The sequence below is a fragment of the Schistocerca piceifrons genome, chromosome X (genome assembly GCF_021461385.2).
Source record: "Schistocerca piceifrons isolate TAMUIC-IGC-003096 chromosome X, iqSchPice1.1, whole genome shotgun sequence".
NCBI lineage: Eukaryota > Metazoa > Arthropoda > Insecta > Orthoptera > Acrididae > Schistocerca > Schistocerca piceifrons.
In genome coordinates this window covers 925,042,085-925,114,173 of record NC_060149.1, presented here as the reverse complement: position 1 = coordinate 925,114,173, position 72,089 = coordinate 925,042,085, and the positions used below count along the sequence as shown (strand labels likewise).

Below are 72,089 nucleotides of genomic sequence, written 5' to 3'. Positions count from 1 at the left end.
TCCGTACCAGATAGGGTTGATAGAAGAGATAGAGAAGATCCAACTGAGAGCAGCGCGCTTCGTTACAGGATCATTTAGTAATCGCGAATGGGTTACGGAGTTGATAGATAAACTCCAGTGGAAGACTCTGCAGGAGAGACGCTCAGTAGCTCAGTACGGGCTTTTGTTGAAGTTACGAGAACATACCTTCACCGAAGAGTCAAGCATTATATTGCTCGCTACTACGTATATCTCGCGAAAAGACCATGAGGATAAAATCAGAGAGATTAGAGCCCACACAGAGCCATACCGACAATCCTTCTTTCCACGAACAATACGAGACTGGAATAGAAGGGAGAACCGATAGAGGTACTCAAGGTACCCTCCGCCACATACCGTCAGGTGGCTTGCGACGTATGGATGTAGATGTAGATGTAGACATTGTGATGAGGGTCTTTCAATCTCTAATTTTACCCTAAGACAGCGAGAATGCTCTGTGATCCCCCATACGCAGAGAGATAGATCGTAAATTAAAGACTATGCTCGAGGTGGTAGAAATATGTGGAGAGCTGTCTTCTATACTTTGATGATTTATGTGTTCGAGAATTAAGACTGAATGGACGTACTGCTCAGTCATCTATCCATGTTCGCAACGATACAGCGTGGAGAGGGCGTGGTATAGCTACGATACTGAAATTCGGGAAACATACTGTCACATCAATGGCCAGTGTTGAACTTCCTGTAAAATTGTTCGCGCAATCAAGTTTCATATTTATTATTGGAGTACATGGACGGTGTCTTCTCCATCCCACCCCTGCATTGGTTAACAGATAATGATTGACCGATACGGCTTGTTTGAGTTGGGGAAAAAGTTTTCGTGGATGGACAGCAACTTCTGGGGGTTGCTAGCAGCGAAACAGTGCTCGCGTACATGAGTGCAATATGAGGAATGAGTCGAAAGGGAACGCATAGTCGTCAGCTATTCCGGCAGTGTGAGAGACGAGCCTAAATGTATAGGTCGTCATTCGCTTTCCGACATCAGTTTGGAGAGCTACGGCAACGCCATAAAAGTCTTCTAGTTTCGTTATGTTATAAGTGGGCGTGTGGCGTGTTGTGGTAGTTGCAGTAACAAAATGATTTACACCGTGCGATGTCTACTTTTCTCTGAGAGGCCGTGTATCAGGGCGTCTTACTGTTAGTTTAGAAGATGAGACAAGCATCGAAGTTATGGCAGAAAAAACGACATGTTTGGCGTTGTACAAAAGCGTGTTAGAAAACAGTGTTTGAGACAACTAAACAGGACCTGAGGGATTGTGTCATGCGATAGCCGGCCGGTGTGGCCGAGCGGTTCTAGGCGCTTCAGTCTGGAACCGCGCGACCGCTACGGTCGCAGGTTCGAATCCTGCCTCCGGCATGGATGTGTGTGATGTCCTTAGGTTAGTTAGGTTTAAGTAGTTCTAAGTTGTAGGGGACTGATGGCCTCAGATGTTAAGTCCCATAGTGGTCAGAGCCATTTGAACCATTTTTTGTCATACGATAATTCTCGTAGAGTATAGGTGGTCAAACCTTAAAGTGGCCTCAGCGGTGGCTGTATATTTCATAGAATCGTGTCATACATACAGCATCAGTAGCAGGAGCAGTTTGAGGTGAGAGCCAGTGAGGAAGGGGTTATACGGCTAGGAATGCATGGATGGCTGCCCGCTACGCTATTGTGGCAAGTATTGTGAAATCTGTTTCCCTGCGCTGGAAGCCGAGCGTAGCTATGTGTCATTGCGCCCGCATCGGTGCCTTGGTGACTTCTAATTCGTATGAGCTTTTATAGTTCGTAATCTTTATCTGTTGGGCTGATTGATTTGAATGGACGTGGATCTGTAGTACTTGTCTCTAGTTTGGGGACGTACCATATTGTGTGCATTTCCTCCAAATGGTCAAAACACGGTCCTGTTATAGTAATTCAGGTCATTCTGTTTCTACAGAGGTTGGTGAAGGTGGTGGATACGTCTTTCTCCGACTTCTGCTCAGTTCTGACTTAAATTAGACCGATCACATGCGCGAAGCTGTAGAAATGGGATCAGTTGCACGATGTGTAGCGGGTGAGTAAAACCACGTTGGAATTTCACTGTAGAAGCTAGGTTCGGGAAAGGTGACTCGTTTCGAGGTATGAGAGTGCCACAAATATGATTGAGTAGTGGTTGTAATCCTATGCTGGTATGTTTTTGAATGGAGAGAGGTGATTCCAAATGATTCACATAATTTCGAACATCTACATCTACATCTACATCCATACTCCGCAAGCGACCTGACGGTGTGTGGCGGAGGGTACCTTGAGTACCTCTATCGGTTCTTCCTTCTATTCCAATCTCGTATTCGTGGAAAGAAGGATTGTCGGTATGCCTCTGTGTGGCCTCTAATCTCTCTGATTTTATCCTCATGGTCTCTTCGCGAGATATACGTAGGAGGGAGCAATATACTGCTTGACTCTTCAGTGAAGGTATGTTCTCGAAACTTAAACAAAAGCCCGTACCGAGCTACTGAGCTTCTCTCCTGCAGAGTCTTCCACTGGAGTTTATCTATCATCTCAGTAACGCTTTCGCGATTACTAAATGATCCTGTAACGAAGCGCGCTGCTCTCCGTTGGATCTTCTCTATATCTTCTATCAACCCTATCTGGTACGGATCCCACACTGCTCAGTAATATTCAAGCAGTGGGCGAACAAGCGTACTGTAACCTACTTCCTTTGTTTTCGGATTGCATTTCCTTAGGATTCTTCCAATGAATGTCAATCTGGCATCTGCTTTACCGACGATCAACATTATATGATCATTCCATTTTAAATCACTCCTAATGCGTACTCCCAGTTAATTTATGGTATTAACTGCTTCCAGTTGCTGACCTGCTATTTTGTAGCTAAATGATAAAGGATCTATCTTTCTTTGTATTCGCAGTACATTACACTTGTCTACATTGAGATTCAATTGCCATTCCCTGCACCATGCGTCAATTCGCTGCAGATCCTCCTGCATTTCAGTACAATTTTCCATTGTTACAACCTCTCGATACACCACAGAATCATCTGCAAAAAGCCTCAGTGAACTTCCGATGTCATCCACCAGGTCATTTATGTATATTGTGAATAGCAACGGTCCTATGACACTCCCCTGCGGCACACCCGAAATCACTCTTACTTCGGAAGACTTCTCTCCATTGAGAATGACATGCTGCGTCCTGTTATCTAGGAACTCCTCAATCCAATCACACAATTGGTCTGATAGTCCATATGCTCTTATTTTGTTCATTAAACGACTGTGGGGAACTGTATCGAACGCCTTGCGGAAGTCAAGAAACACGGCATCTACCTGTGAACCCGTGTCTATGGACCTCTGAGTCTCGTGGACGAATAGCGCGAGCTGGGTTTCACATGACCGTCTTTTTCGAAACCCATGCTGATTCCTACAGAGTAGATTTCTAGTCTCCAGAAACTCGAACACAATACGTGTTCCAAAATTCTACAACTGATCGACGTTAGAGATATAGGTGTATAGTTCTGCACATCTGTTCGACGTCCCTTCTTGAAAACGGGGATGACCTGTGCCCTTTTCCAATCCTTTGGAACGCTACGCTCTTCTAGAGACCTACGGTACACCGCTGCAAGAAGGGGGGCAAGTTCCTTCGCGTACTCTGTGTAAAATCGAACTGGTATCCCATCAGGTCCAGAGGTCTTTCCTCTTTTGAGCGATTTTAATTGTTTCTCTATCCCTCTGCTACCATTTTGTCATCTGTGCGACAATCTAGAGAAGGAACTACAGTGCAGTCTTCCTCTGTGAAACAGCTTTGGAAAAAGACATTTAGTATTTCGGCCTTTAGTCTGTCATCCTCTGTTTCAGTACCATTTTGGTCACAGAGTGTCTGGACATTTTGTTTTGATCCTCCTACCGCTTTGACATAAGACCAAAATTTCTTAGGATTTTCTGCCAAGTCAGTACATAGAACTTTACTTTCGAATTCATTGAACGCCTCTCGCATAGCCCTCCCCACACTACATTTCGCTTCGCGTAATTTTTGTTTGTCTGCAAGGCTTTGGCTATGTTTATGTTTGCTGTGAAGTTCCCTTTGCTTCCGCAGCAGTTTTCTAACTCGGTTGTTGTACCACGGTGGCTCTTTTCCATCTCTTACGATCTTGCTTGGCACATACTCATCTAGCGCATAATGTACGATGGTTTAGAACTTTGTCCACTGATCCTCAACACTATCTGTACTTGAGACAAAACTTTTGTGTTGAGCCATCAGGTATTCTGAAATCTGCTTTTTGTCACTTTTTCTAAACAGAAAAATCTTCCTACCCTTTTTAATATTTCTATTTACGGCTGAAATCATCGATGCCGTAACCGCTTTATGATCGCTGATTCCCTGTTCTGCGTTAACTGTTTCAAATAGTTCGGGTCTGTTTGTCACCAGAAGGTCTATGTTATCGCCACGAGTCGGTTCTGTGTTTAACTGCTCAAGGTAGTTTTCAGATAAAGCACTTAAAAAAATTTCACTGGATTCTTTGTCCCTGCCACCCGTTACGAACGTTTGAGTCTCCCAGTCTATGTCCAGCAAATTAAAATCTCCACCCAGAACTATAACATGGTGGGGAAATCTACTCGAAATATTTTCCAAATTATCCTTCAGGTGCTCAGTCACAACAGCTGCTGAGCCAGGTGGCCTATAGTGACATCCAATTACCATGTCTGAGCCTGCTTTAACCGTGACCTTCACCCAAATCATTTCACATTTCGGATCTCCGTCAATTTCCTTTGATACTATTGCACTTCTTATCGCTATAAACACGCCTCCCCCTTCACTGTCCAGCCTGTCTCTGCGGTATACATTCCAATCTGAGTTTAGGATTTCATTACTGTTTACGTCTGGTTTCAGCCAACTTTCTGTCCCTAGTACTATATGGGCGTTGTGACCGTTTATTAATGAGAGCAGTTCTGGGACCTTTCTATAGACGCTCCTGCAGTTTAGTATTAGCACATTAATATTGTTATTCCCTGTTGCATTTTGCCTACTCCAACCTTGCCGCGTCTCAGGAGGCGTCTTGTCGGGCCTAGGGAGGGAATTCTCTAACCTAAAAAACCCCCATGTGCACTCCACACGTACTCCGCTACCCTTGTAGCCGCTTCCGGCGTGTAGTGCACGCCTGACCTATTCAGGAGGACCCTCCATTTCTCCACCCGATAGCGGTGGTCGAGAAATTTGCACCCCAGATCTCCGCAGAATCGTCTGAGCCTCTGGTTTCATCCTTCCACTCGGCTTCAAACCAGAGGACCGCGATCGGTTCTGGGAACGATACTACAAATAGTTAGCTCTGATTCCACCCCGCGAGCGAGGCTTTCCGCCTTCACCAATTCCGCCAACCGCCTGTACGAACTGAGGATGACCTCTGAACCCATACGGCATTGGTGCCGACATGAGTAACAATTTGCAGTCGGGTGCACCCAGTGCTCTCTATCGCCCCCGGTAGGGCCTGCTCCACATCTCGGATAAAACCCCCCGGCAAGCAGGCAGAGTGAACACCGGCCTTCTTCCCCGACGTTTCCGCTATTTCCCTAAGGGGCTCCATCACCCGCCCAACGTTGGAGCTCCCAATAACTAATAAACCCCTCCCCCCGTGTGCCTGCTCGGACATTGCTGAAGGAGCAGCCACATGTCCACTCACAGGCAGAGCGGGCGATGCCACACGGCCAGCCTCCACATTGACCCTCCGCCTCGTGCGCCGCGAACGTCGCTGAACCCGCCACTCCCCTTGGGGAGAGGGTGGCCCAATCGCGCCCGGTACCCGCGAAGATGTCTCGACAGCAGGGACAGTGGGTGAAGCATGTAACACCTGGGGTGTACCTTGCGACGCACCAGACTCCCCACTGCCGCTACACTCCGAGGCAGCAGCCTGAAGACGGCTGACCGCGGCCATCAACACGCTCAGCTGTTCGCGAACAGTGGCCAGCTCCTCCTGCGTCCGTACACAGCAGTCACACATCCTGTCCATCCTAAGGAATCAATTTACTGAAGAGAGTTAATCAATCTTTAACTAGACTGCTAATTCACTAAAGGCGGCTGTTTATTGACTAAACTGTGGTTGCTAGCCACTTCTTGTAGAAAACAATGAAAATAGCACTACTCGTCTCTGGACTGTATTGAAAACAAACACTAGCACTACTGGCACTATGGTTGACTAAAGGGACTCTCTCTGACTGTATTCAAAACAAACACGAAATCTATGGAACTATTAATAGCACTCGACAATTAAAGCTTCCTAAAAGCAAAAACACACGGAAGAAGAAGTGACAAGTAAGAAAAATACAGTTAATACTTAAATTAAGGTAGCTCGCTGCACAGCAGACGTGAAGCAGACGGAGGTTAGGACGACACTGACACTACTGGCACTATGGCTGACTAAAGGGACTCTCTCTGACTGTATTCAAAACAAACACGAAATCTGTGGAATACTATTAATAGCACCCCCTCGATGTTGAGCGCCCATAAACCCCAACACACACACACAATAGCACCCGACAATTAAAGCTTCCTAAAAGCAAATACACACGGAAGAAGAAGTGACAAGTAAGAAAAATATAGTTAATACTTAAATTAAGGTAGCTCGCTGCACAGCAGCACATATAGCGTAACACTAGATGTCTGAGAAGCTAGTGTACATTTTTCTTCTTACGACCTCAGTCAGCACATCATCTACTACTACTGTTTGTGTTCCTTCTCAATCAGTCATCCCCTATAACTCGGTGAATATATCGAGGTATGATGTCGAGTCAGAGTGTGTTACAAATACTAAAGAATTATGTAGTTGGGGGGGGGGGGGTGTCGGAGTCTCAAATGCCGCGTACATACCACGTTCCTTAGCCGAATCACTTTCAAAGTTCAGTGATTTTGATCCCTAGGCTGCATCATTGGCTGATAATACGCATTCCTACTATCACGATCTCGGTATTTGTCCAGAAAGAACCACCTCATTGAGAGCTAATGTCGTACCTCCATTCGTAAAGCGGGTATAGCTTTTAACATTGATACTTGTGTGCACCTGTAGAACCAAGACTGATTGTGACAGTAACATGCGCTAGTTGCTGGGTCCGATTTTTTCTTTAACGTCTCGCGAATTACGTGTCTCTTTCTAGGACACAGTGGTATGACTCGAAAGAAGAACTTAAGAGAGATGCATGCTCACCACTGATTTTCGATCAGTATTATTTGGTATGGTAGGCAATCAGTTATTGACGAAGTAATATGCTTAGTGGGTACGTGATATGTTCGCATTTGAGCATCAGTCTCATAAAGTGTGTGTTTGGGCAAGGAGATGACTATGCCCTGTCGTAGGGAAGGTAAGGATTTGACTTGGAGTACTGTGATAGCAATGGGGGCAGTATGTCCAGGTGTAAGGAAGGTACAGCTCTATCCAGAGCCACTGCCGACAAGAGGGTGTGTTTCCGACACTTCGATCATTCTCGAATGCTGTTCAATTGAGAGCGCGATCGTAATATTTAATTGTGAGTATAATGATAAATATATATGCGAGCAGTTTTCCAGAATGATTCCGTGTATGCAAAGTCCGTGGTGGCAATGATACACGTTTCCTGTTAACAGCAGCATCCGTGTGAATGCACAGGCCTGTTGGACTGTAGCAATGTATATGAGTTAACTTTGCCCTCGTCTAGTCGGCCAGATAGCGAACTAATACTTAGTATGTGTTGGGCGGCTCTCGTGATCAAGTGGAACTTTAGAAGATGGTATGATTGAGATGGAGTGTTATTGACTCCCATGTTAATTGTTCGGTTGACTGTGTGTGCACATTTGGGGTCTTTATTTAGATGAGAGAAGATCGTATGTGGTGCGTGGACGATATGTTTGCCTGTTCTCTAGACGTGGGAAAGACCTTAGTTGGCTTGTAAATTACATGGATGATTTGGGGAATGTTAGATCAGCGAGATCGGTATTCGCGGGCTGAAATATAATTTTTCATGTGTTTGTTTCTAGTCTAGAGAACGCTCCACGTGTTTGTTCGTGTTTCGTGTTTGTAGAGAAATGATTACGAGTCTGTGTGTCGGGAATTATGTTGCGTTAGCGACTGGGAGGCTACTGCTGTGTACTTGATATAGAGAAGTATAGCGAAAATGGTATAATATTATGGCGAAAATACGTATGTTCTTGTAATCCCCGAGTCTTGAGATGAGCATAGAAAAGGGAGCAGGCAAGGAAGCAGAGACAGTAAAGCATTTGTGTCGAGGGGGAAACGATCGCGAATTTGTAGAACAGTGCTGAGAGTGACTTTGGTTCGTTGATGAAAAAGGGGTGATTTTGTATGGTGAGGGATTTGAACTATATGTTTACTAGATCAACATCGTTTGCGAGGTTTAGTTGTTGGTGCGAAATGGTGGTCAGTGTAAAGTAGTTTACTACCGCTGAATGTCGCGTCTGTAGAAAGAAAGGAAAGGCTGACAGTGCTTCCGTAGGACTAGCGGGGAGGGGGAGTGAATCGTGACATATAGACGGAGTAGTGTAGTCTTACGATAATTTTTTCGCGTGCTGTACGGATGTAAAAGATAACTGCGGTGTTTGTCAGAAATGTGTACATGTTGTATTGTAAAGATACTGTGGCTTACACTGTGTAAACTGCGTATATATTGCATTGTAAAGATAGTCTGGTTTATGTAATGGCACGACTAGAGAGGATGACTGTGTGTCCTATCGTGAGGGACGTATAGATTGAGCAGATTGATAACGACGAGGGTATGAGATAGAGTTTTAAGTGGAAAATTATATGCGCTATAGATACTGAAGCACAGTCGTCAAGAGGAGAGATTACCTGTACATTGATTGGTGTCAGAGTGTAGCAGCAATCGTAATATTTAATTGTAGTTACAAGGTAAATATGTTCCTGGCTTCCAATATTCTTGTGTGTGAGGCATGTATTTGATAATGTGGAGAGAATTTTGCGGGTTTAACTGTCAATGCAATTTAGCGATCTGTGTAAAATAACAGCTGGAAGTCCGAGAGGAATAGGTGGATGGTTGGTTCAAATGGCTCTGAGCACTATGGGACTCAACTGCTGAGGTCATTAGTCCCCTAGAACTTAGAACTAGTTAAACCTAACTAACCTAAGGACATGACAAACATCCATGCCCGAGGCAGGATTCGAACTTGCGACCGTAGCGGTCTTGCGGTTCCAGACTGCAGCGCCTTTAACCGCACGGCCACTTCGGCCGGCTTAGGTGGATGGTGCTTTGATACCGGCGGCATCAGTAATTTGGCGAGTAAATTGGATTAGAGGAAATGATAATGTTGGATTCATTAACGTGGTTTGTGCTGGGATATGGGAGCCTCTACACAGCTGTGCGAACATTTACGTATGTTGAGAGCGGGATGGGTATCACATGATGGGGTGGATATCACGCTAGATCCGCGAGGATGACTGCATTGGACTTTATTATATGTTATTTTCGTAACGAGGTTCTGTTAGGGCATTAATTTCCGTGCATAAAAGCTGAGAGAAGACGAAAACTGGTACAAAAGTGCACGTTAAGTATTTCTGGAGGCCTATGGAATTTACTAGAATTAGAGTTGGTTATTATTTTAGATAGCAATGTAACTTGAGTATGATTGATAACATTGCTAGATGCATTTGCGATGGTATGTTGCTATGCGTGGTGAAGCATCAGTCAAACGCGATGTATGGTCCATCAGAATCGCTAAGGAGAAAGCAGGTTCTGCTATTGTGGAACGGAATTCTGCAGCGTGAGGTGTGGCCACTTGCGGGACCCTGGCGGGGGCCTATGCGTGGTTTGACAGCTGACAGCCGCGCCACGTCGTTGGGGCTGTGGACAGGATGTGGTGGAGGGTGCTTGCGAGCGTTGATTGAATTATTTTGAAAGCAGGTCTGTAGGCTGTGCTACGAGTTATTTGGACAGTTTTCGAGTACTGAGCGTGTCTAGATATAACTGTGCTGAATTATTTAGGAGGAGTCTGAATGTCTGTACTTAAATTATTTGCATAAATTTGGAGTTGTTTGCGGGTCTGCAGTCTGTCTATTGTGAAGTCAAGCCTAAGACAGAGAGTGTTTTGCCTCTGTGTGATAAATATATTCGATCTCTAAATAAAATGTTCGAAAGTAAATAGAGTGGACTCCTTCCTTACTCTCCCCAGCAGCCTAGCGCAGCCTGAGTAATTTTAGCATAATTCTCGCCCCTACAGACCACCCTCTGGGATTAGGTCATAGGAGGGGTGACAGTACGATCTGATGGCAGTAATGTGAACTGTGTCAATTGGACAGTAAACCTTGCGGTGGAACCGCATGCAAAATAAAGATTTGTGTTCAGATCTGTTTTCGCGCCATTTCGCCCCCACCACCTTGGATGACGCCATGCGCTGTGCACGTTAGTACAGGTTAGTGCACATTAGCACGCGAACATTGGTCGGCAAGGGAGCGTAGTGCTGGGTTGAGGATCGTGGTGGAGAATTTAACTACTTGTTTCCAAGTCCAGGTGGGTGTGGCATTGGTGAAAATTGATTCCAAGTCCTAGTTTCAATGCAGTCGAATCACGTGACTAATGCAGCAGCAATTAGGAGTGCAGCATTTGAGGGGTGGGGTGGTGTTATGTCACGAATGAACACCGTGCTGATAGTGGGAAAATGTCGAACTTCTCATTTGATAATTGTATATTGAAATTTTAAATTAACTTAATGAATATAATTAAAATTGAAATGGAATTAAGTACTTAGATAATTGATAGGTTAGGTACGCGATGTGGGTGTTAGTTTAGTTAGCATACTTACAGAAGACAATGTACTGCTGGTGTATGGAGGTGGCGGCCGAGGATGTTTGACGTAAGCGGTGGGACGCCCGGTGGCCAGTGGCGGGAGAGAGTGGACGATCTTGTGTCATCAACCGACGTCACGGTAGTGTCCTCTGGTGGCACCGATATGAACTAAACCACTTGAGCTCTGGAGCTCGTGGTGGATACGTCGGGTGCAGCCATCTCGAATGGCGGTGCTTGCGTCATCACCTGATGTCAGGAGAGCGCCCTCTTGTAGCACCAATATGAACTAAACGTGAGTGAAACATGGCGGCGAGTGAGTGACATGCGTTAGCTAGGCTCGCAAGTTTACGTGAAATCTGGAGGTGTTTTAAGCAGTTAGGCTAGTGTACATATATTAAAGCCGTATATCTACTGCCAAGTGTCGTATTTTACATCACACACTGAGCACCAATTACACGGAATCGCACTTAAAATGGAAAATCGCCAAACAACGCGCAGTGCAGCCAACGGCCAGGCCGGCGACAGCGCAGGCGTGGAGTCCTCACCGGGAGCTGCGGCCGGCATCGCTGACATCGCCGCACTCGTCAAGGCTGAGGTGAGGTGAGTGCCGCGCTGCAGGCTAAGGAGACGCTCGGGCTCGTTGTTCAAACCATCATTGATGCTGTCACTGCAGCAGTGACAGACAAAAAACAGAATACTCTGGAGACGAATGCGAGCGAGATCCGTGCACTGGACACATCGTTAAAAGCAAGTGAGGAGAAAGCACGACTGCTCGAACGGAAATTGATCGAGAAGACGGACGAGCTCGAACAATATCAGAGACGCAATAATCTCACTGTTCGGCATTCCAGAGAGCAGCAGGGAGAACACAGATGAACTTGTGATAAACCTTGTCCAAGAAAAGCTAGGCGTGCAGGTGACTCTGAGTGACGTTGACAGAAGTCATAGAGTGGGTCGTAAGTCGCCGGGTTCTACAAAACCAAGACCTATAATAGTGAAATTTATGTCGTATAGGAAGAGATCTGAAATCTTCAGAGCAAAGAAGAATCTCGCCAAGTCGGGTCTGACAGTACGCGAGGATCTGACCTCTGAAAGACTAAACATTTTGAAGAGCGCGATTTCGAAATTTGGGCTACATAACGTATGGACAAATGACGGCAGGATAATGGTTAAGACCGAAAACGGAAAGAAAACAATTTGCAGTGTTAATGAACTCGAAAGCCTGTGCTTTAGAAGCTAAATCATGTCTAATCTTGCTGCCACTAACCTGTATGATTATATTGTTTACACAGTCAACCATATCGTAACTAATGTATTATCAAATTGTTCGTTTCTCTAAATAGCTATTTTTTTTATCTCTAATTATTTTTTCTCGTGTAATATTTGCTATTATTTATCAACTTTTCGTTTCTCCACATAATTATTTTCATTTTTAATTGTTTTTCTCATGTAATTTTGTTAATTATTGCATAAGGTAGTCTCACTTCCATCCTTAATTAGCAACCCACCATCATACTTTAGTTGTTATCCTCATGAGTGCAATTAATATCACACTCTACCGCTACGTGCAGATTACTCCCGTTGTGTTTAGCGAAATTCCTTTCCCTGCCAGCCCACGGCTACTTCCAGAACCGTTGCAGACCTCTCTGACCTTGGACGCAGATCCTGTTGCTTCCCTGGGGACCCACCCTCCCCCCCTCCTGGCCGCTTTCACTGCACAGAACTGGGAGGACACTCCCTCACCCCCCCTGCTTCACACACCTTCCGCATTCCTCATGCCAGACCCTCTTGTCACCGCTAACCACGACCCGCAAGCATCTGTTAGCAGCCTCCTCCGGCAATCGACACTCGAACGCACCAAGCTGCATATTGCACATGCAAATGTCCAGTCTCTGCCAGCTCACTTAGACGAGTTCAAATATATATTTCAAACTACTTATATAAACTTGTCAGAGACTTGGCTCAAACCAAGTATTCCTACAACTTCCGTAAACCTAGATGGCTATATCTTTCTCAGGCATGACAGATGCAACAGACGAGGGGGCGGAGTAGGGGTGTACATACGCTCTGATTTGTCACCGACCGTACTACATACATCCGACACCATTGTAGATAAACAAGAGGAATATATGTTCATAGAGATCAAAGCCCTTAACAGAAAGTGCTTAATATGTGTCCTTAACAAACCTCCGAAAGCAGGTGGGTTCGCCTGCTTCGAAACTGCCTTTTGTAGTCTTGAACCGTCATATGAACATCTAGTTTTAGCAGGTGACACTAACATTAATTTTCTGCGCAATAGTCCTTCCACTGGGAAATTTAAGAGGATGCTTTCTTCCTCAAATATGACGCTACTTCTGCTGGCACCTACTCATCACACGACTACCTGTCACATTCACAACGAAATCTTCAAACAGAATAATCCGCACCTCTCAAATATCTGCACCTGCCGCGTCTGCCCATGACATCATTTTCATGATGTATTCAATAGAATGTCCTAGAAAGAAACAAAAACTGTCTACATACCGAGACTTCAAACGCATAAATTTCCCTGAACTCGAAACTGAGGCACAAGAAATAGTTTGGGGGATGATCTCTACTCTCCTCATGGACAAAAAAGACAAACTCCAGGATTTCACTAACAAAATTACTCAACTATATGATAAATATGCTCCAGTAAAGACCAGAAAAGTAAAAAGGAAACCTGCACCTTGGCTGACTGATGAACTAAAACAGCTCATGAATCTCAGAGGCACTGCACATCGAGCATACAAGATACACCCTACACCTGAAAATCGCACTGTACACAAGCAGAAACGAAACATAGTCAGTCAAGCTGTGAGAAATGCTAAGCTCAGGCATGCCCGTACATTAGCTGACAATAGGTGTAGACCAGCTATCCTGTGGAAAAATCTCCGTAGTCTCAGTTTAGGCAAAATGAAAGTTGCAGAAAATCCCATGGTCCCAGCTGAAGAACTAAACCGATTCTTCACATTACCTACAACCACAACTGAACCGCAAAAAAAAAAAAAAAAAAGCAGAGAATCATTGATTACTTCATGGGGATGAACGACTGTAGCAAAGAAAAATTCTATCTACAGCACGTCACTTGCAATACTGTCAAGAAAGCCATAATGCGGATTAGATCAGCATCTACTGGACATGATGGCATCACTATCCAAATGGTAAAACTTATTATTGATCAACTACTGCACTCTAAAAATGGCTCTGAGCACTATGGGACTCAACATCTTAGGTCATAAGTCCCTTAGAACTTAGAACTACTTAAACCTAACTAACCTAAGGACATCACACACACCCATGCCCGAGGCAGGATTCGAACCTGCGACTGTAGCAGCCTCGCGGTTCCGGACTGCAGCGCCAGAACCGCACGGCCACCGCGGCCGGCACTGCACTCTATAACAGACATTTTCAACGATTCATTAAACACAAGTGTTTTCCATGAGGCCTGGAAACTGGGACAAATTAAGCCACTGCCTAAAAAGGACATTGCCACAGCACCCTCTGACTACCGCCCCATCTGCCTTCTTCCTGCACTAGCAAAGGCCTTAGAATATATAGTCCACGACCAGCTCACCAACTACCTGACTACTAACAACCTACTAGACGAATACCAATCAGGTTTCCGTAAACATCGAAACACAACATCCGCACTGATAAAGGTGACAGATGACCTGAAACTTACCATGGATAGACAAGAAACGACTATCTTTTGCTTCTTAGATTTCAGCAAAGCACTTGATACTGTCGACTTCGACATCTTGGTAGCCAAACTTAGCGGTCTAAATTTCTCACCAAGTGCAGTGCAATGGTTTTGCTCATACGTGACGTCTCGTAAGCAACGCGTCCTGTCTGGGAATATAAAATCACAATGGCGGCAGGTAGTGTCAGACGTTCCCCGAGGCTCAGTATTAGGTCCCATACTCTTCTCTCTGTATGTCAATGATGTGTCATCGGTTCTGACCTATTGCAAATACAATATGTATGCTGATGCCCTTCAGTTGTATCTAAGTTCAAAACCAAGCAATCTTAAGAAAGCTATTGAAAATTTAAATATTGACCTCAATGCACTATCAAAATGGGCACAGGACATAGGGCTAAAACTAAACCCATCTAAAACCCAAGCGGTACTTGTTGGTCACTCTAAGCTCATTAGACCAAAACATTGGGAATCTGTACCATCCCTTATCCTAAATGGAACAAATATTAACTTCTCTCCCTCAGCAAAGAGTTTGGGAGTAATAACAGATGAAAATCTAAATTGAACAGAGCACGTAACTGCAGTGTGCAAAAAAGCATCAGCATGCGTTCATGTTCTACAAAAACATAAAAAACTCATCCCTTTCGATCTGAAAAAGAAATTAGTACAAACGCTTCTACTCCCAATCAAGACTACAGCGATATTATCCTACAAGGCCTCTCTCAGGAAAATTCGCGACGTCTGGAACTGGCTCTGAGCACTATGTGACTTAACTGCTGAGGTCATCAGTCCCCTAGAACTTAGAACTACTTAAACCTAAGGACATCACACACATCCATGCCTGAGGCAGGATTCGAACCTGTGACCGGAGCGTCTGGAACTGGTCATGAATGCCTGCGTCCAATATATCTGTGACGTTCGACCTTTTGATCACATTTCACCAGCATATGCAAAATTGTCCTGGCTGTGTGCAGACAAACAAAGAGATTTCCATACACTCATCTACTGCCTTATAAATGTACACTGTCCCTCATATCTCTCTTCGTCCTTAACGCTTATGTCGGAACAATATGACAGAAACACACATTCCCATCATAATAAAATCCTCTCTGTTCCACTGCATCTCTCAGTCACCTTCTCCAAGTCCTTTACAGTAGCGGGAACCCGACTCTGGAATAACCTCCCACATTATGTCAGAGAACTTAAAAACATGTCCGGCTTCAAAAAACAGTCAATGACGTATCTACTTAAGCAACAGTAATGCCTTCCTCTGTACATGAATCCACTTCACCTCATTACTTCCCTCTTTCCCCCTCCTTAAATCTCCCTTCCCCAAAACTCGCTATACTAGTAAACATATACTTTACAAACCAAGATATTAATGTACATCTGCACATATCTTTATCACTATTGCCAATTTTTCTTATGTTTATCATCATTATTTGATTTTTTATACTGTTATTATTATTGCTTTTATCATAATTTATATATATAGCACTTGTAAAAATACTGCCAGCATTTACTGTATTAGGTCTTAGTAATTACTCTTTATTCATATTGTCACTAGAGTAATCTAATTTTCTTATTTAAACTATTGTCATGATGTAACTCTTATGTGTGAAATGCTGCATGTGTGGAACACTGGTCCAATGTGAGAGAGGGCCTGATGGCCCTAATCTGATCAGGTTAAATAAATAAATAAATAATAAACCACTTGAGCTCTGGAACTCGTGGTGGATACATCGGGTGCAGCCATCTTGAATGATGGTACTTGCGTCATCACCTGATGTCAGGAGAGCGCCCTCTGGTGGCACCGATATGAACTAAGCCAGCTGGAGTCCTAACTCAGTGGAAAACACACCTGCTTGAAATTGGTTAAATAATAAAGACAAGTCCTTTTCTCCCGCCATTTTCTTTGCTTAGTAGAGATAACTGGGGTGTGATGCATTATCATGTTGGAATTTGAACTTTGCGCCATTTTTCTGGGCGAGGGGTGCGTGCTACTTTCCCGCCAAAATTCAAACTTCCCCCCAAAATCCGCCATACTGATTGACGTCATCGCCGCCACCTTGGATAACGGTACTTTGGGATGGTGCCAGCCTAGCCCCAATACTCTCGTACTGTTAGCCAATAAACAGAGTGTAATAATACTCATAAGGTGTATTTTTTGTGCAATAATAATAATAATGATAATAATAATAATGTCGGAATGAGAATTTCACTCTGCAGCGGAGTGTGAGCTGACATGAAACTCCCTGGCAGATTAAAACTGTGTGCCGGACCAAGACTCGAACTCGCACGAGAAAGTGGCATGAGTCAGGCAACTGTCCTACGTATTCTCCATCGAAATAGACTCCATCCCTATCACATCTCTCTCCATCAATAGCTGCGTGGAAATGATTATTAGACTCGTGTTAACTTCTGTACATGGGTGTTAAGACAGGATATTCCAGATGTCTCATGTATGTTGTTTATTGATGAAGCCACATTTACCAATCATGGCCTGGTAAACCACCAAAACATGCGCTATTGGTCAATTGACAATCGCAATTCGCTTCTTCGGGTGGAACGTCAGGGTCCATGAAGTGTAAACGTGTGGTGTTGGATACCAAACCATCAGCCCATAGGCCTATTTGTCATAGATGGAACACTGAATGCGCCCAAGTATCGCAGCCTCCCAACAGACCATGTTCCACGGATGCTAGAAGACATTCCTCTGCTGACTAGGAGGAACCTGCGGTACCAACACGATGACTGTCCAGCCTATAGCGCACGAAGTACTATAGCATACCTCTACGAATTGTTTCCACATCGTTGGATTGGACGCAGAGGACCTGTACCTTGGCTGGCCCGTTCCCCAGATTTGACACCTGTAGACGTTTTCTGTGGGGACAGCTGAAAGACGCTCACTATGAGGACATACCAGCTACACCCAGGATATGTAACGACTTATTACTCCAGCCTGCTTGGACGTCTCCGCTGAAATGCTAGGACGTGTGTAGCAACGTTCCATACCAGAATGTAAGCGTGGATTGCCTCTGCCAGTAGCCATTTCTAACACAACCTCTGATGGTCAGTTGTCTTGTTACTGGTCATAGTCCACAAAACTAATGTATGCACTTGTGTTGTTCTTTAGTGTGTGGTACCACAGGCATTGTACGAGTGTCGCTGTGGGAACTTTTACTCGCTGTGGGAACTTTTAAAATACGATATCTCGTAAACGACTCGCGCTAGAATTCTGCAACAAATACCACCGACATTCTAATTTACCCTACTTTTAGTTGTTATTGTCAATAGGCATTGTTCCATTAAAAAGTTATGTTTGCACAACAAATGCACTTTCTAAGTATTATTACAATCTGTTGATTGGCTACCAATACGAGCCCCTGACTACCAATACATTCCGTGAAAACCGCACATCAGTTTAGCACTTTTCATTCCCACAGTATTTGTGGTGCAAGTTGTAGGTGATTTAACCTGTATAGAGACTTTCATCGGTCATGAGAGAGCACTTCAGATCATCAGGCAGTTAGTGACATAACCTGAAATGATGAAGGAAACCTACCATTTATGAAGGCTTGGACATACTGGACCACTACACTGAAGGACTTTGCTATTGCATGTCATGACCATGCTTTCGATGTTTGGACATTGTGGTTCAGTTATCTTGTATTGGTCGCTAGTGGAATTAAACTAAGCATGGGCAGGTTATAAACGAATTCATTTCTTGTAATTGACCATGAGAGAGAAAAGGCAAAGGGTGAAACCTGGTGCTGGATGTCACTATCAACAGTGTCATATGCTCTCGCTCCTTGAAACACAGAGGAGAGGTTTGGAATATAATCCAGGTCATTAGTACCGCATCTGGTGATCAGTAAGATTACGCCATCACCTCTCCTCACCCTGACACAACAAAATATGGGCAGGAGGCACTTTGTTGGAGATAAGTAGCAAAGTGCAATGGAGCAACCCATAAACAAGTTTTTTTTGAAAATTGCTAAAACCTGCGACCGATGCGCATGTCAAGTTGTTGTAAGTGCACAGAAAAGAAGCCGTAACCATTTTGCTTATGACTAATATGAACACTTTGGGGTTGGAAAGGAATCTGTTGACGATGTTCGGACGTTAGGGCCAATCGTCAAAAAGTGTAATGACAGGCAACATGAGCCAACTACAGCGGGTACGAAATTTGCGACTGTCCATGAGCTTGATTAGGTTAGACTAGATTCAGTTTTCGGTCCCAGAAAGTATGACATAAAAACATAAAACATTTGAATATAATACCTTCTACCCTGATCATTTGTCTGGAGATAGTCTAAAATAAACGAATACAATGCAGTAAACTGGGGCAGCTAGTAATTACAGAATTAACACACTGTCAGAATGAATCACTGTTATCCACTATTAATAAATTTATCATACGCAAAATACCTAATCTTGACCGTTGTGATGAAGTGTTGTCAAAACTGAAATCCAACAGATATTTTTACTTAAGCTGACTTAACAGTCTCTGTTAAGATATTCATCTATGGAGTAGAAGGAGTTACCTATCAAAAAGTCTTTCAAACTCTGTTTAAGCCGTGCTTTACCTGAAACCAAGTTTTTAATGGTTGCTGGCAGTTTATTAAAAATGTGCGTTCCTGAATATTGGACCTCTTTTTGGACCAAGGTAATTGATTTTAGGCCTTTATGTAGATTCTTCTTATTCCTAGTATTGATACTGTGTACTGAGCTATTGATTGGAAATAGAGATGTATTACTTGCAACAAATATCATTAAGGAATAAATCTACTGAGAAGCAGAGATTAGAATACAAAGTTCCTTGAGCAGGTTTCTACAAGATGTTGTTGAATTTAAACCACAAATGATTCTTCTCACATGCTTTTGCACCATAAAAACTTTTGCTCGGTTTGATGAGTTGCCCCAGCATATGATCCCATACGACATAATACACTCCTGGAAATTGAAATAAGAACACCGTGAATTCATTGTCCCAGGAAGGGGAAACTTTATTGACACATTCCTGGGGTCAGATACATCACATGATCACACTGACAGAACCACAGGCACATAGACACAGGCAACAGAGCATGCACAATGTCGGCACTAGTACAGTGTATATCCACCTTTCGCAGCAATGCAGGCTGCTATTCTCCCATGGAGACGATCGTAGAGATGCTGGATGTAGTCCTGTGGAACGGCTTGCCATGCCATTTCCACCTGGCGCCTCAGTTGGACCAGCGTTCGTGCTGGACGTGCAGACCGCGTGAGACGACGCTTCATCCAGTCCCAAACATGCTCAATGGGGGACAGATCCGGAGATCTTGCTGGCCAGGGTAGTTGACTTACACCTTCTAGAGCACGTTGGGTGGCACGGGATACATGCGGACGTGCATTGTCCTGTTGGAACAGCAAGTTCCCTTGCCGGTCTAGGAATGGTAGAACGATGGGTTCGATGAGGTTTGGATGTACCGTGCACTATTCAGTGTCCCCTCGACGATCACCAGTGGTGTACGGCCAGTGTAGGAGATCGCTCCCCACACCATGATGCCGGGTGTTGGCCCTGTGTGCCTCGGTCGTATGCAGTCCTGATTGTGGCGCTCACCTGCACGGCGCCAAACACGCATACGACCATCATTGGCACCAAGGCAGAAGCGACTCTCATCGCTGAAGACGACACGTCTCCATTCGTCCCTCCATTCACGCCTGTCGCGACACCACTGGAGGCGGGATGCACGATGTTGGGGCGTGAGCGGAAGACGGCCTAACGGTGTGCGGGACCGTAGCCCAGCTTCATGGAGACGGTTGCGAATGGTCCTCGCCGATACCCCAGGAGCAACAGTGTCCCTAATTTGCTGGGAAGTGGCGGTGCGGTCCCCTACGGCACTGCGTAGGATCCTACGGTCTTGGCGTGCATCCGTGCGTCGCTGCGGTCCGGTCCCAGGTCGACGGGCACGTGCACCTTCCGCCGACCACTGGCGACAACATCGATGTACTGTGGAGACCTCACGCCCCACGTGTTGAGCAATTCGGCGGTACGTCCACCCGGCCTCCCGGATGCCCACTATACGCCCTCGCTCAAAGTCCGTGAACTGCACATACGGTTCACGTCCACGCTGTCGCGGCATGCTACCAGTGTTAAAGACTGCGATGGAGCTCCGTATGCCACGGCAAACTGGCTGACACTGACGGCGGCGGTGCACAAATGCTGCGCAGCTAGCGCCATTCGACGGCCAACACCGCGGTTCCTGGTGTGTCCGCTGTGCCGTGCGTGTGATCATTGCTTGTACAGCCCTCTCGCAGTGTCCGGAGCAAGTATGGTGGGTCTGACACACCGGTGTCAATGTGTTCTTTTTTCCATTTCCAGGAGTGTAGAATGAAAGTAAGCAAAGTATGCAAGTTTTATTTTATTTATATCTCCTACATCTGACATCATTCTCACGGCAAATACAGACTTGTTTAGGCGCTTAAGAAATTCCTTGGTATGCCCCTCCCAACTGAATTTATTATCGAGTTGTAATCCCAGAAATTTAACACTGTCTACCTCTTCGATCTGCAGGTCTTCATACGTTATACTCATGCTGGAAGGAAATCTCTTACAGGTTCTGAACTGCATATAGTGGGTCCTCTCAAAGTTTAATGACAAAGAATTAGCTTTAAACCGCTTATTAATGTCAGTGAAAATTTGATTAGCAGCTATTTCTAAATCTGTACTTGACTTGCTACTTATTGCAATTTTTGTATCATCTGCAAACAAAACAAACTTAGCATCTGGCAATGTAACAGACGAGAGGTCATTAATATACACAAGAAAAAGCAATGGACCCAAAATGGAACCTTCAGGAACGTCACATGTAATTAATTCCCAGTCAGATGAAGACTGACTGCTTACTGCAAAGGTATTTCGCAACGACACCCATTGTTTTCTGTTAGATAGATAAGACTGAAACCATTTTGCAGCATTGCCAGTGACACCATAATACTCTAATTTACTTAGGAGAATGCTGTGGTTCACACAGTCAAAGGCTTTTGACAGGTCACAGAAAATGCCAGTAGCCTGTAATTTATTATCTAATGAATTAAGTACATTCTCACTGTATATGTAAATATCTTTCATTATATCAGAACCTCTCAGAAACACAAACTGTGACTTGGACAATATATCATTTGCAGTCAGATGCTTAAGGAGACGCCTGAACATAATCTTTTCAAATATTTTTGAGAAAGCCCGCGAAAGCGAAATTGGTCGATAGTTTGATGGTATTTATTTATACCCCTTATTGTATAGAAGCTTAACTTCAGTATATTTTAGCCAGTCTGGAAATGTTCCGCTGATAAGAGACTGATTACACAAATAACTTAAGATAGAACTTAACTCACATCAGCACTTTTTGATTAACTCTGTTGATATGTTATCATACCCACTGGAATACTTAGATTTTAAGGATTTTATGATGAATGCTACTTCTTTGGGAGATGTGAGTGTCATTTCCATTTTAATGAACTTATTTTTAAAGACTGATCTCAGATACTCCATTGCACTGTTCACCGAACTTGATATGGAAGGAATTGGGAATTACCATACACAGATGTATAGGCGAGTGGAAGATCTGTCCTTGATTTGTACTGTATGAGCTAGCTGATTAGAAGATTTCTCCATAAGTCTGGACTGCTGGAAATTTAATTTACATACATGATTAAGATTCGCCTTTATTACAAACCATCAACAATGGGGGTGTTGTCTGGTCATGCCTGTTGGATAAGGAATATGAGAGACATTCATTATAGCCACTGTGCACATCTCTTTGCCTCACATTATGGTGGAAGTCTAAAGACATGTGAAACAGAGATTTGATTGAAATGTCTTGTGGGTAACGGAGATAAATTTGAAAGCGAATTAAGGTGTTTCGTTTGTAGCTTCTGCAGATTTTGTTTTATGATATACATCGAGGCGCCAAAGAAACTGGTACAGGCATGCGTATTCAAATACAGATATATGCAAACAGGCAGGATAAGGACCTGCGGTCGGCAACGCCTAGATAAAATAAACATGTTCTGGCGCTGTAGTTACATCGGTTACTGCTTCTACAGTGGCAGGTTATCAAGATTTAAGTGGTGTTATATTCGGCGACGAGCGATGGGGCACAGCATTCTGAGGTAGCGATGAAGTAGTGATTTTCCCGTACGACCATTTCACGAGTGTATCGTGAATATCAGGAATCCGGTAAAACATCAAATCTCCGACATCGCTGCGGCCGGAGAAAGATCCTGTAAGAGCGGTACCAACGACGACTGAAGAGAATCGATCAACGTGACAGAAGTGCAACCCTTCCGCAAATTTCAGTGCTAGGCCATCAACAAGAGTCAGCGTGTGAACCATTCAACGAAACATCATCGATATGGGCTTTCGGAGCTGAAGACCCACTCGTATACCGTTGATGACTGCATGACACAAAGCTTTACGGCTCGCCTAGGCCCGTCAACACCGACATTGGACTGTTGATGACTGGAAACATGTTGCCTGATCGGACGAGTCTCGTTTCAGATTGTATCTAGCTGATGGCCGTTTACGGGTATGAAGACAACCTAATGAATCCATGGACCCTGCATGTCGGCAGGGCGGCAGCGGACTGTTCAAGCTGGTGGTGTAACGGTATAGGGCGTGTTCAGTTGGAGTAATATGGGACCCCTGATACGTCTAGATACGACTATGACAGGTGACACGTACGTAAGCATCCTGCCTGATCACCTGATCCACTCATGTCCATTGTGCATTCCGACGGACTTGGACAATTCCAGCAGCACAATGCGGCATTCCACACGTCCAGAATTGCTACAGAGTGGCTCCAGGATCACTCTCCTGAGTGTAAACACTTTCGATGGACACCAGATTCCCCAGACATGAACATTATTGAGCAACGTGCTGTTCAGAAGAGATCTCCACGCCTTTGTACTCTTACAGATTTATGGACAGCCCTCCAGGATTATTGGTGTCAGTTCCCCCAGCACTACTTCAGACATTATTCAACTCCACGCCACGTCGTGTTGCGGCACTTCTGCATGCTCACGGAGGCCCTACACGATATTAGGCAGGTGCACCAGTTTCTTTGGCTCTTCAGTGTAATTCTCTGTACTTTTTTGAGGCATGAAGTACGATACAAACAGATTTGGTAGCAGAGAATACACTTACGTAATTTTATATTTTAAGAAAAGTATATTTCAGTTGATTCTTCTAAGAAATCAGTGACGTGGAGTAGAATGAGCTGTCCACGAATGGATCATTTTGACTTCCCTTAAATTGAACTTTATTAGAACATAATTTTTTTATGGCTGATGGCAAAGTATTGGAAATATGTGCTCCTGAATAGTTGTCGCCTTTATAGGCCAAAGAAAAAGGCTTTCAGTCTTTATGTACATTGTTCTCATTTTCAAGATTGATATCACGAACTGAGCTCTTGGTCTGAAACAGAGATAAATCATTTCTGACAAATTTCATTAGAGAATAAATATACTAGGAAGAAATAGTTAATTCGCCAGAGCAAAGAACAGTACGACAGGCCAATGCGCCAACGTTCGCCAATACACAATATATTAGTTACTATGATTACCAAGTTTTTCAAATCTAGGATCTAGTGCATTTAGAGCTTGATCAACTGTAAAATAAAATAAAAAAATGTTTTATAGTGTTCTTTTGGAGCTCTGAAGTACTCATCTTGTGCTTCGAATGAGAAGTTCCTTTTTATTATTCTAACACAGTGTCAAGTTATAACTAATCCATAACTGGCCTTCATATAAATTTTGGTAGCAAGTTCTACAAAGTATAGATCAGAATCTTTTGTTTGCATCAACTGTCACATTGGATCAGTGGAATTTGACATTTCATGTCAAATAACTGATGAATACGAAGATTTGAATTGTTTAATACAATTTAATATACCCAAGACCTCGTCTCTTATTAAATTATCACTTTCTTGGCTTCGGAAATGATTAGCAAGGTGTCGTATACATACGTCTCCCAAACAGGAACCAGAGGCCTTAAGGCCTCTATCCTGCTCTCCCAGCTAGTGTCACTCAATGGTTTCAAAGTTAAACCTTAACCATGTTTCAAAAGTTTTGGTCACTGAAAAGTAGAAGTCGAAAAAAAATATTTTGTGGACAATTTTGAAGAAACTAGCGGCTTCCAAGGGTACTTTTGCCATATCTTTAACAACAAGAATGGAAGATGGGCTGCTACATGGATCATAGAATGCTCACGAATTATATTGTTTCTTTCCAGATTGCACTCCTGCTTTATCGCCCCTTATATCGGACCTGCCGTATCACTGCCTTCTGATATCCTGCAAATTTAAACCAAGCCATTAAGTTCTCAAATTGTAATATCCGACATTTATTTTCCTGTGGATCTTTCGATTAGTAAGAAGAACAACACATAGAACAAATGCACAGCAATTGTAGAATATGTGGTTGGATGCATTCGAGTACAGTGCTATACTATACCGTCCGATTAATGTGTTGGTCTATCTCGTGTATAAGAATGATACGAAGGACTGTCTGCCTCCATCCAACGGACACCTAACACAAAAAATAGCGTGATTGGGGTGATGATGTGACGTCATCGTGGACCTTCAGGGTAGAAAAGTAGGTGCGATAGGTGCAGCGGGTGGTTTTGGGTGGCTATTATTACTAGAGAATCTAGACAAACTTGTTACAAATATTGGTAAAATAAATTATATCAAAGACGTTATGCTCTTTAGCTGGGTGAATTTAAATGTACTTACACCCACTGCAGAACCGTTTTGCGAAAAGTATTTCGCTATTTGCAGAGCTGTAGTACTGTCGAAAATAACGTACAAGTGGTTGAAATCGAGACTTCGCGATTGGTAATACGCATGCTGAGTCTCTATGTGTACGTGCATAGAGCTGTCAGCGGTGGATGGTTGCTGTTCGGACGCATAACTTGCTAACTGTTCATCGATAAATGACGCTGCTGAGCAGACGTGCTCTGTAGGCAGAGAGAGAGGGAGAGAAGGGAAACCCTTACGGCCGAAGATGCTACCTGCAGTCGAAACACTGTGAACTGAGAAACGACTTACTACTGGGGTGATAAAAATAAATGACCTAAAGCTAAAGTTTCACAGAGTTATAGGTACGTATCAGAGTTGGAATGTGTAAACAGAAATAAAGAAGCAAATCTGGTAAGCAATAAGAACATATACTTATGGGAAAAAAATCTGAGCAGCAACAGAAATCAACACTGTACACACGTCAGCTCCTTGTTGCAGATCCCTACCCGATGGAGTGGAAGTCAAATGAACATGTAGAACTGTTTCCAGACTTTAAGTTTCCATCGAGTGCATCACTACACGAGTCTGCGGACATGCTCTCTGATGGGCTGGAACAGTACTCGGAAATATTTCCAGACTTTGAATTTCCAATACATCCATCACCTGCACCATTCGTTGAATCTCATATACACTCCTGGAAATGGAAAAAAGAACACATTGACACCGGTGTGTCAGACCCACCATACTTGCTCCGGACACTGCGAGAGGGCTGTACAAGCAATGATCACACGCACGGCACAGCGGACACACCAGGAACCGCGGTGTTGGCCGTCGAATGGCGCTAGCTGCGCAGCATTTGTGCACCGCCGCCGTCAGTGTCAGCCAGTTTGCCGTGGCATACGGAGCTCCATCGCAGTCTTTAACACTGGTAGCATGCCGCGACAGCGTGGACGTGAACCGTATGTGCAGTTGACGGACTTTGAGCGAGGGCGTATAGTGGGCTTGCGGGAGGCCGGGTGGACGTACCGCCGAATTGCTCAACACGTGGGGCGTGAGGTCTCCACAGTACATCGATGTTGTCGCCAGTGATCGGCGGAAGGTGCACGTGCCCGTCGACCTGGGACCGGACCGCAGCGACGCACGGATGCACGCCAAGACCGTAGGATCCTACGCAGTGCCGTAGGGGACCGCACCGCCACTTCCCAGCAAATTAGGGACACTGTTGCTCCTGGGGTATCGGCGAGGACCATTCGCAACCGTCTCCATGAAGCTGGGCTACGGTCCCGCACACCGTTAGGCCGTCTTCCGCTCACGCCCCAACATCGTGCATCCCGCCTCCAGTGGTGTCGCGACAGGCGTGAATGGAGGGACGAATGGAGACGTGTCGTCTTCAGCGATGAGAGTCGCTTCTGCCTTGGTGCCAATGATGGTCGTATGCGTGTTTGGCGCCGTGCAGGTGAGCGCCACAATCAGGACTGCATACGACCGAGGCACACAGGGCCAACACCTGGCATCATGGTGTGGGGAGCGATCTCCTACACTGGCCGTACACCACTGGTGATCGTCGAGGGGACACTGAATAGTGCACGGTACATCCAAACCGTCATCGAACCCATCGTTCTACCATTCCTAGACCGGCAAGGGAACTTGCTGTTCCAACAGGACAATGCACGTCCGCATGTATCCCGTGCCACCCAACGTGCTCTAGAAGGTGTAAGTCAACTACCCTGGCCAGCAAGATCTCCGGATCTGTCCCCCATTGAGCATGTTTGGGACTGGATGAAGCGTCGTCTCACGCGGTCTGCACGTCCAGCACGAACGCTGGTCCAACTGAGGCGCCAGGTGGAAATGGCATGGCAAGCCGTTCCACAGGACTACATCCAGCATCTATACGATCGTCTCCATGGGAGAATAGCAGCCTGCATTGCTGCGAAAGGTGGATATACACAGTACTAGTGCCGACATTGTGCATGCTCTGTTGCCTGTGTCTATGTGCCTGTGGTTCTGTCAGTGTGATCATGTGATGTATCTGACCCCAGGAATGTGTCAATAAAGTTTCCCCTTCCTGGGACAATGAATTCACGGTGTTCTTATTTCAATTTCCAGGAGTGTAGATGCAAAGCGACTGTTACTGTACTTTTCACGATCTTCCTATCCAAAATGCATACATGTGGATCATTGGGAAGAAGGGAAGTCTTAGGACTTATTAATAGGTTGGTGTCATAAAGGCGCAAATATTCTGGTAGAAAATCGAACAACACATGGGTATGTCAGCAATATGGCCATATACACGTGGAACACTGTCGAAAAAATATGAAAAATTATATTAAATCAGCAAAATTCGAGGAAAACCTGGTATAAACACGAAAAATTGATGTGAAATACGTAAAACTGATGGAAATACGATGAAATATGTAACGCGGAAGCCTAGCAAAATTAGGGAAACTGACTGACAATAGATAAAATTAGAGAAAAAATACCATGAAGTGAGTACTGACCAAAATCAGTGAAATTGCATGTTCTGGAGGAGAGTCTACTGACGCTACGAAAGTAGGAGGGAGAAGGCGGCACCACCCCAATTTTCGTACCAAATTGATATGCAAAATAATTAAATTGATCAATGAACTACCCAGCCCCCCCCACCCCTATCACCACTCCGAGCCAACCCCATCCGCGGATGACATCATATGTTTTTCTCAGCCTGCACGTGGGTGCCCACCCCCTCGCGCTTCCCCAACCCTCTCCTTCCCCCCTCTCTCTCAATTGTATTGGCAGGAATTTCGAATTTCAGTGGATTTTCGCATTTTGGCAGAAATTTCTTTGCACCAGAGCCGTGCTGACGTCCCACCCCACCCTATTAAAAAGAGCGGTGCCCTTTCTCAAACCCTTGTCCTTCTGGATGGGACAGACAAGTGCAACCCCCCCCCCCCCCCCTGACGTATGGAAACTAATCAGCTGCAGGAGAAGAAGGTTAGGTTTGTGTACTGTACTTATTTTGGTTGGGAAAATGAAGAAAAGATCGGTCCTAATTACATAATTAATCATAAAGATCGATCCTAATTACACAACTATATGTATAGCGCTATGCAAGGAGTAACTAAAATCGCAACGCAGCTCAAAAAATGATAATGCCATACAACTGATGTTATCCTGCAGGGAAAAAATTTCACTAAAACCACTCGAAATTAGTGGCAGACACACTCCAACCCTATCCTTCACCTACAAGCTGGGCGGAGAAAAGACTTGAGTGGGAGGTACTATCTTTATTTTTTTTAGTGGTAAATATATTCATCTGACAAGATGCTGGTGCCGGACAAAGATGAGTTTGATGAGTGTATTACTTGTAAGCATATAGCTGAGGACTGTATCTATCCCTGTTTGACTCAGAGTTCGCTACATACGCCTGCTTGACAGTTACCCTGCAGCCCAGGTAATTGAAGCCAATATACGCTACCACAACTGAAGGAAAATGCTTCACTGCTCTAATTACACATCGACAGTTTCGTGAAAAAAAACCAGAACTCGTAATCAGTGGGTCATAATGCAACATGTGTACTGGGGAAAATTGTCATCCCAAAAGATTGCAGAGGTGGTGGCAGTTGAACATGCATTCTCCTCGATGTACAGCCGAGAACTAATGGAATTACAGACATTCCTACCTCCCCTCATCCCTCCGTGTTCCTCCCTCCACCTACGGTGGGGACATAGACCTTTTCAAATGTCCAGCTGCTACTGCTGTGCGCAGCACTCTGCTTTGCCACCTACAGCCATTCCCCCTGGCGGACGAGTTCACAGTCGCTGACTGCCTTGAGGCGACGTCCAAGCATCGGCCCTTCGCCAACACAAAAGGTTAATTGGGAGGCACCGCCCTGTTGCACACACTGTCCCCTGGTCGGGGCACAGCTGCCTAGGGCGACACACGCACACACACACACACACACACACACACACACACACACACACACACGCAAGACTGTCCCCACCCTGGCCCCACAAGTGCCCGCCATTCTAAATGTGAAAACACTGCCGCGCGGGATTAGCCGAGCGGTCTTAGGCGCTGCAGTCATGGACTGTGCGGCTGATCCCGGCGGAGATTCGAGTCGTCCCTCGGGCATGGGTGTGTGTGTTTGTACTTAGGATAATTTAGGTTAGGTAGTGTGTAAGCTTAGGGACTGATGACCTTAGCAGTTAAGTCCCATAAGATTTCACACACATTTGAACATTTGAACAGGTGATTAAAACTCAGAGGTCAGGCTATACATCCCCTATACATGTTCACCCTTCGTAAAATCGGGAAAAACTTCCACTATTTAGCTGCAAAAACTATCGACATCACAGAATGTCTTCGTTGTTTCGAAACGATCATCGAAGTAAAGAAACAGCGAGAATTTAAACTCTGAAGAAAAAATACTTATGTTAAGCAATTTCTTTCAGCTTGATGGACAAATTACGTGACCTGAGATTGTCTCTCACCTTAAAATCAGTGCCTGTAAATAAATTGTCATGCCCGTGTGTATTACAAACATTTCAGACACGTGAAATAACATTAGACAGAATACAATGTTTCACGCCATTTGCACACATTTCAGAAGAAACACAATCATTTTATGTTCGACAACAACAAGCTACAATTCAAGAGTATATTGCTGTTTTATACACTATGCAAGTCCCGTTTTACCAATGCTAAGCTACATGACACTCGAGTTTATGAAACAAGTCGTGAGAGCCTGTCTTAAGCCTAGTTTACACGACGACATTGGGTTGCGCCACTCGTTGCGTGGAATGAGTTGCACGCAGGTGGTTTCATATATGACTGTAGACACGGCGACACCAGTATACACTTCAGTTTCGTCGTTTTGTGGGTCCCTGAGTTGTGTCTGAAATGAAAGTTTTGGCAGCTGCACGTCGCACAAGTTCTGATGGAGTTAAAGCTTGTTGTGTGGAATCGTTGCATAAGAAAAACAAAAAAGGAAACATGTTTCGATTCGTGACTGGATGATGAAAAGACGTCAGCTCGGTTGCTCAGCATCCTTCCTGAAATAATTTATAACGGAAGATCCAAGACGTTCTTTTAATTATCTTAGAATTTCACCAGAACTGTTCACGTTTCTTCTAAATATAGTTAATTATGCGATGAGGAATAAAGGTACTGCAATGCATGAAACACTGTCGCCAGAACTGATATTACATGTCATATTGCGCGCATTACAATCGAGAACACTCGGCATGCTTTTAAGATACGGTTTTCGTTGGCGATGACGCTATTTCATTAACACCAATAATTATTAACATTAACAGTAATAATTATCAACATTAGCAACAATAATTATTCGCAGTATGTCGCATTAAGAAGAGAATGGCTTGCAAACTACTCTCTTGAAGATAGATCTGTAGGCCTTACAGTGGCAATATTTCAAAATCCTAACATATGTGAATGGGGAGCTCTGCAGCGACTTTTGAAATAGATGAACGTTGAATAAAGAATGCAGCTCCATGAATTTGTATAGCCTTCCCTCCTGGCAACAATATTCCTTAACAAAGAGTTGGCCAACTCGAATGATGGAATTTTAGTCTTGAAGACGAGAGCATTGCCCCAGCTGGAATTAAACTTGCTTGTATTTTTCTTAATTCAGGGGTATATGTGGTGCTAACTCAATAAATTTTGCCCTCTAGCTCAGATATTGTCAAACCATCTATGTTATAATCGCACATGACGGTCTCAGTGGCAGCAATATGTTGCTTATTTTTGTAACCAGCATCACTGAAATCCCACAAACACCTATGCAGAGCATAGATATCCAAAAAGCGAACATTATTCTCCGTTCCCCACTTCATATTTCAGTTTGTCTACACTATACGAACACACATAACCTCAAAACTCATGAAACTAGTGTCGCCAAAGTTGGAACACTCCGAAAGTGTTTAGTTTCACCAACGAGTTGCGCAAACGCGCGGCGCGCATGTGCATTGGCCGGCAGCGCAGTTGCTTGCAACCTAGTGTCGTCGTGTAAACGAGACTTTATAATAGAATCTCCTATAAGAGTTTACTGCATCTCTCTCTTTTCCGTTTTCAAAACCAAATACTTTCTGCGTGCTTACGTTTGACAGTTTTGCTCCATAACTCTCCTCTACCGACCTGCGTGTAAAATTTCTGTCATACAACAGGTAATCATTCGCAATAGCACCAGATTCTTGCATTCTAGTTTTGTAAGCAGTTTGATCATCACTGCAATCTACTCACATGTCGGGAAAAACGCTACCATTTTGAGGTTCCGCAACCAGCTATAGTTCAAGTGATGTATACTTTATAAATAGAGGTTAGGAAGTAGAAAATGACAAAGGACTTGCGGTAACTCCTATTTTTAAACACGCAGCCGTGACGATAATAACAGAAACGTTAGTGAATACGTGAGAATAGATACAGTGGATTTCTGTTAGCTTTATGAGAAAAATCGCTGTAGTTTTGAGAGAACTATTAGCATCCAAACTTTAACGAGTTATACGACTCTTTGTAATGGACTCGAGTGGCCGCGCGCTTAGAGGCGCCATGTAACGGATTGCACGGCCCCTCCCGCCAGCCGTTCGAGTCCCCCCTCGGGCATGGGTGTGTGTGTGAATGTGTACAAAAGTTAGTTTAATTTAGTCTAGGGACCGATGACCTCAGCAGTTTGGTCTCTTAGCAATTCACACACACACCATTCTTATAAGATTGTACCACATCTCTCTCTTCTGACATGTCGAAAAACAAATACTTTCTTCGTGTTGACATCGAGTATATTATACGTATTGCTCCATTGGAGCGGGTAGCCAGTGCTCGAAGTCGTTTGCGCAGATCTGCACCAAGTTTTGTCGACTGTACTGGAGGAAGACCATATCCAACAGACTATCAATCATAAGAGAAGGTTCCTGTATTGTTCCTTCGTAAGCAGTTTAATACATTATTTTTTCGGCTGTAACACATCCAAGGAGTGTAGGATTAAAGATTTGTACATCGCCATACACTTTATTTTTCTACCATGACTTCAAGGTCTGTGTCAGGTGCTAAACCAACATTAACACATTTCAATCCACTGGCTCTCACACAAAGCTGAACATCGTATGGTGTAAACTATGCAGCACCCACATTACACAGGTTGGTTGAAATAAAACACAGAGGCGATATTTCTCATTGACAAAAATGTGGAAGATATCGCAACATACGGAAACTGGAATAGTTTGTGGCATTGTAGAGCGTTTCCAACAGCTATTTGGAGGTGACGACCCATACAGAAGGTGCTGTTCACAACACATATGAGACAGTAGAAATAAGAAGGGGTATTGTTATCTTATTAGTGAAAAAAAAAATGTTGAGGGCATCGCTGCATATGGAAACAGAACGAGTCTGCAGCGTTGAGAAATTTACTCCCATGTCCCACAGTGATAAGTAGCAGATATCCAGTGTTCCACCAAGTCTCCCTCCACCTCAGCCAAGTGGTGTCAGTCAATCATTATGTGGTATTCAACAGCATACCAGTGGGTGGATGGGATGAGAGAGACGCCATTGATATGAGGCGATGTACTGTAATACACACTGCAGTTGATGGCGCAATCAATTTTAGCAGTTTTATCAGTTGTTCCATAATTTCAATGCCAGTCAATGACACATCAGATTGCTTCTGAATTTCTGTATCATCGCTAAATCACCCCTCCACTGCTTTGCAATTACCATATACTAGATTGCGAGGGCAGACAGATGGCTGTGCAGTATGTCCATTTGGCCATATACATCAAAGTATACCAGTTGTTCTGTAGTTTCAACGCCAGCCAATGACACAGCAGAAAGCTTCCCAATTTCTGTATCATCTGTTTACCGCAAAATTGCAAAAGTGATCCAACCATTACCATGAGAAGCTGCATCATTGTTCGTAACTTTAAAGTTCACAACACACCCGCTAAACACATATGGCCCTTGCTGAATCATTTGCAAAAAAAAAAAAAAAAAAAAAAAAAAAAAAAAGAAAAAAATGGTTCAAATGGCTCTGAGCACTATGGGACTCAACTGCTGTGGTCATAAGTCCCCTAGAACTTAGAACTACTTAAACCTAACTAACCTAAGGACATCACACACATCCATGCCCGAGGCAGGATTCGAACCTGCGACCGTAGCGGTCACGCGGTTCCAGACTGTAGCGCCTAGAACCGCACGGCCACTCCGGCCGGCAATCATTTGCACTCCGACTTTACTACTCATAGTAGCTTCCATATCATCAATGGTCTTATACACTGCCGACCAAGAATGCCTAAATCTCCTTCTATTACGTGGCCTCTCCATTCACCGTCCAACACCGTTGCACGCCCAGCTGCACGATGACTGACGCCATCGTTCCAGATTCGTTACTTAATAGCATTGAGCATTATCATATTCCACCCAGACTGGATGCAGAATAAAATCGAGTGCAACTCTAACTAAAACTCACAGAGGTGCCTCACACCGAGAGCATTCCAGGGTGCCCCCGAGAGCTACAACACCAAGAAGAAACACTCTTCAGCTTTTAGCAACATCAATGTGTAGTATGATCAATGTGAAATGCTTTTTTTTTAAAAAAAAAAACATGTACGTATTACGAATGGCTCCAATAAACCCAACCCAGTCCTTCCCCTGGTGGATCCACCATTCATTATATCGAGAATGATGTCTAGAGGATGATCCGAAATGCAGTATGTCTGCGACAGGGTTCGAAGGTGGATCCGACAGCGAGAGAACTGGGTGAGGTTTAGGGCAGGCATCCTTGACACTCGCTTAGACATAGACATACAGAAAATAGAGGAAATGTACTGTGTCCGTAGAATACATAGTTGTGAGTGACTGCATTCGGCTATAGTGCTGTACTGTCTGGCTAATGTCCTGTTCTGTACCATACATGCTCGTAAGGACTGTCTCATTACATCCAGTGGACATCTAGCACACAAAATAGCAGAGTTGAGATGATTGTGTGCCGTCATCGTGGATCTTTAAGACTGTGGTTTGCCTGGCGCACTCGCGCACAGTTTCGGCGAGACGCTAGCGGGGTAGGCAGTCACCCGCCTCTTTCAGATCTACGCGGTAGGATAACAATGAACGTAGGGTGAAGAGTTACAAGTCGAGCTACGCCGATTACGTTAAAATTAAAATGCGGAAGAGCGTGTCGTGTCAGACTAAAGCAGGCAGAAGTTCACTCCCACCAGGCGACTAGGGCAGCAGGGTGTCACGGTTTGGTATTATTACTGGAGGACCTAGATAATATTTTTGCGAAATATCGGTAATATAACTTGCATCGAAGATGTTATGCTCTTCATCAGGATGAATTTAAATGTGTTTACATCCCCTACAAAATCGTTTTGCGAAGAGCTGTTTGCTATTTTTGAGGCTGTAGCACTGTCGAAAATAACGTACAAGCGGTTGAAATCTAGAGTTCGCGATTGGTAATATACATGCATAGTTTCCATATGTATGTGTGTAGAGCTGTCAGCGGCGGACGGTTGCATAACTTGCTAACTGTTCGTCTATAAATTACGTTGCCAGGGGTGCACACGCTGTAGGTGCAGGGAGGGGAAGCTCTCACATTTCAGGAAGCTAACTGCACTTGGCACACTCTCAACTAACGAATAGCTAAAAAAAAAACCTAGAATCTACAGTTTTTAGATGTGCTGACATGGTTGTGGGGATGTATCAGAGTTGTAAGGTATAAACAAAAGTAGCGAAGCTCATCTGGTAAGCAATAAGAGCATATACTTATGGGAAAAATTATCAGAGCAGCAGCAGAAATCAGCACTGTGCACATGCCACCTCCCTGTTGCAGATCCCTACGTGGTAAAGTGGAAGTCAGATGAACATACATAACTGTGTCAGACTTTTGAGTTTTCATCAAATGCATCTCTACACGAGTCTGCAGACAAGCTCTCTGATGTGTCGTAGCAGTACACAGATTTGTTTCCAGACTACGAGTTTCCAATCTACACCGCTCGTTGAGCCTTATCTAGGTACAAGGTGAGTGTTACTATACTTCTCACGATCTTCCTATCCAAAGTGCATGCATGTAGGTCATTGGGAAAAGGGGAATTCTTAGGATTTTTCAGTAGGCTGGTTTATAGGACACGCAAATATCCTCATATAAAATCAAACAACGCGTGGGTATGCCGGCAATATGACCATGTACATATATAGAAATATAAAAAATATGAAAAAATGACATAACATCGGTAAAAATCGAGGAAAACCTGGTATAGTTACGTCAGATTGATGGGAAATACTTAAAATTGAGGGAAAGACGAAAAACATGTAAAATCGCGAAAAATTTGCAAAATTACGTGAATTGACTGAGAACACATAAAATGATAGACAAAGTACCATGAAATTCGGGGAACTGTGCTGGGTTGGGGGTACCTGGATACTAAAAACCGAGAAAAGCTTAAAAATTATGCTCTCGCTGCATTCACTTTTAACACTCGCCCTGTAAACTACATGGATTTTCGTAACACATACCTCAACAAAGGTGTCATATGTATTACAGTGTTCTCACACATGCAGCCGAATTTAGGTATGCACCGGTAAGAGGTGCTACCCTCCTCGACACGAACGCATCTGGAGAGATCCTGTGCATTTAGATGGATGCCATGGGTAAGACTGGTGTTGCAGGGAGGATTGGTCAAAGACAGTGCGGGAGGGATCTGTTAATCTCCGACTTTACTAAATGTACTGCGCCCATTTTCGTGGAGAGAGGACATTTATTAGCACCACACTAGTTTTTCCTTTTTAGTAGATGCTCGATTACGAGAGATGCGTTGACATTAAATACAATTCTTACAGTGCAGTGCTTTCACATTCAGAATGGCAGGCACTTGCGACGCCAGGGTGGGGAGAGTCCAGTGTGTGTGTGTGGGGGGGGGGGGGGGGGGAGGGGGAGGGTCGCCCTAGACAGCTATGCACCAACCAGGAGGCAGCATGTGGGACAGGGCAATACCACTAAATTTTCCTTTTGTATTGGTGAAAGGCCGATGCTTGGACCTTCGCCTCAAGGCGGTCAGCAATTGTAAGCTCATCTGTCGGGGGTGTGGCTGTAGGCAGCAAAGCGGGGTGCAGCACACAGCAGTGGCAGCTGGACATTTAAAAAGGTGTGTGTCCCCAACATAGGTTGAGGGAGTGAACAAGGGAGGGATGAGGAGAGGTAGGAGTGTCTATAATTCCACTAGTTCTTGGCTGTACACCGAGGAGAACGCACATTCAATTGCCGTCCTCTCTGCAGTCTTTTGGGAAGACGATTTTCCAAAGTACATGTGTTGCATTATGACCTGTTGGTTACGAGTTCCGTTTTTTTTTCACGAAAATTTCGATGTGTAATTAGAGCAGTGAAGCATTTTCCTTCAGTTGTGGTAGCGTGTACTGGCTTCAGTTACCTGGGCTGCAGGGTCATTGTCGAGCAGGGGTCTGTAGCGTGCCGCGCAGGATTAGCCGAGCAGTCTAAAGCACTGCAGCCATGGACTGCGAGGCTGGTCCCGGCGGAGGTTCGAGTCCTCCCTCGGGCATGGGTGTGTGTGTTTGTCCTTAGGATAATTTAGGTTAAGTAGTGTGTAAGCTTAGGGACTGATGACCTTAGCAGTTAAGTCCCATAAGATTTCACACACATTTGAACATTTTGATTTGGTCTGTAGCGAACTTTGACGTCAAACAGGGATAGAGATACAGTCCTAAGCTGTATGCTTACAAGTAATACACTTATTAAACTTCACTCTGTCTAGCACCAGCATCTCGTCAGTTGAATATATTTCCCACCAAAAATATAAAGATAGTACCTCCCTCTCCAGCCTTTTTTCCCACGGGCTTGTAGGTGAAGGGTAGAGTTTGAGTGCATCTGCCACTAATTTCGAGTGGTATTGTGAAATCTTTTCCTGTCAGAATAACACCAGTCGTATGGCATCGCCAATTTTTGAGCTGTATTGCGGTTGTAGGTACTCCTTGTGTAGCACTATACACATAGTTATGTAATTAGGTTCCATATTTATTATTAATGATGTAATCAGAACCAATCTTTACTTCAGTTTCCCAACCAAAATAAATAAATTACACTACCTAACCTTCCTCTTCTGCATCCGGTCAGTTTACATGTGTATGTGTGTGTGTGTGTGTGTGTTGGGGGGGGGGGGGTCACTTGGGCATTCCGTCCAGTAGGGCCAGGGTTCGAGTCCTATAAAGGGTACCACTAATTTTAATTCCTCACCAATACGCAGGTGAAGGGTGGGTTGGGACATCAGCACAGACCTGGGACAAAGAAATTCTCACCAAACTTCGAAATTCTCGCCAAAATTCGAAATTCCTGCGAAAGTTATTAATTCTCACAAATAGCGTAGGTGGGGGAGGGAGAGGTGGGGAGGGGGAAGTGGACTGAGAAAATACATGACACCATCTGGGGATGGGGGAGGTTGAGGGAGAGGGTAATTGATTGATCAGTTTACTTAATTTGTATATAAATTTGATATCAAAATTAGGGTGGTGCCGCCGTCTCCCTACTACTTATATATACACACCTTAATTGTGGAAAGAGGAGGTATGCTAGAGATGTGGTATCCTTGTGTGTGCAATAGGAAGGTTAGCATGGCCAGTAGTAAACTGCAATAGGACTGTTACAGGTCCTCTGGCTAGTGATTGTGATGTTTACTTCCTCACAAGATGCTGCTGTTTGTTCATATGCATTTTCAGCTGCTGACGATCATTTTATTGGACTTATGTGAACATACCATAATTTCAGAACCGTAATCGGGCTAGAACTTTGTGAACAGCAGGCGTTATATTTCTCTGGAAACCTATGTAGTGTCTGTGTTACAAACAATCAATGTTTTCTTTGGTGTGCAAGGTAGCTGTTTTATCACCCTACAGTTTGTCACCACAGTTTTTCGGAGAGAAACCTGCAGGGAGAAGTATGTCATGGACTGGAAATATATTTCTTAGATTGGAATATTAACAGTGTTGCATTCCACATGACTAATAGGTTGGAAACCATACAGCTCCAGTATTATAGGGTATTTAAGTGCAGATCCGTGTAGCCCTTGCAATGTGTTTATGTTCCATGATCATTTCTCTCTTTCTGATACCTTCTTGGTGTGGACACCAAACTCTGGATCAATACTTCAGAATTGTTAGCCAAGTTATTTACGTAAAATGTTTCAAATTTCTTTTCTAAGCCCCTGACAGAGGTACTGTGTGTGTACGTTTGTGTCAGGCAAATCCAACACCTTCCATGAAAACCCTGACATGATAAGCAAATCCAGTAGTATGTCATATAGCTCCGAATAAATCATGACATTAAATTAACCAAAGTAATACGAGTAACGAGTGAGCAAATGGAATACCACAGACTAACACAAGAATGCCTAAATGCATGTCATACCTTCGCACCGTGAGACAGACGCAGTTCCGAGGGGAGAAACGAGAACAGAAGCCGAGAGCAGAACCGTGTTAAGCTGGAAGGCCCTACGAAAAGGGACGGACCACCCCCCAGCCGCAAGTTTTAGCGTGAGACTTTTTCGCGTCTCTGTTACGTCAGGACCACCCCCCAGCCCATGTTAAAAGATAGAGCCCTCCAGAAGAACAGTATAGATCTTACGATAACACTAAAAGGACCACACCAGCTGCAAGTTTTAGTGTGAGACTTTTTCGCGTCTCTGTTACGTTGCAAACTTTAAAAACATTGCCCCACCACAAAAAGTATAACGTTTCTCATTGGATAGACAGAATTTTTGTAGGCGGAGCTTAAGGTTAACATTGAGACCCTGATTGGTCAGACGAAAACACAGCCAGATAGTTTTTTTAAACCAACTTCGGTAAATTGTAGTAAGGAGAAGTTAGGACAAGAGTTGCTTCCGAGACGGCGAGGTGAGCGGAGCTGTGCTGCCCGCCGCCCCCTGACGAACACCAACAAGGTAATGAACGCACGCGATGCCGCATAACAGCGCATAGAGCTTCACTCAGAACTGCAGAAGTCTCATCTGTTACACCCCCTTTTTGCGTAATACTAGTGTCGATCGTCAATTAAAGCTCATGGAGTTCACATTTGCCACTTGAAGTAAAAATCTGAAACGCGATGATTTTTCTGTTATATAGTTATTGAGAAGCCACATCAGCCACTGTAATTATGAAACGTCCCCTTGGAACAATTAAACACGACTGTCCTTAAACTGATACACAATATTTTTTTAGCACAACGCAATCTGACTTTAAAAAATCCCTACAAAAAAATTGGCCCTGACCAACATTAACCTATGCGTTTCACAAATCGCTTACCTCACAAAAATCTTGGTTACTCGAACTACTGCAATTCAGCAAGCGCCACTACTGCCAGCTAAATAAAAGATTCAAACTATGGAAGGCACTAACTACTGATAGGGATAGTTAGCAAATGAAAGACACTAACTACTGATAGGGATAGTTAGCAAATGAAAGATATTAATAGAGAACAAACAATGTATTTACCTTAATATCATCATATATATGTATAGCAGTTCATGACAAATTTCAAAACTCCGCCATCTCTCTCCCCACATCCACCACTGCTGGCGGCTCACCTCCAACTGCGCAACGCTACGCGCTGTTCACATCCAGCTGCCGCTGCCCAACACTACAATGGCAGACAACAATGCAAACTAGACACAGACTACACACAGCACAGCCAGTGATTTTTATACAGAGGTGGCGTTACCAATAAAAAAACCTAAACAGCCTACTTACATAATTTACGACAAGTTAGATAAGTAATTAAAGATAATTGAGGGTCACTGTAGACCATTTTGATAGTTTTCTCTTTTGTGAAACTTAATTTAAACCTAGATTATAGATGTGATATGGCATAGGTCATCCTTCGATCCATTGTAGAACTTGGAAACCCATTCAGGGACTATTCGTTCACATTTTTTGTTGAACGCAGTTGGTTTTTATCATCCTGTATTAAAACATTTCCTTTTATCAATAGTGCAATTTATAAACAATGTTTTGTGAGTAGAATAAAATTTCCAATGGTAAACTTAACTGCTTTTTCGACGTTATTTTACCAGCTAACTAAAAATTGGAAAGCCTTGAACCCCTTCCACTAAATTTAGTTAGTATTTGGTTATATCATCGCTAGTCTCACTGAACTCTTCTGAACTCTACATGTCATGTGCGGTCTGGCGTCTCCTTACCAGCAACAGGTCCCAGGTTCAAACTAGTCAATTCCCTAAAAAAAACACGCTCAGAGCGTCGTTGCACGAAAAGTGGTAGGGAGACACGACTTAGAACAACAGACACCACGCAGAATGTTAGACGTTTGCTTGTCAGTTGTCCTGTTTATGGAGTTAGTATAACATGATGTGTAATTTCACATGTCAGGTACCACTGCTATGCATTTGTCTGTTTCCACATGCATTTTCTATTGCTGGTGATCATTTGTGCAGCATAATTTCTGAACCCTAATCAGATGTGAGCACTGGGCGCTATTCAGCTCTGGAAAGTATATTGTGCATGTACCACAAAGAATCTATGTTTTTCTTTGATGTAGAAGGAACTAGTTTTATCATCTTGAAGTTTTTCACCGTAGTGAGTGTGATAGAAAACTTGCATGGTGGATGTATGTCAGATGTTGGACTTATATGTCCTGAATTAGAGTATTAAGAGCGTTACACTCCACATGACTAATATTTTGAAACCACATGGCTTTAACCTTATTGCATGTTTAAGTGCAGTACTGTGTAGCCTTAGTAGTGCATGTGTTTGCGGTCTATGATCATTTCTATCTTTCGAATACCTTCTTGGTACTTACCCCAGACACTAGAACAATACTTCAGAATTGACAGCACAGTTAATTTACCTAAATTGCTTCAAACTCCATCTGTCTGGAGCTCCATTATGCATAAACCACATGTTTATTCTTAACTGTCTGTTATATCACCACAACACCCTCACATCTACAATACGTCGATTAGGGAAGCTAACCTCCTCGACATGGACTCATCTGGAGAGATCTTGTGCACTTAGATGAGTGCTGTGAGTAACACTGGAATGGAACAGTCTTTGCTGAATAGCAGTTACGGACTCAGCTTGTTCTGTTGTTTTATGAGACGTGGAATGTAGCGGGTATAGTACCTTCCTACTTCTAGTCAGCTGCAAATTAAATTGGCGACAGTGTTGCAGGGTGGGTTGGTCAAAGACAATTTGGGGAAATCTTTCAATCTCCAACTTAATCCTATAAATGGGAGAATACTCTGTGACTCCCAACGACATAAGGAAAAATGGCCAATTGCAATAATAAATTCTGCACTTAGATCAAAGTGCTAAAGATGTGTAGTTAACCTTAGTGCAACGGTATAGGATGCTGTCTAATATACTTCGGTGTATATGTACGAGAATTTAATCATGAATGGACATACTGCACAGTCATATATCTGTATTCACAATCTACTACACAGTACTCACAAAGTAGAATACGAGTGGTTTAGTGATGATACAGAAATTGGGAAGCATGCTGCCGTATCATTGGCTGGCATTGAAATTACGAAAAAAGTGGTAAAATTGCTAAAACTGATCCCACTATCAACTGCAGTGCTTATCACAGTACATTATCCCATATCGATGGTGTCTTTCCCATCCCATATGTCCACTGGTACGCTGTTGATTACCACATAATGATTGATACCAATTGTCTGGGATGGAGAGAGTCTTGGTGGGAGGAACACCTTCCGGCGATGGCCAGCACTGAAACAGTGGTTGCATACACGGCTGCAATATGAGGAATCAGTGCTCTCGGTCTCTTTGATACTGTACACCGAGACATCTGCTACCCCATCACTGTCGAAGATGAGATTAAATGTCGAGGTCATCACCTTCAGACAGCTGTTTGGAAACACTCCACAATGCCGCTAATTCATCCAGTTTCCATATGTTATAATGTCTTTCATATTTTCGTCAATAAGAAACACCGTCTTTGGCTTTTATTTCAACCACCCTGTGTGTTGTGGGAGCAGCATAATTTACGCCATGTGATGTCCGGCTTTCTGTGAGAGCCAATGGATCGAAACTTGTTAATGTTGGTTTAGCTCCAGACAGAGACCTCCAAGTCATAGTGGAAAAACAAAATCTATGGATGTGTACACAGCTGTAGTCACACACTGCTTCGATGTGTTACAGCAAAAAACAGTGTATCAAACAGCTTATGGAACAACAACACAGGGACCCTCTCCTCGTGCTGATAGTCGATATGGTCTTCCTCTAATACATGCGACAAAACTTTACATAGGTCTGTATAAGTGACTCTGATCACTGGCCACCTGCTCCAATGGGCCAATACATGTATATTTAATAGCATCGCCACATATGCTGGAAGTTAGCACATAGACGGTATTTGTTTCCGATATATCGGAAGAGACAGATGCAGTAACATCTTACCGAGTTCTCCATTGGGTGACATTGGCAAAGTTTTTATAGTTTGTAGTGTTACTCCGCTGGATGTTATAAAAATGATGAGGAGAGAGAGAGAGAGAGAGAGAGAGAGAGAGAGAGAGAGAGAGAGAGAGAGAGAGACTGTGCTGCCAAGGAAGTGTTTGACACCACACCATTATATTGTCGTATATCTAATGTAGTAGTCATAAAGGCGGTCACGACATGTAGACCGTCATTTGATATCAACGAACTGTAGGTGTTATGCTCCTGAATTTCTTTGGGCAGTCTGTGTATACTTTTCATGATTGTGAATTTCCTTCTGTACAGTAGTGTGCTACTTTTCTCGTTGTGATAGCTCTCTACCTAGTCAGTGCTTTCGGAACATGATGGGATTTCGAGAGGATTAGTGGGGGGGGGGGGGGACATCTCTTACTCATGTAAATCATGTGGATTCAAATGCTATACATCCAAGATAGGAAGATTTATGAGAATACAGTAGGTAAGCAATACTCTGACGAAAGAAGAGTTTAAAGGTGAGGTCTATACAACTTCTTCTACATCTATATGCTTACTTCGCAAGCCATCGTGTGGTGTGTGGCACGGGGTATTCTTACCACTCCCTTACCTATTCCACCCGCAAAAAGAGCGAGGGAAAAAGACTGCGAACATGCATCCTTATGAACCCTAATTTCGGTGTCCTTACGCGAAATGTATGTTGGCAGCTGTAGAATCCTTCTGCAGTTAGTGTCAAATGTCATTTCTCAATAGTATTCCTCGAAAAGAACAGCGTCTTCCCTCCAGGGATTCCCCTTTCAGGTACCTGACGAGTGTAATCCGACTGCTGAAAAAAAATCACTGCCATGCAAAGTGACTCTCAGGACCCACATAATTAATTGCCCTATCAATCTATCAATGGCATCCCACCTGGCGACAGGAAGCGACGGCTAGGGTATCATGGATATGATTCGCGTGCTGAAGCAGTAATCAGGCGTTTTTATCGTTGTGGCGGTATCTTTTAACGAAATTTCTTCCACCTACACAGGGAGAGATGACCATTGTAATAAAATTAGCTGTGTTACCGAATTTATGAAGTGATACGTAGTATAAACCTGATATTTACAACTTCTCTGTGCTGTTACCTTAAGACACTTCGTATGCAGCCATGCGTTTGGTTACTTTAAGCGAGTATGAAAACGAGGAGGCATCTAGTGACAGAGGTTAAGCTTAACACTCCATCATGAGCCAAAAATGATTTTAATATTTTAGTCCTGTGATGCAGGACGTAACAGATATTAAGCTGAGTAGAACAGAATTTTTTACCTGATGAGAGAATACTTACAAGGGAACCTCCCCATCACACCCCTCTCAGATTTAGTTATAAGTTGGCACAGTGGATAGGCCTTGAAAAACTGAACACGGATCAATCGAGAAAACAGGAAGAAGGTGTGTGGAAGCCTGAAAAAAATAAGCAAAATATACAAACTGAGTAGTCCATGAGCAAGATACGCAACATCAAGGATAGTGTGAGCTCAGGAGCGCCGAGGTCGTTACCGTGAGCAGCTGCGGAACTAGAGGTCCTTGGTTCAAATCTTCCCTTGAGTGAAAAGTTTAATTTCTTTATTTTCGCAAAGTTATGATCTGTCCGTTCGTTTATTGATGTCTCTGTTCACTGTAATAAGTTTAGTGTCTGTATTTTGCGACCGCACCGCAAAACCGTGCGATTAGTAGACGAAAGGACGTGCCTCTCCAATGGGAACCGAAAACATTTGATCGCAAGGTCATAGGTCAACCGATTCCTCCACAGGAAAACACGTCTGATATATTCTATACGACACTGGTGACGGCATGTGCGTCACATGATAGGAATATGTTGTCGACCCACCTAACTTGTACACTTGGCGAATGGGTAAAAAGATTCTTCTACCTTGCCCGATTTAGGTTTTCTTGTGGATGTGATAATCACTCCCAAAAAAGTGATGATAACATAAGGGTGTATCACATAAACTGCAACAAATGAATGCAACAGTTTCACAGTCGCACGGTTTTCCCTGTGCTCTGTCAAAACATATGTTTTTAACGTTTTCAAATTTTTCCGTGTGTAGACCGTCAAATCCTGCATATGTCCAAGCAAATCTGAACATGTCCTGGAATTTTGGAGAGCTAAGTTGATTATGTGTGAGTGCCTGAACTTTGATAATTGACACACGATCACGTAAACAATACTGCTCTGTGTACCTGTGCAGCTTCGCAAAATAATTGTCTGAAAATAAAAAAAAATAAAATTTTCACTTGAGGGATGTCTTGAACCAGGGACCTCTCGTTCCGCCACTGCTCACGCTAACCACGGGACCACGGCGCTCCTGTGGGCACAGTATGGACTACTCAGTTTGTATATTTTGCTTTTTTTTTATAGTTCCACACAACTTCTTCCTGTTTTCTCGAGTGGTCTGTGTTCAGTTTTTCAAGGCCTATCCACTGTGCCAACTTATAACTAAATCTGAGGGGGGTGCGATGGGGAGGTTCTCTTGTTAGAGGAAATATTGCCTGTGCCATACTGTAACAGGATTTTCACAACAAGTAACGATACTTTAGCGATGTGAAAACGTGTGTATGCCCCGATTTTTTCTGTCTTTGAGAATGACTTTTACAACATGGAGAAATTTATATTTAGCGTGAGAAATTGTAGGTGCGTGGACAACAACATCAAATGGCTCTGAGCACTATGGGACTTAACATCTGAGGTCATCAGTCGACAACAACATCCCTGTCTTGTATTGGGTTCAAATGGCTCTGAGCACTATTAGACTTAACATTGGAGGTCATCAGTCCCCTAGAACTTAGAGCTACTTAAACCTAACTAACCTAAGGACATCATACACATCCATGCCCAAGGCAGAATTCGAAGATGCGACCGTAGCGGTCGCGTGGTTCCAGAGTGAAGCGCCTAGAACCGCTCGGCCACAACGGCCGGCTTGTATTGGGTGAAGTGGATTTTTTAAACTGTACTTTTTAATCTGGAAGGGGTCTATGTCGGGATGAAACTGGTTAGAACTGCTCTATACATTCAAGCTGCAGCTGTTAGTCTTGCAGTGCGCCTTGGATGGCTGCATGAGTGGTCACGAGCCTTCAGTGACCAGAAGTCATGGATTAACTTGGTGTATCATGTATGGTTAGGTTACATAGAATGCACCGACCTATCTGATCTTGCCTGCAGCAGCGGTGGCTGGCGAGGTAGCCAGTGTACTGGATGTGCAGCGATGGAAGCAGACTTGGGTGTTGCGTGAGAAGACTCAATGTGATGAGTGTTTGCGCTGGATGTTTATGCCCCCCCCCCCCCCCCCCCCCTCCTGTAAATAAATTCATTGGTTGACTGCTTGGTGACAGCCTCTCCAACCTCTGAGCATTCGATGTGGTGGGCATGTGGAGACTGGGGAATAGGCATGCCGCTGCCAGCATGGGTGGTGCGGGTGCAGGTCTCTCCCGGCTGGTACAGAAGGGGCTACCCGGCAGTCGGCAGATGGCGCGCGCTCTGCGATCGCGATTTTGTGTGATCGGCTAGATTTTTTTCACCTGATAGGTTTAGTGGAAACGTTGTGATGGAGAATGGTGTTTGTGTTGTCAAATGTTGGTGCATACAAGACCTCAGATATAGTTAGCACTACAACCTGTTTGTGGCGGAAATTCCATTACTTGATTTGCATAACGTTTGCCCGTGATACTCAGACTTTGAATGTATGTTTTATAATGAAAAAAGATCATCGTAAGGTGGAGGTGATTGTTTTAAGCGATCTATTTCACTCCTGTAAATTGTTAAAAAATTAATTTGATGTGGTAGTGCAAATGTACTATTTCGCTCTATTTTTGATATTGAAATTGCGTCAGCTCTCTCTTTGTTCCCAGCATTAGTCAATAGAAACACAGTATTCTGAGGAGAGATGGAAATCTCTGTGTGTTTGAAGACACAGACAAACAAACAGCAAGTAGGTTCTAGAGAGAAACAGAGACAGGAAGTGAGTCTGAAATTTCCCAATCAACAGATTACCCTCACTTGATGCCTTATTTGGGGCCACAAGATCAGAGGAGGCCGACATCCAGACCGTGGTCGGCAGTAGTTAGTATTGTGACCTGTAATTAGGACCTTGGGCAGCTTTTGACCCTTGCTGCAGCGCCTGGACGACAGACCCACGTGAGAGAGACCACAAACAGCGGCTCCCATACCACACTTCATTCCAGTCCTCGGTGCTTTCAGTTATTACGCTATGGGAAGTGGGTGTGGGGGGTGCAGATGTGAAATCTACCCAAATGGCAGAGTCCTGTCTCCTACAAAATCATTAAATAAAGAATATGCATCAATATATTATTGACATTGATTTGAATTTCGTGTTGTGGGATCCGTCCCCTCCAGCAGAGAATGACTCCCTTTTCCATCAGTTTTTTCTGGGATGGGTGGGGAGGGAGAAGGCGAGGGGTGGGGGAGAGTGGGACATCCTCTGGTGGTGGTATTGTGCACTAGTACAGTCGATCCCTGCATGTCAAGGTGTGCACACACACGAAATTTTTCCGACAAGACAACACCTCCAAACTGCATCAGTGTAATTACGTAATTAGGACATGTAGTTGCTGGATGTGAGCTGTTTCCGCCAAATAAAGAGATTCAACCCCTGAAAATGGAATTCTATAAATAAACAGCATATCCTCCACTATGTAATTAACATTGACTTCAATTTCGTTTCAAGAGATCCTTCCTTTCCAGCACAGACTGAGTCCTTTTCCCACCAATTTCCAGATGGGGGAGGGGAGTTGGGGTGAGGAATTTCGCAGAGGGAGAGAGCTCAATTAATTGGTTGATTTAATTAAGTAGTCAATTAATTTGGTATCAAAAGTGTGATTGCATCAGTGAGGGGGAAGGGAGAGGGGTTGGAGATTTCCCAGAGGAGTGGATGTAGAGGAGAGGGAGGGGGAGGGGTGAGGGGCTTCTCAGAAAGATGCATTATCTCCAGGGGATCATAAATCAATTAACAGAACAGTAGGTTAAGAGTAGAGGAAGGGGGTCATAAATCAATCAGGTTTGTTCCTGAATGTATGCTTTTCCCAGAATGTATGCAATTCGCACTAACAAAACGCCACAGCATCCCCTTTGCCCTACTACTATCGTTTTGTATATTTTTCCTGAGGTAGTAAGTGTGTATCATCTTTCCTTACCACTCTACAGATGTGATCTTCCACAATGGGTTCAAACTGAGATAATAACTGAACTATTTTTAAGAAATTACCATTATTATATTCGAACAACTTGCTGGTTGTACCCTGAAAAGCCAGACCACTTTTATCAAGCGTTTTAGTAATTGCTACGATTCTTAGAACCAATCTGTTAGAACAATTTGTTTCATCATTAATAACTCTTTGTGTGACTGCATCTATAATTTTACAACATTTTAACCTTTCGTACATTTTTAGCCGCAATTTTTGATCCTGAATGTGATTTTTAGAAATTTCATGCTCTTTTAAAGTTTAGCCATGGTGCTTTCAACCTTTAAAAGCCTACCATGAAAGAGAACGAACCGGGGAGCCGAAAATCTTTTAATACAAACGATAAAAGCAGTTTTGTGAAAGAGAATACACCAGCCAGTACATAAAATTTTCTCTCCATTTCTTAAAATTCGTGTATAATAATTTGTGCTAAAATGTCAACCATTGTCATTGAGAGGCGATGTGTAATTAGGAATGCAATGGCTTAAGTCGACCTTGTCTTACTAAATGACTGATTTCGACATCTCCAAACATTCTTGGCCACTAGCTGGATCTGTACTCGAAGTTTGTAGAATGCTTTCTGTGGCTGTCACGTTCGTGTCATTTTTTTCAATGCTTTCATCTGCTGATGGTAGAGTCAGAGTAGAGTCAGTTCCAATTGATTTAGAAACTTCATACCTTCCAGAATGAGATTTTCAGTCTGCAGCGGAGTGTGCGCTGATATGAAACTTCCTGGCAGATTAAAACTGTGTGCCCGACCGAGACTCGAACTCGGGACCTTTGCCTTTCGCGGGCAAGTGCTCTACCAACTGAGCTACCGAAGCACGACTCACGCCCGGTACTCACAGCTTCACTTCTGCCAGTACCTCGTCTCCTACCTTCCAAACTTTACAGAAGCTCTCCTGCGAACCTTGCAGAACTAGCATTCCTGAAAGAAAGGATATTGCGGAGACATGGCTTAGCCACAGCCTGGGGAATGTTTCCAGAATGAGATTTTCACTCTGCAGTGGAGTGTGCGCTGATATGAAACTTCCTGGCAGATTAAAACTGTGTGCCCGACCGAGACTCGAAATAGAGACCTTTGCGTTTCGCAGGCAAGTGCTCTACCAACTGAGCTACCGAAGCACGACTCACGCCCGGTACTCACAGCTTCACTTCTGCCAGTACCTCGTCTCCTACCTTCCAAACTTTACAGACGCTCTCCTGCGAACCTTGCAGAACTAGCACTCCTGAAAGAAAGGATATTGCGGAGACATGGCTTAGCCACAGCCTGGGGAATGTTTCCAGAATGAGATTTTCACTCTTCAGCGGAGTGTGCGCTGATATGAAACTTCCTGGCAGATTAAAACTGTGTGCCCGACCGAGACTCGAACTCGGGACCTTTGCCTTTCGCGGGCAAGTGCTCTACCAACTGAGCTACCGAAGCACGACTCACGCCCGGTACTCACAGCTTCACTTCTGCCGGTACCTCGTCTCCTACCTTCCAAACTTTACAGAAGCTCTCCTGCGAACCTTGCAGAACTAGCATTCCTGAAAGAAAGGATATTGCGGAGACATGGCTTAGCCACAGCCTGGGGAATGTTTCCAGAATGAGATTTTCACTCTGCAGTGGAGTGTGCGCTGATATGAAACTTCCTGGCAGATTAAAACTGTGTGCCCGACCGAGACTCGAAATCGAGACCTTTGCGTTTCGCGGGCAAGTGCTCTACCAACTGAGCTACCGAAGCACGACTCACGCCCGGTACTCACAGCTTCACTTCTGCCAGTACCTCGTCTCCCACCTTCCAAACTTTACAGACGCTCTCCTGCGAACCTTGCAGAACTAGCACTCCTGAAAGAAAGGATATTGCGGAGACATGGCTTAGCCACAGCCTGGGGGATGTTTCCAGAATGAGATTTTCACTCTTCAGCGGAGTGTGCGCTGATATGAAACTTCCTGGCAGATTAAAACTGTGTGCCCGACCGAGACTCGAACTCGGGACCTTTGCCTTTCGCGGGCAAGTGCTCTACCAACTGAGCTACCGAAGCACGGCTCACGCCCGGTACTCACAGCTTCACTTCTGCCAGTACCTCGTCTCCTACCTTCCAAACTTTACAGAAGCTCTCCTGCGAACCTTGCAGAACTAGCACTCCTGAAAGAAAGGATATTGCGGAGACATGGCTTAGCCACAGCTAACTGATACCTTGTTTATCCTGTATTTTTTTATGTAACTGTACTTCATGTTGGATTCTCAGAGTCATCGTTTGTTTTTATACACCTCTTGGATACAATTCCTAATATGCCTGATTGTTTTTGCCTGTTGGCTTCCTTCCCCAGTTTCCTTTTTTTATAGTGGTAATCAGACAGTTTTCTTTGACTGCTAGAGATCTTGGAAATGGCAAGCACAGAACACAAATTAAATAATGTCAACTACAAAAATATAAAAAAATTAAGGTTCACTGTAATTCTAAATAAGCTAAAACCGTATATAACATAGCTTCGAAATTATATTCCATCACTCGACATAAAACATATTCATGTCCAACAAAAAATATTTGTCATATCTTGTGAATCTCAAAAAAGTCTGGTTTTGTTATAACAAATATTTCAGTAAATCTTAAATATTTATTAAAAACAATTTTATAATTCTTGATTTTGAAATTTTATTCTTTTCAATTATTCAGGTATATTATTATAAAATGCGTTTTATCTGAGTAATGAACTTTATGAGTGTCTTACATTAAAAAAAATTTCATTAAACAAAAATACATACATATGGAATACATTAAAATTTGGAACAATAATTTATTGTTTTAATAGGAAGCCAATTTGGATACCTAAATAAAATATTTAATTTATTTAGAAACGCTTTCATTGTTTCGATTGGATAATCGATTTATGATAAACTAGTATCTATCAAACTAAACTGCAGCTTAATAATGGACATACTTACCTTTAAAATAACTGGACAAGTGTGAGTAGTACTCACGCTCTGGGGGTTTCATACCACGAATGGTGCATGGCTATCGCTCACTTTACTGCAAGCCACATATGAACAGATCACACTAGGGTGTCTCGAAGTGAGTGGAGATCCTCCGCCACTGCAAGGAGCAGACAGAATCAAATTGACACTTCTGACTGTGCAGCAAAATGCCACGCAGTGAGAGACATCATCATAATAACCCAAGTGTAGGTAACATGTGGTGGAAACCGCTCGCAACACAACTTACATTTTATGTCATCCCATGTAATGCTTATCATCATTTAAGAAATCTGTTGGGGACAGTTTGAAGTATGAACGACAGCTTTTGATCACACACTTTTTCCTGAATTGTATTTTGTGTGGTAACTGAAGTAAAGCTTCTTAATAATTTATGTACTGCATAGGTACGCATATCTCGAATTAAAAGCAAAGTAGGAACTTTATTTTTTCTGGAAGTTCTTTAGAGATATTTAAAGCAGACATTTAAAATGTTGTTGCTGTCATAAATTATATTTCAGAAAATCTTTAATAAAGATTATCAAAAATTTCAGTAATCAACTCATAGTTTTTCATTAAATATCTTTGATTTTCGACTTTACCTTTTATGAATAGTCTGCTTTTTAGGTAAGTATGTTTCAAGACAGTATATAAGATTTAAGCCATATTTAATAGCTTTTAATCAATATGTATCAGACTGTTAGAAAAGTGAACTTCCAGGAAGTTCTAGTTGAATTTAAAGCTTGCATCTCTACCTACAATGCATAACACTAATGCATTCGAGGTCCATATTCATCTTGTTTGTGGTGTTGTTCTCCCTCTGTTTTCTTTTTCAGACTTCTTATTCTTGCTTCTCGCATGGCTTCCAAGAGTGTCTTGCGGTCATTGGAAAATTAAAATTCTTTGCATATTTAGTCCACTAGGCACTGCCAGCAATGCCATAATCTTAAACCTCGACACTGCACCATTACTGAAATATAGCAGAGCATCTAGCACACCTATTTTCAAAGTATCTCCTCCTAACAGAACAGTGTTTGGCATCTGTTCCCATGTGCAACTGTTAAAACTGTAATTTGGATGTTTAGTCCCACAATGTAACTACTCCTCCGATAATCTTGTGTCACTATAACACTAGACACTGAAAAGACATAAAAAAGAAACAAATGAGAACCCAATTCTGACTACAAAGCCTTTCGCGACAGAGTCCTTGCACAAAAAGTTCTCGGTGTACTTGCCGTGTCAAATTTGGACACAATCCTGAGCTTCCCATGACTACCTCCGTCATCTTCATCAGGGGTAAAACTGACTGTCGTGGACCAGTGAGGCTTCCGCTTTTATAAGCAGCAGACGGCTTCTCATTGGCTCGATGACGTCACAGTGAAAACGACACATATGGAGGTGCCGGCCTCATGTCCATAGATTTTGTTTGCGCGCATTCTCCAGCTTTGCTTGCAGCGAAATCCATCGCAAAAGGCGGAGAACTGCGAGGAATGTAAGAAGTCTCCCTTTGCGCTCTTTCTTTATCAACTGTGCTCTTCCATGCATTGCTGAGTGCATATACGGAGTCTCTGTTGAAATTATTGTCACATAGTCTAATTTCAACTGCTTCCCTGATGACAGAGTCTCAATAGTTTGAAGTGTGAGCAACTATTCTTGTTTCATCGAATAAAATCTTATGTTTATTTATAAACTGTGCTCAGCAACCGCTGATTTTTCTAGATACCTGTATTTCAGGTGACGCTGATGTCCCACACAGCGATCGGCTACAGTTCTTGTAGACTCACCGACACAATTTTTGCCACACTCTCAAGGAATGCTGTAAATTACCGGTACTCTCAGGCTGAGATTATCTATCACGGGTCGCAACATTTCCTTAATCTGTCTGGGTGGCCTTAAGACTGGTCTGATTTCCTGCTGGCTCAGGACTCTACCGACCTTGCTGGTCGTTGCACTGCAGAATGATAGCCGCGCGATGTGTTGATCCTCTTGACCTGTTCAAACAGCGTCCTTCGTAGGTTTCTTTGCCAGAGTAGATCTGATATCACGATAAGAATATCCAGTTATTCTGAATACCGTCGTCAGATGGTTTATCTCGGAGCCGAGATGATCCTTGTCCAGAATAGTCCTAGCTCTGTGTACCAAGGTATCCAGCATAGCTCTCTTCTGTTCTATGGTGGAAGATATTATGAAATAACTGTCGGTACAGCCATAGGTTCGCCACCGTCACCAGCCATAGCTCACTTTTTCATCGAGGATTTCGAAGAATGAGCATTGAACAGTGCTCCCTTAACGTCCATCCTGCTTCTTCAGGTATGTTGACGATATATTTTTAATCTGGCCACCTGGAAATGAGGCACTGCAGCAGGTTTGTTGATTATTTGAATGGTATACACCAGAACATAAGATTTACAGTGGAGATGGAAAAGGATTGGAAGTTACAGGGTGTTTCAAAAATGACCGGTATATTTGAAACGGCAATACAAACTAAACGAGCAGCGATAGAAATACACCGTTTGTTGCAATATGCTTGGGACAACAGTACATTTTCAGGCAGACAAACTTTCGAAATTACAGTAGTTACAATTGTCAACAACAGATGGCGCTGCGGTCTGGGAAACTCTATAGTACGATATTTTCCACATATCCACCATGCGTAGCAATAATATGGCGTAGTCTCTGAATGAAATTACCCGAAACCTTTGACAACGTGTCTGGCGGAATGGCTTCACATGCAGATGAGATGTACTGCTTCAGTTGTTCAATTGTTTCTGGATTCTGGCTGTACACCTGGTCTTTCACGTGTCCCCACAGAAAGAAGTCACAGGGGTTCATGTCTGGCGAATAGGGAGGCCAATCCACGCCGCCTCCTGTATGTTTCGGATAGCCCAAAGCAATCACACGATCATCGAAATATTCATTCAGGAAATTAAAGACGTCGGCCGTGCGATGTGGCCGGGCACCATCTTGCATAAACCACGAGGTGTTCGCAGTGTCGTCTAAGGCAGTTTGTAGCGCCACAAATTCACGAAGAATGTCCAGATAGCAAGATGCAGTAATCGTTTCGGATCTGAAAAATGGGCCAATGATTCCTTTGGAAGAAATGGCGGCCCAGACCAGTACTTTTTGAGGATGCAGGGACGATGGGACTGCAAATGGGGCTTTTCGGTTCCCCATATGCGCCAGTTCTGTTTATTGACGAAGCCATCCAGGTAAAAATAAGCTTCGTCAGTAAACCAAATGCTGCCCACATGCATATCCCCGTCATCAATCCTGTGCACTATATCGTTAGCGAATGTCTCTCGTGCAGCAATGGTAGCGGCGCTGAGGGGTTGCCGCGTTTGAATTTTGTATAGATAGAGGTGTAAACTCTGGCGCATGAGACGATACGTGGACGTTGGCGTCATTTGGACCGCAGCTGCAACACGGCGAACGGAAACCCGAGGCCGCTGTTGGATCACCTGCTGCACTAGCTGCGCGTTGCCCTCTGTGGTTGCCGTACGCAGTCGCCCTACCTTTCCAGCATGTTCATCCGTCACGTTCCCAGTCCGTTGAAATTTTTCAAACAGATCCTTTATTGTATCGCTTTTCGGTCCTTTGGTTACATTAAACCTCCGTTGAAAACTTCGTCTTGTTGCAACAACACTGTGTTCTAGGCGGTGGAATTCCAACACCAGAAAAATCCTCTGTTCTAAGGAATAAACCATGTTGTCTACAGCACACTTGCATGTTGTGAACAGCACACGCTTACAGCAGAGAGACGACGTACAGAATGGCGCACCCACAGACTGCATTGTCTTCTATATCTTTCACATCACTTGCAGCGCCATCTGTTGTTGAAAATTGTAAGTACTGTAATTTCGAAAGTTTGTCCGCCTGAAAATGTACTGTTGTCCCAAGCATATTGCAACAAACGGTGTATTTCTATCGCTGCTCGTTTAGTTTTTATTGCCGTTTCAAATATACCGGTCATTTTTGAAACACCCTGTACATTTCTTAGATGTGCTGGTGGAGTGAAAATCAGATGCACGTCTCGGACATTCTGTGTACAGAAAACCGACGCATACAGATTTATATCTAAACGCACATAGTTTCCACCACCCAGCTCAGAAGAGAGCTATGCTGAATACTTTGCTAGACAGAGCAAGGACTATTTCAGTCAAGGATCATCTCGGCTCCGATATTAACCATTTGACGAAGGTATTCAGAAAAAAATGGATATTCTGATCGTATTATCAGATCTACTCTGGCGAAGAAACCTCGGAAGGACGCTGTTCGAACAGATCAAGAGGACCAACACATCGCACGGCTACCATTCTGCGGTGCAACGACCAGCAAGTTCGGTAGAGTCTTGACCCAGCAGGGAATCAGACCAGTCTTCCGGTCAACCAGGAAGATTAAGGAAATGCTGTGACCTGTGAAACATAATCTCGGCCTGAGAGTACTGGGAATTTACAGCATTTCTTGCGAGTGTGGCAAAAATTATGTGGGCCAATGTACAAGAACTGTAGCCGATCGCTGTGTGGAACATCAGCGTCACCTGAAATACAGGTATTGAGAGAAATCAGCGGTGGCTGAGCACAGTTTGTTAAATAAACATAAGATTTTATTCGATGGAACAAAAATACTTGCTCCCACTTCAAACTATTGGTACTCTGTCATCAGGGAAGCAGTTGAAATTAGACTATGGGAAAATAATTTCAACAGAGACTCTGGATATGCACTCAGCAATAAATGGATGCTCGCAGTTGATAAGAAAGAGTGCAGACGGAGAACTGTTACATTCCTCGCAGTTCTCCGCCAGTTGCAATGGATGGCGCTGCAAGGAATGCTGGATAAAGCGCACAAACAAAATCTATGGACATAGAGGCCGTCACCTCCGTACGCACCATTTTCACTGTGACATCATCCAGCCAATGAGAACCCATCCACTACTTATAAAAGCTGAAGCCTTACAGGTCCCTTTTTTACCCCTCCTACCAACTTTGATCCTCCCCTTCCTCCCCCTGTGTTTCTCCTGCAGGGCACCCTCTTCCCCTTCTCTGCCTCCTCTCTTCCTCCCTCCCTCCCCGGGCGTCCACACATCCCCCTTCCCCTCTCCCCTCCCCTCTTCACTCCCTCTGGCATCAACCCCCTCCCATCCCCCTCCTACCCACACCTCTTGCAGGCCCCCGGATTTTTCGTGTGAATGCTGCTTCTTCGTGCGCCAGAGATCGTCGCCAGTGCTCTTGTTTGTCTTCCCATCGGTGCTTCAGCGTCTCTCTGTTTGTGCTCCTCCACTGACGTGTGTAAACTCTGTCTTCTCCATTGTGTACAGTGATGAACGTTTTTATCTAAACAGTGCACCCGTGGTGGCTTCATTTATTTTCCTATGTGTGTCTCCCGTTTTTATCCGCCATGTTTGTTTGTTTTTCTATCTTTCTATTCACTGTGTGTATTCTCTACGGCCACAGAGCGGCGTAGATAGGCCACTGCTGGCCTAGCTTTATGTAAAGGTTTCAAAATAACAATAAAGAAAAATAAAACAGGTCTGTTAGGGGGGAGAAACAGAAAAAAAGCCCCACAAGTCCATGACAGTCAATTTTACCCCTGACGAAGGTGAGGGAGTTAGTCATCGAATGCTCGGGATTTTATCCAAGTTTGACGCTGCAAGCAAAACGACAACTTTTTATGCAAGGGCTCCGTAGTGAAGGACTTCATAGTCACATTAGTTTCCTCTATGGGGAGGATGTAGCTCGTGGCGCTCATTGGCTGGAGAAGCTGCGCTTGAAACAGTCACAGTTGCTGAGTAATCTGGCTTTTCTACAACGCTGTCGTGACAAGGAGGTTGTACCAAATTTCACGGTTGTCAAGCATCACATCCGAACTGCTGCAGTGAACAGAATTTTACGGAAGACAACTCATGCGATCGTCAGGCAGAGGATACATCATACGAGGTATGAACTGGATGCCAACGCTCGCTCCTTATATTGTTGCCATCTGTTTTTGTCTGCAATTTTGTCACCTTGGGACTGGTAGACATGACCTTGGCTGCACATCAGTGAGCTAATTTAAGCAAGACTACAGCAAAACAGGCTGATAAATTTGTGCGCCTTAACCGTGGAAAAGGAATTTCTGGGTTCAGCGACGCACATCGCACTGTTATCAACTTCTCCGACAAGGAAATTGATTACGCCACCATCTCGGTTCTCAGTAAGGGACTGAACTTTTCTCCAACTCCACAAAAGCTACCAGTGGCTGAGATTATCAGTGGAGTAGAACAGGCGGTTCGGTACCTTCCTGAAGAGGCAGAAGATGAGGTAAGGCTTGCCACTAGTTGGATTTTAGCAGCAACCAAGCCTCCTAAGTCCAATGTGAGCAGAGTGGAGAAACTTTCATGGAAATCGTTGGGGAAGAATGAAGAGTTAGTTGTGCTACCAGCAGAGAAAGGGAATGCCACAGTTATCCTCAATGCTACCGATTATCATAAGGAAGTGGCCCTATTATTGGAAGATACCACATACCAACATACCAGATTCTTAAACGGGATCCCACAGCAGCACATACCAGGAAGACAGGGGGAGCTACTGAAGAACTCTGGCCACCGGACAGAACTAGTCAAGAACCTATGACCAAGAGCACCAAGGCCACCCAGGTTATACGGTCTACCCAAGGTCCATAAGGATGGGGTCCCGTTGAGACCTATTGTTAGTGCTATTGGGTCTCTTACGTATCGGTTGGCAAAATACTTAACCATATTATTAGCACCTATAGTCGGCCACAGAAGCCATCATAATAATAACTCAAAAATGTTTGTTGACATCATAAAGCAGATGAGGATAGGCCTGAATGACATCATGATCAGCCTGGATGTCGTCTCTTTGTTTACAAAGGTACTGGTGGAAGATATGTTAAAACTGTTGGCTGCTCATTTCTCTCCTAAAATACTGAAGTTATGTCGACACTCTTTGACGACTATCAATTTTTTGTATGGTGGAAAATATTATGAAATGACTGACAGAACAGCCATGGGTTCGCAACTGTCACTAGCCATAGCTAACTTTTTCATCGAGGATTTTGAAGAACGAGCGTTGAACAGTGCTCCCTTACGTCCATCCTGCTTCTTCAGGTATGTTGACGATACATTTTTAATATGGCCACATGGCAATGAGACACTGCAGCAGTTTGTTGATCATTTGAATGGTATACACCAGAACATAAGTGATGTGTCGACAGAAGTGCCGACACAGTGTGGTTTGAGGGGACCGCAATGCACGCTATAAGCTCACGAAGGATGTAGGGAGGTCTGAAACTGGATACGTAATGAATGCTATAAAGAAAAGTACGTAGCTGCTGGAATACTTAACTTTAATCCATCCTTGTGTTACATCTGGAGATTGTGGCGATACAAGTGAGACTCTATAGTTTCAGACAATATACGGCTAATGGCGCCTTGCTAGGTCGTAGCCATTGACTTAGCTGAAGGCTATTCTAACTATCTGCTCTGCAAATGAGCGAGGCTTCGTCAGTCTGCATCGCTAGCTACGTCGTCCGTACAACTGGGGCGAGTGCTAGTAAGTTTCTCGAGACCTTCCGTGTGGTGGCGCTCGGTCTGATATCACTGAAAGTGGCGACACGCGGGTCCGACATGTACTAATGGATCGCGGCCGATTTAAAGCTACCACCTAGCAAGTGTGGTGTCTGGCGGTGACACCACAATAAGATTTACAGTAGAGGTGGAGAAGGATGGGAAGTTACCCTTCTTAGAAGTGCTGGTGGAGTGAAAATCAGGTGGACGCCTCGGACATTCTGTGTACAGAAAACCAAAGCATACAGATTTATATCTAAACGCACGTAGTTTTCACCACCCAGAAGAGATCTATGCGGAATACGTTGGTACACAGAGCAAGGACTATTTTGGTCAAGGATCATCTCGGCTCCGAGATTAACAATCTGACGACAGTATTCAGGAAAAAATGGATATTCTGGTCGTGATATCAGATCTACTCTGGCAAAGAAACCTTGGAAGGACGCTATTGGAATAGAACAAGAGGACCAACATATCGCGCGGACACCATTCTGAGGCGCAACGACCAGCAAGATCGGTAGAGTCCTGAGTCAGCAGGGAATCAGACCAGTCTTCCGGCCACCCAGGAAGATTAAGGAAATGTTGTGACCCTTGAAATATAATCTCAGCCTGAGAGTACCAGGAATTTACAGCATTCCTTGTGAGTGTCGCAAAACTTATGTGGGCCAATCTACAAGAACTGTAGCCGATCGCTGTGTGGAACATCAGCGTCACCTGAAATACAGATATCTAGAAAAATCAGCGGTGGCTGAGCACAGTTTGTTAAATAAACATAAGATTTTATTCGATGAAACAAGAATACTTGCTCACACTTCAAACTATTGGGACCCTGTCATCAGGGAAGCAGCTGAAATTAGACTATGCGGAAATAATTTCAACAGAGACTCTGGATATGCACTCAGCAATGTGCGGAAGCGCACAGTTGATAAAGAAAGAGCGCAGAGGGAGACTTCTTACATTCCTCGCATTTCTCCGCCTGTTGCAATGGATGGCGCAGCAAGCAACGCTGGGTAAAGCGCGCAAACAAAATCTATGGACATAGAGGCCGCCACCTCGGTACGCGCCGTTTCCACTGTGACGTCATCGAGCCAATGAGAAGCCATCCACTGCTTATAAAAGCGGAAGCCTCGTCGGTTCACGACAGTTAGTGTTACCCCTGATGAAGATGATGAAGGTAGTCATCGAAAGCTCGGGGTTTCATCCAAATTTGATGCGGCGAGTTAACCGAGAACTTTTTATGCAAGAACCAAATTCTGTTCGTAACAGAGATATCTCCTTTACATGGGGGCGTCGTCATATATGCAGACACTTTTAAATTCCTCTAATTTTGGGTCTTTCTTTGGTACAATTTCCTCATAGCAAATTCTTTTTTGTTCAGAAAACTACATCGCATTTTCCAACGAAATGTTTATAAATAGATTTTTTCACAGTGTTCACGTACTAGTCCTCTTAAACAGAGACACTGCAAATAGGATTTACATAGCTAGGCAAAAGCTGCAACAATAATAAATAAGTATTTTCCTGTGTGACAAACAGAGCAATTGTGTGACTGCAGGGCTTGAACACAAGGTGACATATGCAGGTTTGACTCGGTGCTGGAGGCATGCTCGAACATCTCAAGTGGCTAAGGCGACCTCTCAGGTAAAGAGGTGCAATCTGGGGTTGAGTCCCTATCGAGCACAAGTTTTCATATGCTGCGAATAAATTGTTCAACTGCGAGTACATTTCTTGTACTTAGTTCATCGGTTCAGCGTAACGGCCAGGATATTGCAGTTTAGAGAAATACATCAAAGGAATAGGATTCGTCCCAGGATACGCAAAATAGATACAATGAGGTAACAAGAGTCATAGGGTACCTTCTAATATCGTGTAAGACCATCTTTTTCCTGGCAAAGTGCAGGAACTCCACATGGCCTAAACTCAATAAGACATAAGTCGTTAGAAGTCCCCTGCAGAACTATTTGGCCACGTGCCTCTATATCCATCGGTAATTGCAAAGTGTTGCCGGGCAGGATTTTGTGGACGAACTGACCTCTCGGTAATGTCCCGCAAAGGTTAGATGGGATAACGTCAGGCGATCTGGGTGGCCAAACTGTTCTCTCGAACTGCCCAGAATATTCTCGAAACCAGTCACGAGCAACTGTGGTCCGGTCACATGGAGCATTGTCATCCATAAAAATTCCATCGTTGTTTGAGAACCTGAGGTCCGTCAATGGCTGCAAATGGTCTCCGATTAGCCGACATCCAGAGGACACAGTCCACACCATTATGGAGCCACCGCCAGCTTGTACAGTGCCTTGTTGAAAATTGGGGTCAATGGCTTCTTGAGGTCTGCGCCACGCTCGAACCCTACCATCAGCTCTTACTAACTGAAATCGGGACTCATCTAACCAGACCGAGGTTTTCCAATCGTGTAGGGTCCAACCGATATCGTTACAAGCCCACGAGAGGCGCTACAGGCGATGTCGTGCTGTTAACAATGGCACTTGCATCTGTCGTCTGCTGCTATAGCCCATTAACGCCAGATTTCACCGTACTGTCCTAACGGATGAGTTCATCGTACGTCTAACATTGATTTCTGCTGTTATTTCAAGCAGTGTCGCTTGTCTGTTAGCACTGACAACTAAACGCAAACGGCGCTCCTCTCGGTCGTTACGTGAAGGCCGTCGGCCACTGCGTTGCCTGTGGTGAGGGGTAATGCCTCAAACGTGAAACTCTCGGCACACTCTTCACTCTGTGGATCTTGGAATATAGAATTTTCCAACGATTTCTGAGATGGAAAGTCCCATGCCTTTAACTCCAACTACCATACCGAGTTCAAAGTCTGTTAAATCCCGTCGTGCGGCATAATCACGTCGGAAACATTTTGACGTAAGTCACCTGAGTACAAATAACAGCTCTGCCAATGCACTGCCCTTCTGTACCTTGCGTACGCGATACTACCACCACCTCTATATGTGCATATCGCTGTCCCAGAATTTTGTCACCTTAGTGTAATTACATTATACACATATATGTTTCACAACTTTTGTGACCTCGGTGTAAATGGTAATGTAAAATACAGTCGCCTGCCTAAATTAGGCAAAAGTAATTTCACGTAAATGTACCGCAAAACAGTAAACTAACTGCTGAATTAAACTTCACTTCAGTAAGGAGCTTGTTTAGAAACTGGATACGGAAAACACTAACATGCACTAGCAATGTGGACCATCATTTCCTTTACAAAAGTGCATTAGGACAGCACCGCGAATTTCCATTGTTGTCAACGTCGTGATTGCACCAACACTATATTGATGGATTGGACTTCTGCCGAGACGCGACAAATTAAAAATACAAAAGAGCATGATCCATAACAGAATAAAATTATACAATTAACTGCCCAAGGAGATTAAAGAGACAACTAAAATCCAAATGCTTAGCATACCTCGTAAATAATTCATGCTACAAAGTCAAGGAGCATTTAGATACCATAGAGTGTGGTATGGTAAGGAAGTTACGTTATTTAATCAATCTTACAGTACACAACATGCTAATCTACTCCTATGTGAGATAATATTACTGTGCGAATAAATTAGTTATTTTTCCAAAATTGTTTCCCTTGTGAATTAGGATGACGTGTCTGGTATCATTTTGTAAATGATCTATGAATGAATAAACAAGTAAGTAATGACGTGTCCGATTAATTCGTCTGAGTCTCCGTCAACTGGTAGAGTCGATGGCCATGGATGAGGAGGAAGGTGGTTAACGCTCCCTGAGGGATAACAACATACCTATCTTCGAAGCTGAGGCCGTCACCGCAAACTTGCGCTACTCTGCTCGACCTAGAGGTAGCCGCTTCGTAGTCCATGACCGTGTAAAAGAAATAATCGCCAATATTTGACAAACAAGGAAAGAAGAGGTGTTGACATAAAGCTCCTGATCGTCATATCGTGTGTCAGTGTCCTCGCTTAAATTATACAGCTGGAGGTGATACGTACGTCGGATGTAAATGTTAAAACTCCGACGTCCTTTTTGTTCGTATCATATGCTGGCTCAGAGTTTAACCTCTTCATTCAGTAACGTCATTACACAGCAATCTAAATACAACCGTGCGTGGCACAAATGTTCATCACAACCACTCACACGTAAAGAAACGCATGTGGCACTAAATAGCAGAAGATGGGAAGGGAAAGGCAAATCATCTTCACAAGAACTTAGCCTCGGGCAGCAATGGCGGGATTCCCGTGTTATCTCCAATGGTCACCTGCTGAATATGGGACCGACTATGACTTTACTTACAAAAGAATGGTCGACTTTGACTGAATCATCGCAGCAGTCGTGCGAAGTAATTTAGATAGAAAGAAGAAGGGTGGACACTAGATAAAAGCAGTAAACGCTTCATCAAGGAGCTGGGCATTTTAACCACTCCTTCACAAAATGGATATCAGCCCTGTATCGATCAGTTTGCATTCGTGCAGCTTTCAGTATGCAACCACTGGATGGGAAACAATTGACCGTGCTCAGGCTGCACTTGTTCTGCAGACGGCTTCGTTGCAACATCCTCTAGTGAAATCTCAGGATGATAATGTTCGAAAGTAGAAGGGTAGTTCCGTAAGTCATGGCAACTACGGTATATCGTGGCATCACCGTAATCGCGGTAAATACATTCGAAAGCCGGCGGCAAACATTACCGAAATCGACCGAGAAATTTGCAACCGCATGCGAGGGTGGATCGGTACCAGCGCCTGAAACATTAAGTGAGAGGTTGGTCGTTCTACAAGTCGAATCCTTTCCCACCCACTCCACGCAACAGACCTCAGTCCAGTCCAGTCTTGACAATGACAGCGAAGTTTGGATCTTATCCGAATTTGGTACGGCAAGTTAATTGTTAACTTTATACATCTACAAGTAACCCACATCCACGAGCCACCTTGCAGTGTGTGATGGAGGGTACTCTGAGTATCACTATCACTCTCGGCTTTCTCGTACCATTTGCGAACGGTGCCTGTGAAGGTAAGTCTCAGTGCGAACTCGGAGTTCTGTAATTTTGACTGCATGTCTTAGCTACGAAATATACACGGGGTGGAAAAACTGATGAAACACCGAAAATGCGACACATTTCCACACCTAATACGGTGTAAGGAAACCGCTGGCATTCAAAACAGCTTCCAGTTGTCTCGGAATGAATAAATAAAGGTCTCGTATGGATTTCAAGGGGATCTTATACCATTCTTCCTGCAAAACAGAGTCAAGTTGAGGTGGACAGCGGTCACGCACTCTGCTCTCCACAGTAAACCTAAAAGGCAGAGTAATATTGAGATGTGGTGACAGTCGTGGCCAAGGGAATTGCGACAATTCATCCTGATGCACAAAGCCAATCGTGGACGCTGTGACCTGTACGAACAGGGACTCAGTCGTCTCGGAACACGGCATCACCGTAGGGAAAGAAATATTGTACCGTGGGATAGACCTGATCGGCCAAAATGATCACATAATCCTTCACAATAATGCGCCTCGTAGAATAGCCGCGTAGCCCAGAGAACACCGCGATATCACTGAGGCCGGTCGTGGTGGCCGAGCGGTTCCAGGCGCTCCAGTCCGGAATCGCGGGACTGCTACGGTCGCAGGTTCCAATCCTGCCTCGGGCATCGATGTGTGTCATGTCCTTAGGTTAGTCAGGTTTAAGTAGTTCTAAGTTCTAGGGGACTGATGACCCCATAGTGCTCAGAGCCATTTTGATATCAGTGAGCGCTCGCTATGTTCCACTCTCGGCAGCATACAGCTTGCATCGTAGGCTTGGAACGGCGTACACCAGACGTAAACTCCGCTAGAAGCTGGAAACAGTGTGAAACGAGACTCTTCCGACAAAATGTCTCTCTCTCATTGCTCGGTAGTTCAGGTTTTATGGCTTCGACAGCACGTCTTCCTGTAACGGGCATTCGCGCCATTGATGTGTGGTTTTGGAATTCCGGCTCGCCCTGCAATTCCTAACTGATGGGACTCCCCTCATCTTGGGAGACATTCAGTCGTCCTCTTATTTTTCGTCGCACTCCTCTTCGATGACCGCCTGCCACGGCCACTCCACACACAAATTCATCTTCGATACGGCGCCTACTAAACACTTCTAAAAAATGGTTCAAATGGCTCTGAGCACTATGGGACTTAACATCTATGGTCATCAGTCCCCTAGAACTTAGAACTACTTAAACCTAACTAACCTAAGGACAGCACACAACACCCAGCCATCACGAGGCAGAGAAAATCCCTGACCCCGCCGGGAATCGAACCCGGGAACCCGGGCGTGGGAAGCGAGAACGCTACCGCACGACCACGAGATGCGGGCTAAACACTTCTCCTCCCTCGGTTATGGAAATATATAACATACGACCACCAACTATCACTCGTGTTCGAACTGACTTACCCCCGAAATAATGCTCTCACAACTACCCAGAATACGGTCTGACCTAGAGTGACTCTCGCAACGTATTGAGGGTATTGCACGGGCGCCGTACGGGTCACACGCAACGACGTCAACTGCAGGCTTGGCTGGCACGTTCGAGCACGAATTTCTCGCGATTTTTCCATATTTTTGTCCAACCCCCGTACATAGGAAGTATAGTCTAGGATCGTATGCTCTACGAAATTGTAATAGCAAAGTACCCCGTAATGCCCAATGACTCTCCCGTATGTGTGCCACAGCATGTTAGATGAGCATCTCGACGTTTCCGCGCTTAGTTGCGAACCTGTGACGAAACGCGCAGCTCTTTCCTCAATTTTCCCCATTTCCTCTATCAGTCCTGTGTGGTGCAGTTTCAAGACTACCGAGAAATATTCGAGTATCGGTCGAGCAAGGGAGGACTACACTTCCTAAAAATTCTTCTAATGAATCGTCTGGCATTGCCTTTCCTGCGAATTGCGTTTGCTGCTCGTTCTACTTTAAATCGTTCCCCATGTCTCCCCGGTGTTTGACGGATGTGATTGCCTCCAATAATTGTTCTGCAGTCGTATAATCATTAAGTAATGAGTATGTCAAATATTATCGCTTTTTCTGTTTAAGCTAACTGCAGTTAAATAGAATTTTTCGCTTGACACTTTTAGATTTTATTTATAAAGCGTCTCTGTGGTCGTTGGCGCATCTGCCTCTTGCTCTATAAGTAAAAGCAAAACGCGTCTGGTGAAAAATACTGAGTTGCTTTAAGAAATTTTTGAATAACGAACATAGTTTTACACTGGACGCTGATCGTTGAACAGAACCAGAAGTATCGTCGGTTGTACCACCAGCAAGCGTAATAGGACATTTAATGTTCTCATGATTCACCATACAGTATCAGTTAACTGAAAGAGATGGAGTTCGATTTAATTTCCTTATTGGCTATCCGATTTAGGTTTTCGATGGCTTCCCTTAACCGTTTGGGGCGAGTGTCAGATTGATTCTGTGAAGAGGTGCGGCCGATTACCCACCCCATACTTCCCCAATCAGAGCTTATGCACTGTCTGTAATGACCTCGTCGTGAATGGGAAATTAAACCCTAATCTTCTTCCTTCCTTTTAGGGTCAAACACTATCGCATTTTTCGCTGACGATGGTGGTGTGTACAGGTGAGTATCGTCGCTGAGAGATCGCTAAGTAAATACAGAACTACTTGCAGAGTATTTCCATTTAGTTTAGTGGATGACAGCTGTCTTTGAAACCAGATGACAAAGAGAAAAAACTTGATGGTGTCCGATTACAAGATTAGGTATAAAGTTCTTGACTCTGTCACCTCGTTTAAATGTCTAGGGGAAATGCTACAAAGTGTTATTATATTGAACAAATACGAGAAATTAGTGATAGGAAAGGTGAATGGAAGATTAAAAAAATGTCGTATGGCAGTGTTGGATGATATTATCCCGAGGGGTAGATTCATCTAGGTGTCAGAAAGAATGTTCTTCGTCAGTGCACATTGGCCCCTTTTCTTGTGGATATGTGAGAGTTGTGTCATATGTGTATTTTTATAGTGTAGGTAGTAGTGGAGCAGTGGCATTTCTGGATTATTGGGCTCATTGTCCTTCTTATGTAAACAGACCAGCCTGTTGTCCTAGCATCCTTATGCAGGGTGTATACACGGACAAGTAAAAAAAATCCCAGATTTCCCGGTTAAAAATACACTTTCTCCCGGGTGAAAACATACGTTTTCCCTGTTAACTGACAGTATATTTTCTCCCGGTACTGTATAACATATAATTCCTTTGAATGATTATGGTTTTATACACGGGCGTAGAATTTCCCGGCGCTTTAGAAAACACAGAAAAAAACGCGTTTTGGAAAGATCTTTGATGTGCAGCAACATGTACACTGCATATTTTCGTATTACCAAAGTATAAATTCGTATTCCACCAAACACCGCATGTTACTTTCCGAAGCATTGATATAGAGATTGCGATGCGCTTATGTAAGCCACTCATAGCTCATGTCACGTGATCTTGCCAGCCGATCACAGCGGGTATTCAGAGCTTAGGACACGTGATGCTGTCAACCAATAGCAACATCATTGTTAAGTAGCGCGAACAAAAAAAATGGTTCAAATGGCTCTGAGCACAATGGGACTCAACTGCTGAGGTCATTAGTCCCCTAGAACTAAGAACAAGTTAAACCTAACTAATCTAAGGACATCACAAACATCCATGCCCGAGGCAGGATTCGAATCTGCGACCGTAGCGGTCTCGCGGTTCCAGACTGCAGCACCTTTAACCGCACGGCCACTTCGGCCGGCTAGCGCGAACACACAAACAGAAAAAGTTAACGGTTTAAATTAATACACATAGTGTTGCTACACTAAACGCAAAGCTTTCACATATAATATTGGTCTATAAGATTAATACGCTGCAAGAGAAGCTAAGTTTCCACATACAATGTTGGTCTTTTATGTGCGTGTTACAATATAAAATATATCACACAAAGGTGACAGTAATAACGACATAAATGTCTGATCTGGGCTCTAAATTCATCTAAATGGCTTGTCATCAAAGAGTTGATCTTTAAATGAGAGTTAAACGCTCTGTCGTTTAAGAAATTCATCGTACATTATCGCACATAGTTCCGGTGTAACTGTCAGAATGGTACTTTGATGGTAACGCTTTTCAAACCACCATTCGGAATATTTTTCCGCGACCTGTTAGAAATAGGTTCGTTTCTGCGGTTGCCAGAGAGCACCAGATGACAGGTTTCACCACGTTTGCGCAGCTATGATGTCGTAGGGAGCCCATATGTTCATACGTGTAAAACATTAAAAGATCTTACATTATGTGTTAAAAGAAACAAGACATCAGAGGATCGGAATTTTGTGACCCATACTAAAATGTGCACATTTAAAGTGCACATTCGTATGTCCAGATTCCCAGTGAAGTAGGCCACGACCTGATATTAAGCTTTTTCAATGTGGTTTTCAGGATGCAGATTTTCTTGGAGTACCAGTACTGTGTTATCTCATGTTTGGTTCTTTATTACGGCATAATGCCAAACGTTCTAGAAGTTGAAAACTAGCACTTGAAATGCAGCGAATAGTGTGTGGAATTAAACACTTCGTTTCAAATATATTGTCTTCCTCAGTGGAAAAGATTAATAAAAGAAAATTTCTTTGGCAAACCGACAAAAATAACTTCAGTGTTCTGCAAGGTAATTAATGCTTGACTGTCAGAAAAATGGAAATAAAATAAAACCTGCAACTAATAACACATTTTAGGCTTCTGTAATTATGTGAATGTATTTTAATTCACTTGATAGCTTGACGTGAGAGCAGTAAACGAAGAGGAAACAGCAAAATCACTAAATGTGAACACGAGTCACGTGGAGACTACCTACTTCCCCACTGTAACTCATTGTCAGCCTGCTCTGCACATCAGCCGCGGATCTCTAATATTACCGAACCAGGGCAATACCTCGCCATTCCCTCGAGTGTTGGAGATAGGACGTCAAAAATTTAAATAAAACGAATTTTCAAAAATATGTTCATTTAGTAGCACACATCTTTCTGAAGAGTCTGATGCATAAAACATATGTATTCGAGGAAAAGTAAGACATGTTATTTGGTCGTAAGTGTGCCAAACTGCAGCGCCTCATCTCCTCACACAGCATTCTTCTATCGCGCGTCACTGTACTTCGCCCTGTGGAATTGAAACGTGTATATTTTGCAATGGATGCCCTCAAACCATATTCAGGACAGTGGAAATTGAAATGTCCTATTGTCCTATGGCGCCTCTCCTGCTTAGAGTCGAGCGGTCTGACATTGTACTAAAAAAAAAAAAAAAAAAAAAAAAAAAAAAAAAAAAAAAAAAAAAAAAAAACTCTTCAGAAAATTTGCACTCTTTGTTCCCTATCATCTAACAATTTGCTGCTTTGTGTGACATAAAATTAAATATAGGATACATAAACCCAGTAAAGACATGAGATAAGCAAGACAATACACATTTCTTCAATCCTTAGCTCCTAGAATTTTTTTCTCTCTAATCTTGGAACAGCATTACATGGCCTGCTTTCATTTCTGCGAAAGAATCTATTACCTCATCAAAGTTCGTCAAACGTTTTGCTACATGAAAAGTCGAAATGTCTTTGTCTAATACTGAAAAAAAACAGTTAATACAAATAGGACCCAAGACTGGTGTGGTTTCCCGATCTGATTACGTCTATTTTGTCACTGTCTGCTAGATAAAACAAAATAGACCTTTTTAATACCGCGACAATTGTAATACACACCAAAAAAAAACGAGACTGTTTTGGCACAAACGGCCTTTTTGGTAACGACAGAATATAATTCACAAAGTACCAATATCAAATGCCTATTAGGCCTACTACAAGAAAAAAGCTTTACGTTAGGAAATAGTTTCACACTTCATTCATACTGTAGTGTCGCGGAATATTAAAGAGTTGGAAACGTGGAATATTGTCAAAGTTTCGTTGCCTATGCCGAGAACCAGAGGCAGTAGGTCAGCCAAGAGCTAAGAGGATTGCACATATATCGGAATGTGTAGTCACGGAGGGGCAATGGCCTAGTTACACACAACAGGCGAGAGAGAATTGATTAGCACGCGGGTTTGTGTTAGACGGAGACTTTCGTAGAGTGCAAGACAGAGGTATAGCGTCAGCTGTACTGCATTCCACAACTTCGCGTAAGTCTGCGCAACAACACGTAACTCTGTCGTAAGAACACTTAAGGGTCGAGTACGACAGATGAATCAGCAGTATAAGTGGAACGAATGCGGTCATTACAAACGAGCATGACGTCAGGACGTCGCTCGTGCTTCCTTTAAATAGCAGCAAGGAACTCGCGCTCGCAGTTAGACTTGCAGTTAGATGTGTACTCGGTCGCTGCGTAGCGCTCAGCTCGGTGATCGACATGTTAATCTTTACTAAGGAGATGTTGCAGTAAGGGTGGCCCGTCCAGCAGCAGACGTGAGGGGACAGAACCAGCTCTGGTCCTCTCTGCTGCCGCCGTCAATCATCAGCACAGGATTAGCAGACATTGCGGTAGACTCGCTCGCCGCCAATGCTGACCACATCAGTGAGCCGTCGTCGAAATCGTGCGGGGCCCAGGCCCCGTGCATCCGCCGTCACAACCGGGTGAGCCGACGACGCTGGGGGACTGCAGCCCGTTCCGCCCGTCCACCGCGGACGAGCCACCAGGAGGAGCAGGGGAGAAGACGGGGTGGGATAGAGTACACTCCGCACTACGAGAACGCTTCTGGTGCCGACAGAGCTGGGGTCTCCAACCCGGAGCCACCTGCTGTCCGCCGTCGTGCCGACCGGCCAGCCGGACGCCGCCAGCCACTCGCAGCCGAAGTAAGGACATTCCTCCGCTACGTCACAACACGCGGCGCTGCGTTAGCAAGACTGTGCGGCCCGGATCTGGTGTCATCGCTACGAGGCAGCGAGGACTCGGGGAAGGTCGTTGGCATCACCAAGCCACATTGTACTCGGCAGGAATAAAGGTGTCATGAATTAACAATGTTTCTTTGGCGTTTCTGACGCTTCTACAGCCAATTCCTAGCATCCTGCCAACTGGATAGGTCACCGCTCGGCCATCCAGTCCACCGTAGGCGACCGGGACCACCGGAGCGCCTACAGATTTGGTGTCAGAAGTGGTCGCGCCCACTGCCTACATATTTGGTGTCAGAAGTCGTCGCGGCCACCGCCTACAGATTTGGTGCCAGAAGTCGTCGCGGCCACCGCATACACATTTCGTGCCAGAAGTCGTCGCGGCCATCGCCTACAGATTTGGTGTCAGAAGTGGTCGCACCCACTGCCTACATATTTGGTGTCAGAAGTCGTCGCGGCCACCGCCTACAGATTTGCTGCCAGAAGTCGTCGCGGCCACCGCCTACAGATTTAGTGTCAGAAGTGGTCCCACCCACTGCCTACATATTTGGTGTCAGAAGTCGTCGCGGCCACCGCCTACAGATTTGGTGCCAGAAGTCGTCACGGCCACCGCCTACAGATTTGGTGTCAGAAGTGGTCGCACCCACTGCCTACATATTTGGTGTCAGAAGTCGTCGCGGCCACCGCCCACAGATTTGGTGCCAGAAGTCGTCGCGGCCACCGCCTACAGATTTGGTGTCAGAAGTGGTCGCACCCACTGCCTACATATTTGGTGTCAGAAGTCGTCGCGGCCACCGCCTACAGATTTGGTGCCAGAAGTCGTCGCGGCCACCGACAACAGATTTGGTGTCAGAAGTGGTCGCACCCACTGCCTACATATTTGGTGTCAGAAGTCGTCGCGGCCACCGCCTACAGATTTGGTGCCAGAAGTCGTCGCGGCCACCGCCTACAGATTTGGTGTCAGAAGTGGTCGCACCCACTGCCTACATATTTGGTGTCAGAAGTCGTCGCGGCCACCGCCTACAGATTTGGTGCCAGAAGTCGTCGCGGCCACCGCCTACAGATTTGGTGTCAGAACTGGTCGCACCCACTGCCTACATATTTGGTGTCAGAAGTCGTCGCGGCCACCGCCTACAGATTTGGTGCCAGAAGTCGTCGCGGCCACCGACAACAGATTTGGTGTCAGAAGTGGTCGCACCCACTGCCTACATATTTGGTGTCAGAAGTCGTCGCGGCCACCGCCTACAGATATGCTTTCAGAAGTCGTCGCGGCCACCACCTACAGATTTGGTGTCAGAAGTGGTCGCGCCCACTGCCTACATATTTGGTGTCAGAAGTCGTCGCGGCCACCGCCTACAGATTTGGTGCCAGAAGTCGTCGCGGCCACCGCCTACAGATTTGGTGTCAGAAGTGGTCGCGCCCACTGCCTACATATTTGGTGTCAGAAGTCGTCGCGGCCATCGCCTACAGATTTGGTGCCAGAAGTCGTCGCGGCCACCGCCTACAGATTTGGTGCCAGAAGTCGTCGCGGCCACCGCCTACAGATTTGGTGTCAGAAGTGGTCGCGCCCACTGCCTACATATTTGGTGCCAGAAGCCGTCGCGGCCACCGCCTACAGATTTGGTGCCAGAAGTCGTCGCGGCCACCACCTACAGATTTGGTGTCAGAAGTGGTTGCGCCCACTGCCTACATATTTGGTGTCAGAAGTCGTCGCGGCCACCGCCTACAGATTTGGTGCCAGAAGTCGTCGCGGCCACCGCCTACAGATTTGGTGCCA

At 44.3% G+C, this 72,089-nt stretch overlaps 1 pseudogene; it reads right to left on the bottom strand.

Moving 5' to 3' along the window:
• Positions 1-43,872: 43,872 nt before the first annotated feature.
• On the bottom strand, positions 43,873-44,055 carry LOC124723889 (annotated as a pseudogene).
• Between the last annotated feature and the right edge of the window lie 28,034 nt (positions 44,056-72,089).